We start from the raw sequence: 55,399 nt of genomic DNA, 5'->3' as shown, positions 1-55,399 counted from the left end.
AGTGTGGATCAAAACAATAGTAGTCCAATAGGATGGAAAAATCACTTTTGATTTTGGATTAGACCTGTGTCTTTCCTAAGTAAATTAAAAAAAATACAAGTCATTAAGTTGCATATGAACTAGTGCCATGCCTGACCAACCATTTAACTTGCCCTGATACAAGATGACCAAACAACTTGTAAGGCTGAATCATGACCAGCTTCCTGGACACTAACTTATGAAAGGTTTAGTAGTTTCATTCCCTGAAGCAGTCTCCTCACTGAGTAGAGCCCTCTACCTACCAACACAGAACAGAATTAGTTGTGGCTCTTGGTATGCAGAATGGCATTCCAAAGGAGGGAATTAGTGTAGCTGGTGCATGTATGCACAGATGTCCCCTCCCAAGTATGCATTAATGCAGGGCTGGCCAGCTTGTGGCACAGGTGCCATGGACAGCCTTTGGGAATACAGGGAAAGAAACAAAATAGAACAAAAGATTGGGCAGAAGGGGAATGGAGTGGCATACTTCAAAAAAGACTCCCTCCCCTCCCCCCCATCCCTTAATGCATAGGAGGAATAAAAGTTGAAGCTAAAAGCATGAGGCCTTTGTATTTCTGTGTACATTTAAATAGAGACATGTACACTAGAATTGGGTAATGAAAGCATGAGTTGCAAATGTCTATTCCTTTTTGGCTGGAGTGTAAAAACCCATCCAAACACTGCCCCTGCCCCATTTTATTGGTTCTTAAAATTAGCTTTTGGCTGACTAGCTTTTTCCCATTCTGAACTTCTTACTGATGTCAGTGACTAGGGAATGGTACCTGTATCCAATTTTGGGAAGAATATGCATGAGCTTATACAGAGAGAAAACATGTGCAAGTTTCAATAATTAGTTTCAAATGACTTTAATCAGGCCCCTCTCCCCAGTGCTGCCTCTACAGTGCTACAGCTGTCATCACCAGGAACAAGTCCCAGGATATGTTCTTGTATAAAGACTGCTGCTGTAGTAGAGTGCTCCACCCCTTGAATCACAAAACAATAAGCCAAAATGACTACTTCAAGAAGAAATAAAGTCCTCCAACACAGAAGGGCTATCATTTGCTATTTCATTTGGGTATCATGTACACCTAGATTTGAAGTAGATGTTATAAACTGGAAAAACAACAGCAGTTGGTCAGCCACAGGCAATAATTTGGCAACATGATACAAACCTGGACCCAGGACTAATAAGAGAGTACTCGTATTACAAGTAAAATGGCATGCTTCCAACATTTTTCTGTTAAAACAAAGGCTAATCAAGAAGTGGGTATGTCAGTAGTCTATGGCTGTGTACATGCAGTTTGATTTTTAGTGAACTGCTAGCTGCCTTTTGACTGCTGTGAGTATACACAAGGATGACAACTCAACTAGGCAATGTTAGAGAACTTGGAAAGTGATTTAGTAGAAATAAAAATCCATTTTCAACTTTAAAAATAAACTTGGAACCTCAGCAAGTTTATAGATGTGTTCTGAGGGGGTGGAGGGGGCCACTTTAATTAGTAGTTATGATTGCAGAAAATAAAATATACTTGTTTCTTTTCCTCAGGTCTCTGGAGCAGCAATGTAAAGCTTTTCTGCTTAATGAAATGATTCCCTTATTTACTGAAAATAGTTCTAGCCCTCTGAGTTTTAGTAGTGCTCCCTTTCTTTAATAGTAAGGAGGAGGAAGAAATGGGGTGGGGGAAGAGACTTAGTCCTACCTGAAGGCTAAATAAACATTTTAGCCTAGAAACTGTATGGATTTTTTTGTACTGGAAGGCAGTAACCAATGCATTTCCCACAGAACTATTTTTGTGAACTTAGTATTGAAATTTATAATAAATATATTGGCTGAACAAGTTAATATTGCCTAGAAGGGTTGCTAGGTGCTGACATGAAAAGATAAAGTTAACATAAAACTTTTAACTCTTAAAGAGTGCAGCCTTCAACACTGCTGTCACCAAAACAGATTAGTTAAATACTGATGCCTTAAAGAGTGTTTGCACTGATTGGTGAAGTTAACATAAGTGTCCCCTGAGCGCTTTTTTATTAATAATAATAATAATAATAATAAAACAATAAGTTATGGATAGCTTCTCCCCTCCCTCCAGGTTTCTGTAGCAGGCCAAGACCAGTTCACAGTCATGCACCTTGGTCAGATGTTTCCACTTCAGAGAATTGGAAACCTCTCACTTACGAACATGCATACAGCTAGCAGTTCGGGGCCCATACAAAAGCTCCCACTCTACTACATGATGCCACTAGTTTAATTGGTTTGAAATTGCTTACTAAACATGAACTAAACTGTAATTTTGGTAGATACTTTTAGCCACTTATGCTTAAGTTGTTGGGACAAGGAATTTTATGCGTGCCCTAGACACACTATGGTCAGGCCAGTTAGTGCTGGGATGGCAGCAGGAACTGCTGTTGGTAGTAATGTGCATACATTGGTTTCAAAACATGGTGATGGATCAATAAATGTGTGTGTGCTTATAGAAGCTTTTCTCTTGCTTCTACCTCTTTGCCTCTGTTTTTTCTCCTGAGAAATCCTACAATTTACCAGTCCAGGGGCAGAGGAAAAGTTGGAGAAGGACTTGGTATGCTCCAGCCAGATACAGCATTTAGCCCTGCTCTGGGTTCACATCTGAAACCCAACTTGCCCTCCATATCTATAACTGCTAGATGTTAAGAGTCATAGGAATATCAAAAATAGTCTTCAATAACCTTCTGTACAAGTATAATTTCTAAACCATTCCAAACAGACGTTTATTCAGCTTTTCCATAAAAACACGACCAATTTCAATGATGGAGGTTCCCATTTTCCTAGTTAACTTCGTATAGTTCCCTTGTCTCCACACAAAAAGTGACTTTGCCCAGAGTATTGCTGTCATTTTTGCACGGGAAATTGACCAGGCAATACTTTTTAGTACTTTTAATTAGCCACATCTTAATACCAGTTGATGTAGTTAGAATTTAGCCTGACAAACTATACCAAGGTTCATCTGTTCTTAGTCTAGCTAATATATTTCTGTACTGCTGCCCATCACAGCCAGGAACTGGAGAATTGGTTTTTCAGTTAGCTATTTTAGTTCCTTGCAATTTCCTCAAAATTTAGAGGAAGACATCTGCTATTAAATTTACAGGTTCCTTATATTTGGTAGAAATTAATACTTTTTTTTAACAGGAGCTTTTAAAAACATAACTACTGTCATTTAATGAGGCTTCAGCACTATCTTGCTGTTGAGAGCCTCACAATTAAGTTTGGGAAGCAAGAAATGCATCATGAGTATTTATTTTGCAGTAAGTGTAATATTACAGGTAACAGGTAAAACTTAAATTTACTAGTCCCATAACACAGAACTGAACAAGTGTTCTATTACACACAGTAACCTGGTCAAGATCTTCAGTGCAAGGTGCAACTGGCAAAGCCGTGCCATTACTAGTAAATTTGCATGTATGCCAACAGTGTAATACCAATACATTTAGAATAAGGCAAAATGGCAGCCACCTTAACCTCTGAGCAGCCCTGTAAAAGGTCTTATGTGCAAGATAGCAAGCAAACAGGAGTAATGCCATTCCACCTTTTAGAGGTAAAGCACAGCTCTATAGGTTTAAAGGAAGAAGTTTCAAGCTAGTTTAGTGCCCTGCTCCCAATAAGGTGTTCCCATCCCCCTCTCCAGGCATATCCAGCAAATCTATTAGGGAAGACTTGAAAGTTGGGCAAGTATAGGTGGCAGAACAATTTCTGCTTTATAGCTTTTGCTCAGTTCTCACCTGTAGTACTGCAGAGGCTTTCAGCCAAGGAGTTAAAAAAAAAAAAAAAAAAAAAAAAAAAAAAAAATCAAGCTACTAGTGAATTTAACTGACCATATTCAACACTTTTCTAGTTGCTATAGCTGTGGACCAAGTCCTTGTACTGTCTGTGTTTAGAGGAGACAAAAGTTTCTACTGGAGGTAGGTGTCAAGTTTTTTCTTGATGTTATCAAAAGAATCTGCTCCCATGTAGTCAGCCTGGCCTTGTTCCCACCTCTCTTTGCGGTCTTCTGAAGATACAGTTGGTGGTGGCAGTGGTGAGGAAGGTGATGATGCTGTTGCTGAAACTGACATATGGGACACTGCCTCTGTAACTTCATCCTAGAAAGAGAGCAGAATAAGTAGGGTGCACAGGAGTAGGCTACGTAACTTAAGAAAAACAGTAGGGGGCATTGGGTAGAAGAACCAATGAGATGTTCTCATGCAAAGCAGCAAGCACTTTAGAAGTCTGCGCAAGGAGTTATACACACTTTCCTAGCAAAATAATGAACAAAACTGAGAAGTCAGTGGAAAAATGTGCAAGAACATAATTAAGATTAGGTTTAAGTTCTTCATACCTCTCTACAGAAGCCACAAGAGAGAGCCAGAGTATAGACCAAGCCCGATAGCTGCAAATAGTTCATTAGACAGGTGTAAGATGGACAAGAATTAAGCAAAGATAAAATAGATCAGTAACTTTGGGCTTAGAAAGGTTGAGAACTTAAACTACTTCATATTCTATGTATTAACTAGAGGTGCTGTGAAGCTGCACCACGTGCATTCTATTAGAACTCCATGCACAAAAGCTAAAACAAACATCAAGAATTTGCTTCCAGCTAAAACTAAAGCCTTCCACCAAGACATTTACTACAGAATGAAATTGGTTCAGTTCCTGATAAGTGGAGCGGACACATGACACAGCCTTATACCAGGGGTTAAGTTATCCTTTAGAAAAAGAAGCAACTACACTGGCATATTTGTCAGGTGTTTGCTCTCCTGATTCAGTTTCATCTCAGGGTAGGCATTTGCTCAAATAGAGAACTAGCCACCCCATCCCCTAGTGGCCAGGTGATGTAATACTAGCTACTGCAAGCTGCTTGCTTGGGATGGTGAAGGGAATGAACAGTAGTACAGAGTAATATCTAGGGTGCATGTCTTGTGGAGACTAAGGGTGTTGATGCATGCGACAGTTTTCTAGACTTGAGCAATGTGTCCTATAGAAGCCTGAAAAGCTACATTTCTAGCCATGTAGTATTCTCCTGCCTTCTGGCAACCATTGCCATATTTAGAATTCCCTACTATACAAGGGTATGTTTCAGTCATGCTTAGGAATACCAGCTTCCTCTTTACATGATGTTTCTGAACTGCAAGTTATTCTTTTGTAGAAGTGAGTTAGTTGCTTTCAGGGAGGACACAGACGTATCTACTCTCTGACCCTCCAGAAGAGACATGCTATTTTACTGGTTTGTTTCTGCTAGTATTTAAGCTTCTGACTAGCTATTAGAATGACATTTTTAGTGGCTGCAGTGATAAGGGATACCCTCTAAATGTAGAAGCCCCTGCTGTATTTTTGTTTTCATTTAAGTCCTTTCTTATAAAACAGCTGGCTATGAAAAGAGAGCCCAAAGTGCTACTTTGCATCAGCATACCAAGGAGGTAGTTTTGTACTGCTTTTCCAAATTCCTTCAATGGAAAATGGGACTTTTGCAATAAGTCTCATTTGTGGCCCATTATTCTGTAAGAGTTCTGAACAGAATGATGCAGGAGATGAAAAATTTTAAAATAAGAAAGGTTTGAAGAGGTTTTTTTGTGGTAGCATAACTTCAGCTATGAGGAATAAACCAAGATAAAGCTTACTTTTACAGCATTGGTGACTTTTTAATTTAAGATGCTGACTTCTTTGGAATAAAAGTCAAGAGAGAGTTTAGATTACCATTTCTGTGAATTTTTTTTTTTTTTTTTTTACAAGTTAAGCAATTTACAGCTCTTTAGAAACTGTGTGCCTGACTGTTTCTGTTGCTACTAGCTAGTATTACAAAGATTCCTAGTTAAAAATTATTGGCATCAAGATCTAGAGTCAATGTTGTTATTTAAGGAAACCTTTGTAAGGCTTGAGCCTAAAAAATCATGTCTCCTAGTGCTTGATACGGAAGATGAGTGCTTAGCATACAGACTCCAGGCCTCTACATGCAGCTTGCAAAGAATCAGTGTGGTTTTTACAACAGCACTAGCCACATCCTCAGTAATTCTTTACAGTTCATAGTAGTTATGAAAAAGGAAGTTGAGTAAATCAGACAATTATGCCAGTAGTGGGGTTAATCTGATGTCATTTGTTCTACAAGTTCCATAAGGTTGGAATGTTGCTCTGCAAAATTCTGGAGACTTTAGGGGAAGATCTGGGGGTGTTAAGTTTGGAATGTAGGGATGCAGGGAAGGGGAGGAGGCATAACGCTCCTCACATTTTAAGCTGTTTACACAAAGAAGTATCCAAGCACAAGAATAAAGACATACCATGTTTACACCTGTGGTGGTCTCTTTAACAACTCCATGCTGCTCTAATAGAGGTAAGATGTTGGTAATATAGATATCCCACCAGATATTGAGGAATTCTGGGTGAACCATTGTCGGATCGTGTGCATCTCCTCTTATGCTTTTTGTTTTGGAGTCATAGGTGTAGTTCCATGGTTTTATGCTTCCCAAGAAATGCACTACTTTAGTATTTGCACCAAACCTGCCAAATAAAGAAGTTGGAATTTGTAGATTTTCTGTAAGAGTCTAAAGCAATGCAACTACAGGACACATTTAGTTCTTCTAAAGACCAATGCTATGAAGCTGCAGCTGCTTACTGGGACTATCCTATTGCATAGCAATGCTTTCAATGTAGATACAATTCTACATTGTGATTAGACTATTCAGATTGAATCTAGCCAAGACAGTTGTTTGGGCCATTTCAGTACTTACAGCAACCTCAGTCTCTTGGTAGTATGATGTCCATGACAGCTCAGGAGAGAACAGTCTCAAGCAGCAGTTGCAATCAGAATAAGTTTTGATACTGACAAGTTTCCACTATAGACCCACCAATCCAGACAGCTAGGCACCAAAAACTTAGCCTATATCAAGTATCAGTGATAAGGTAACATCTTAGCCTTTGATCCTGTAGAAAGGAAATTTCTAGTTGGTCAGAATATCCAGTTTCCCAAGATTCTGCCTCTGCATAAATGCAGTGTTCAATTTAAGCATCAAGGAAGGACTTAATCTTTCCAAAGCAGATTGGACAGCCAGCATCAGAACAATAAACTCTCAAGGAGAAGTTGGCTACATTTCAAATACATGGCTATCAGAATTCTTTGTATTGCAACTATTCTTATTCAATATTTTGAGAGATTTCTGCCTTGAATGATGCTTTCCTTCTGGCAAATATGAATGGTCCCCTACTTCTGCTCAGCTAGTCTTCAGATCATCTCCAGATTCAAAGCTTCTATATGAACACTAGAGAATTTCTATCACTTCCAGTTTCAAGGGAGCCTTCTAATCAGTACCTTAGCAATATCATCTTCAAGTCTGGAGACAGAACTACTAGCCACTAAAATAGCCTGCTTTAGTGACTGCTTTGAATATTAGTATTATTTTCAGTATCAGTTTTACTTGTCTTATTAGGAACCAGCTTGTTCAGTAGATGCAGGCTGCCTCAAGTCTGGATGAAGAATCCAGCTTCCTGCAATCAATACAGCTACGTTTCTAAGTCTGCACCATATTACAGAGTCATCATAGTATAACTTAAGCTAAGTTACTAGCATATTATTTAAAGTTATTGTGCGATTTTAATATGGTATGAAAGTCCATGCCCCTTCATGCAGATTTTAGATAATACTTGTTACCAGTACACAGCAGCTTAAAGAGAAACGTCAGAAGGTCAAATTTGTTTCATATTTGATAGGCTTTAAAGAACTTTCTTCTTGGCCTTTAAGAAGTGTCAGAGTGCAGTGCCTGAGAGGTCAAAGGGTCAGTATGAGAACAAGTTTGATTTTAGCTCGTCATACATTTAAATTGACCCAGGACTATTTTTTGTGCTTGAGGGTTGACCTTCCTTCCATTATCGATTAGATACCAAGTGTCAATCTGCTTTTGATTAAAGCTTAGCAGAACAAAAATAGCTTAAAATTTGGCCTGATTTAAGGTGGAGAATACCTTATATAAAAGAGTTTGTTTAAGTCACTCTGGCTCTACACAGGAATTCTCACTATTTTAGGAATGGCTTGTATGTTTATGAGTCTGGTCTTTCACAATAATTAAGCTAACAGACTCTGTTCCCCAGTTGTTCTCAGAACCCACTCTGTGGATTTTGTCAGCTTATCTTTGGTTTTGTCTATTTGCGACAAATCTGTATTAAGTATACTTGAATTGGTCACCATCACAGGCTGAACTCTTTTCCTAAAGAGCAGGGTGCCCCCAACCCAGTCTTTTGAAGCTTAACGTGCATGTTGTATTTGGTATTTTCCTTCAGAAAAAGGGATTAGTAAGACGTGTGAAGTTTGGCCTTGCTGTACAGCTCTGAAATACAAGATCTTAATGTCAGTAGGTTTAAAATTTGGTTTATTTTAGTTGGATTACTATGAGTTTAGCTCGTCTAACAAACATTACAAAGGTGTTCCATTTATTATGTCCTGCTGTAGTAACTTACCCCACACAGATGTAAGGCATGGGGGGGGGTGTTTTTTTTGGGGGGGGAGGGGGGGGCAGCATTACTTTTAGTGTCTGAAGCCTGTTCTTTTCTTGAAGGCTTCAGTTAAGCCTCGGTTAGTTTGAGTCAACTTGGTAAGAAGGAAGTTGTCAAGAGCCAAGTAAATCCGGCTGACTAACAACAGAAAGGTCAATTATAAACCCTCACTGTCATATGACCAACCTATCAAAAGCCAAGTAGGGTATACACATCACAATAACTGTTAGCTTAACAAATACCATTTAATACTGACTATTTAAGTACGAATCTCTGGCTTACATATACTTCTTAAAATAGGTGTTCCAATTTTAGACTGCCAGTATTTCAGATGTTCTGATCACAAGACATAGCTAGAAGCTGAGCCAGCAATGGTCTTGCTTAATGTGAACTGCTGCTTTAGTCTCTAATAACTTGATGTCATTTAGGTATCAAATGCAATTGCTTTTCACTTATTTCTGAAGTTAGCAGCAATAGTCTAGTTGTATTATAGCTTGTAACCATTTGAAGATTATACAGTGACAGAATTAGTTCAAGAATAGAAGCAGGGTAGGAAAGCTCCCACTTCTGTTACAGTTGGAGAGAATGGGTCCTTAATGGCACAATCATTTTCTATAGCAGGCAGAAGAATAAAAGCCAGTTTTCCAAGCAGCTGTCCCTACAGGTCAGGGAAGACTGATACAAGGTAGAGTGAAGATTAGAGGGGGAAATTATCTGATTAAACAGACTTCCATTTAACTAAGGGTAATGCAACATGATTTGTTCAGCTTTTTTCTCTCTTTTAAAAGTGTCAACGTATACTCTAGACACCTGTCAGCCCCAGCTACCTTGCTTAGTTTTGAGAACATGGAAGTCAGAGGGGAAGGCAAGCATGATTTGGTAAATCACCACAAAACTGAGCCCATATTGACTTTGGATGAAGTCTGTTGGAGTTCAGCCAAAGAATGCTTCTAGGTAGAGCAATATGGACTACCAATACAAGAGGTAAAGAGTTGTGCTCTCAGTTAGAAGTGCCTGTCAACTGCCCTTATACTAACTCATGGGACAGAGTTGCTGCCATTGACGGAGGCAACATTAGAAGACTGAACCTTGTAAATGCCAGTTATATTTGTTTTGATTTATTTTACTAAGAACAGTTCATTACATTGTTCAAAACAAGGTTTGTTGGTTAAGGGCTTGGACCAGGGATGCTAACAAGGCACAGAAATTCTACAGCCCTAAACTAGGAAAAGTCAGAACTATAACAGTTTTAAGTGCTGTGAGTCTAGAGTGATCCTGCAGCAAATTGCTATATATAAGTTTTATTTTCTGCTCCTCTACCTCCTAGTTACAAGGTGCTGTCATAGCAGCTACCTCCAACAACTGTCAAGGACTAGTTGCTTATCTCTGCTCTGATCTTAGTGTAAATTACAAAGGCATGATTCTTATATAGAATTTTATATGCACCACAGAGTAAGTGTGGTAACCAGGCTCTAAGAGAGCATTTGCCACCACATCTCTTAACTGGCCTAAGCCCTGAATTGCCATTTTGAATTGGTTTCAGTGAATGAAGTTATATACAGCAAGAGATTAACTACATAGGAAGCTCTATAAGGTCTGGCCCATAGAGTAGCTAAAAATATATATTTAAATATTTTGAACTTACACTTTAAATGCTGGGAGGTATGAGTATATAGAAATACTGCTCAAGTTATAAATAAATGGTAGATGCTTGCTGATATCTGTTGTTGCCCAGCTGCTGAAGAAAGTGTTTAGTAACCCCTGGTCCCCTCCTGAAAAGGGGAGAGAGAGAGAAATAGTTAGTAGGCTTCAAAAATTCCCATTTTAGAATTTCTTCAAGTAGTTGTGAAATTCTTCCCAATCGCAAGCTGGCCATTTCCAGTAAACCTTTTCTGTTTTGCCTCCAAGTGCTACTTGAAAGTTTCTTCCATAATGGTATGGACATTTCTAATGAATCTCTCCCCACTTGTATGCCACATTTGTTATTGGACAAGTTGTGCCTGTGTTTGTCCCAGGACAGAACTATCCCAGGGTAGGCATGTGTACATACTACTCAAATCAGGGTTTAGAAAGATGCTGAATACACTGCTGCTTTTTGGCCATTTAATCAGTTATGTAACCCTGGGACAACTGTTCAGACATGCTTTGCAGTGTCCTGGAACAAAGTCCTAGAACTCCTTATCATGACAGCCTTTTTAAAATTTATCCTAGGACAATGAACATGGACATCTGAGTGACTGCACTTTTTGGGCATCTATACACATGCTCCAGGGTGGAGCACTTTAATGGGCACCAGGGATGGGCACTTTAATTAGAGCAGCTCTAAAAGACTAGAGCTGCTCTAATTAAAGTGCCTGCAGCACCACATGTATTCAGCATCCCACACTTCAAAATGGCAAGCTTTTAGTTCAAGTGCCCCCACCACCATTTTGAAGCACAGGAACACTGAATAGACATGACACGGAAGCAGCTGGAGCTCCTTAACATACTCCAGTAGACTATTACAGTCAGTCCTTGGACTTATGACACAATTGGCTTCTGAAAACTGTCTTAAGTTGAAACGTTGCAACTCTGAACCAACTTTTTCTTAAGAAACAATGTTATAAATGGGGGATTGGTTCCTGAATCAAGGCCTGATACCTTATATTCACCAAAAATACCCCAAAATTTTGTAGTCAATGAATTATAGACGAGTAATATAGTTTAATGTATTTATATTGTAAATAGCAATCATATTGATTTGGAAGGACTTATTTGAGGTGACTTTGCTGGACTTTTTGAAAGGCTCTTGGCTGCAGGCTTTTCTGGAGTCTTGGCTGCTTTCTTAAAGAAAGTGTCCAAGGAAGTTTGGACAGATGTTCTCCAGGGAGATGGGTGACACAGCAAACTTGTTCGCTGGCACGGTGTTGCATCAGATCAAGAATTGTAAAGTTGAAACAGATGTCAAAATTGAAACAGGGTGTTGGTTTATAAACGTTGTAATTGTGAAATGGTGTAACTCAAAATGTTCTAAGTTGAAGACTGCCTGTAATCAAGTCTGCTCTGACATGTGCCAAGTAGCACATGTTGGAGCAGATGTCCAACACATGTATATAGGTGCCCTTTGTTCTGGGATAAAATAGTTTATCCCAGGGCAAATGCAATATCTGTTTGTAGCCTATGAAAGATTGTTTAGGCAATTTTGATTCTCAACAAGTAGCAAGACTTGGGAATCCTAATGTCATAACTGCCAGTGTTCTCTCTTCATTTTCATTCTCAGCTTCAAGTTCAGCTGAAGTAAAATAGAAAAGTTTTGCGATTTAAGTACTGCTTTTAGTTCCAGAAGGGTAGGCAGCATTCTGAACTTCAAATACAGTGGACTCATTTCTGATGTTATCTTCGTACCAGTTGTAAGGTGGTAAAAACAAGAGCCCAGGGTTAGTTTATCAAGAGCTTATTAAAAACAAAGCAATCCTGTAAGACTGCCTCCCTTGTTCCAATTCCCTCTCCTGGCCTCCCTCCCCCCCAAAAAAAACATTTCCTAAGGTGGCAATTTGTTGGGTTATCAAAATTCCAGCTTCTACAAGAATTTGAGATCTATTGTACGAAATGCGTTCAAATTGAGTTATCCAGTTTAAAATGTTTTATGCTCTAGTTCATGCATGGAATGAGTGCATAAGACTGCTTTGAATTCAAAACATCAGGAACCACAGTAGATGGCTTCTTGGTTTAATAAATGTAAGCGTTTCCAGAAGATGCACCAAATTATGAAGAAAATTGCAAGGAGACCTGAAATATTACTAGACAAATTCAAGTTATGCTTTTGTGGTCAAATCATATTTTTAGAGGCAAAGTTTCAAGAGAGAACATTCAAGTTCTGAAAGAATGTGCAAGTCAACTAAATAGCTTTAAGTATTTGACAGATGAGAGGTAACATTCCCCTCCTTCCTTAGTTTTGGAAACCCCTTTTCATTTAGGCTCTTAGCTTCTACCAAGTAAGTTGGAGGGGATTGCATGTCAACTTCCACCTACAGAGATCTATGAAGCAATGTTATATCTGCTACCCTACCACTAGGCCAATTCTATAACTTTTCTGAATCAAAGCCAATTAAAAAAAAAAAATTCAACTGGGGAAGAAGTACAATTGCATCTACACATGTGCTTTACTGTGAAGTCAAGTAATTAGCTCCTCAGTAAAGCATCACCATTTACACGTGTGCCCTGCCAGGTAGCCCTGCACTGTAGCACCCTCATGCCCCAGCTAGCTCCTTTGTCACCTGATGCTGCCATCTGGAGCCTGGAACTAACCCCCTAGGCTGCTCTGCCCCAGCTTGGAGTTATTGTGATCTACAGTGCACATGTAGATGCTATACCTGGGAGCAGCTGACTTCAGTATGAACTGTGTATGAGTTTGAGTTGGAGTAACTGCATGTGTAGATGCACCCATAGATACCTATTCATTTGTCACAATGCTGAGCAAGTATTGGAACAAACTCAAGCTGGGAGCTTTCCTTACTATAGTTAATATTAACTGCTTTTGAGAAACCAAAGAATAAATTCACTTATTGAGCTTGTACTGGTAGAACCAAAAGGAATCTTGAAAGGATAATGGTGTATTGTTTTTATCAATAGCTTTCCTCCAATGAAGCTATTATTTTACCGCAATAATATATTAGAATTGACAAGTGGAATAATTGAAAGATGAAAAGAAGCTTAGTGGTGGTGTGTGCTCTTTGTTCCTGGGAAAGCTTTCCAAGCCAAAATCAGCAACTGTAACTGTAGTTGGGAAGCCCTGATGCCATTTAGGCATCTATAACACTAGAAGTCTGTTCCCAGATTTGACCTGCTTATTAATTTAGTTGCCAGAATACCAGGCATCTTGGCTCTAAATTCTAATGCCCGAGTTAGACAAACCTGAACTATGATCTGTCTACCCTGCTTTAAATCAACTACATTTTTTCAGTCTATGATTCCACTATGAGTTCAAATATTTTTCCCTCCTATGTGCAAGCAAGCAAGCAAGCACGCACGCACATAGGAGTAGTCTTAGAAAAAGGTATGTTTTCTTCACTATCTAGTCCTGTGTGTTGTTTTGTACCTCCTGCTTCTTCCCCCTCCATTATGTTTCAGTACTTGAAAGTAGCTATTTCTAGCCCCCCCCGGAGATGAATTTGATATCAATACCATTTTAACATAATATTGTTTAATTATGACAATTTCTTTATCTTGTTGTACTTCAGAGCAACTTGCAGAACCACTGGCTAGGGTTCTAGCCTAGAGGAGAACCAACTAAATTGTGTGAGCCACAGAAAGTTAGCTGGCCTGTGCAGAGAGACCAACTCTTGAAAAGGATCAGAGACACCATAGGGTAGATTTTCTTTACAGAAGCATACACAAATACAGACTGGAGAATGACTGGCTAGGCTACACTATACAGAGAAGGACTTGGGGATTACAGTAGACCATAAACTGAATGAGCCAGTGTGCTCTTTGTGATAAAAAAGCAAATAGTATGCTGAACTGTATTAGTAGAAGTATAACTTGAAAATGAACTGAAGTTATTTTTCTGCTCTAATCAGCACTAGTGAAGCCTCACCTGGACTACTGTGTCCAGTTTTGGGCTCCATAGTTCTTAAAGGATGTAGACAGTTTGGAAAATATCCAGCACAGAAACAATGATTAGGGGCCTGGGAGACTAGACTTATGAGAAAATGCTGAAAGAACTGGGGTTAATTTAGCCTGGAGAAGAGAAGGCTGGGAAGGGAGGGGGGATTTGATAATAGTCTTCAAATACCTGAAGGGTGAATACAGAGCAGATGGAGATGACCTTTTCTCTGTGACTGTAGGGGACAGGTCTAAGAGCAATGGCTACAAGCTGTAGCAGGTGAAATTTAGCTTGGAGATTAGGAGGAACTTTCTGACTATTAGGGTGGTCAAGCATTGGAATAGGCTGTCTAGAGAAACCATGGATTTTCCATCCCTGAAAGTTTTCAAGAACAGGGTGAACAGATACTTATCTGGGATGGTTTAGTCAGGGCTGCACTAGATGACCTTGATGCCTTGAACAGGGGGCTGCACTAGATGACCTTGTGAGGTCCCTTCCAGTTGTAATTTTCAATAATCATATGATCAAAGCTTTATGGCTGGGGCACTAGATTCTTTGGATTGGGAAACATAAAGGGGATGGTAAGCTCTTTCCCCCTGCAAGGAAGAAAGGTTCATCAACATTTAAAATTAAGATGACCTTTTTGGTTCTCATCAGTACCAGTCATTTCTAAAAATGCATTGTGCCATCTTAACTGTCTGGTGTAGGCAAATTGAGATACAACCCCTAACTGTATACTTACCATTCCTGTCCCTTCCCCCTTTCTAGGTAATGGGATGAAGTGCTGGTATATAGGACATGAGTAGTCAGTCTGTTTGGAGTTTCAGTAATTAGGTGACAGAGCTGGGTCATTCAGCTTGTGATTTTGGAAGTTGACTTAATAAAGACCTATGGTTGTCACCTTACATTTTATCATCAGTTTCAGCCTTATCCATTTGTAAGTGCATGTAGTTAGAGTCAGATTGTCTAGTGAGAGTCAGCAAGTGCTGACTCTCATGTCCAGTTGATCTCTCTCATTAGTGGGAGACCATCTCTAAGCTGAAACACAGGAGTATGGTTTCAAAATGCTGTCGCATACTTTGTAATTCTTTTAAGAAACTAAAAACACCCATACTTCCATTAACAGCAATAGAGATGAATTTGTGGCTTAATATACTTAGGATGTGATTCTGTGTTCCATCCAGAAGATCTAGTGTAGTACCATAGCCCATTGATAATTCCTTTACTGTTGATTGCACTGAAGAACACCTTAAGAATTATTTCAAACAAAATGCCAGAACTTTTCTACTGCTTCTAAGGCTATAGCTTTCAGCAAGATTTATTTAGGCCATCAGGTACTCTGCTACTTCAGCAACAGATTTATACAGTAATGGGTAGTAGTTAAAGTAAAACGGTCTTGATCTTAGTTAAGCCATGATGAAATAAAAGCTAGTTGAAAATTAACTCATGTTAGCTGAACCAGTTTTTCTCCACTGTTATGGAGCATTGATAGCTGAGAAGCAAGCCTAACTCTAAAAACCGCTACCAAAAAAAGTTTTGCTGTACAGTATTCTTCTACCAGTTATTCCCTTACCAGCAGTTGGTATTCTGATGTTTTAAAATATCACACATAAGGGTCAGTTCTACTATGCTGAGATGAAGTTTATAGTTTTTACTTTGAGCAACATGCCTATTTGAATGTAGGAGCTAGGAAATTTTGCCTTGAAGATTAATAGCACTTTTGATAAGACTATCTTCAGCTGAGAGTTCAATTGTCAGTCTGAGACCGATGAACAATTTCTTGTTAGCTGTTGAGGGATAAGGGTAAGAATTGTTACACTTGTGAGAACTTAAAGTTTTTTGTATTAGTCACAATTTAAAAAAAATGTTTTTGAGACTTGGTCTAGTTTACCTCAATTGTAGTAATACTAGGAGAGATACAGAATGCCAGACTGAAAATTGCTTCCCATACATTTAAGGAACACTTTATCTGTTTCTGTTAACTCAGTAGCACCCTTAATATCTCAATCTTTTTCAAATTCAATGGGAAAGGTTTTAAAATACCCAACATAAAACTGATAAGTGTTACCACATGAATGGTTACTCAAGTTACCATAGAGTACATAGTCATTTCCAATAGGGTTCAGTGCAAATTATTGCTAAGAACCATTTGAAGCGATTTAGCAGGCTTCTGGACAAGCAATAGATACCTAAAGCAATCTGCAATTGATCTGAGAGTTTTAGGGGAGTACAACTTTAGGGGAGTAGCCCATTAGAGAATAGCTTGTCTAAGATGCTGGATGCAGTGTTGAGTGTGGAATCTGAAAGCCAGTCTCCTAGCAGAGCTTGAAAGAATCCTTTTAGTAAGGGATGCTAAACCTAATTTGGCAGATTATCTACCTTCCCTGCTTTTAAAAGGGTACATGAACTGCCCGAGGTCCATATAAGCCTGTAACAGGGGCCTTCCCGGGGCCGATTAGGAGTTGGCCCATCTCCATTTCTGGGCTAATGGCTCACCTCTCTTGCTTGCCATGCTTTGATGGAAAAATGATTATACTACCCAGGTAGGAGGCTGCCCTTTGGCAACCCTGTTCTCCTGGGCCTATGTATGCAGCTCCAGCCATCCCTGTCCTACATCCCAAGCCTTGCAGATGACACTCACACCACAGCTGGTGCTCCTGGGTCTCACAGGGACTCTCACTCCCTCCCTGGAGCAGCAGGTCATTGTGCTCAACCTTTAGGTCTTTCTTTTGACCCACACTCTGCCTCCTTGCGGTGGAGGACTTGCTGGGGTCAGGAATCGCCCTTAACTCTCTGGCTGAACCCCCCCCCAGCTTCTCGCCCAAACTATGGCCTAAGGCATCCATGAACATACCTTGGCCTCTTCCCCACACATGGGGTTCCCCACTATGCCCACTCTAGGGCCTCTACACCATGCTCCACCCTGGGTGTCTTATCCTCACAATCAAACTACTCCTGGGGCTGGCCCTTGTGCTGCCCTTCAGGCTTACTCCCAGTTCAGCCCTACTCAGCCCCGCTCACACAGTCCTTCAGGCATACTCGTGCTCAACCCTACTCTGTGCAGGGCCACCTACATCCCTGCCCTCTGAGGTCTTCACAACTGCCTTCTCCATGGCCACACAACTATCCCCAACCAGGGGCCTCTGGGGTCTTCCTCCCCTGCAGGCTCAGGTGGCCATAGTTGTGCCTGGCCCTCGTACCCACCAAATTGTGGGGGCTAGGGGTTAAGGTGCTCTGACCCACCTTTCAGCAGGGTGGTAAGTGGCCTAGCATTTCCTGGGGGTTCCTGCGCTATTAGGAGCCCCACCAGACTACCCATCCCCAGCTGGGTGCAATTCTAATTCATGCCCAGGACCAAGAGCCTCCTGTTCTTACCTTCCTGCTGCAGCTCAGCCAGGCAATGTTTCTACCTGGGCTGACCCTTGCTCTCAGAATGGCTGCCACCATCAGGCACCTGCTAGCTGCCTGACTGCCCTTAAAGTGACAAGGCCTTCAGACATTAATAAGTTAATGATAATTTCCAGTATTATTAGTCAGACTGTTTAAGTGTAAATAAAGTTTCCTGAAGACAGGCAACAAAAATGGTATTTTAAGATTCTAATTGTGCACTAGGCCAACAGTTGAGAATTGGAAGGGCAAAGAGCTAAGGAGCTATTCCCTACTCATAGCAACAGTTCTTCAGTAAGAGTCCGTACATACCATCAAAGCTACCCTTCTCTGTGGCAAGTTGTAACAGCTCATTGTACGTTTCAATGGAAGGTCGATAAACAAAAACTCCAGAATTAAAACAGTCAGGCCAGCCTGGATCTGGTGCTGCAGATAGCTCTTCTCTCTCAAAAAGCTCATCAATGTTTGCCAAGACCTAGTTGTAGGAAAAATAAGATTGTTATCATTCCTAGGCTAGAATTTTGTGGCATTTCATCTTAGTGGAGTTGCCAGTCATCCCAAGATACTGTATTTACTCAAATCCTATGTGAGGTTTTTCCCCATTCATCACGGGGAAAAATAGCTCCTTGTCTTGGATTAGAGTACAAAGCAGGATAGGGGCTGGGGAATAGGCAACTGCTGCAGCTCCAGCCCCAACCTACGCTTGGGGTTGGAGTCTGAGTTGCAACTGCTGTCCCTGTGCAGACTGTTCCCTTTCCTACCCACACCCCTTCCAGTTACTGACAGTGGTGGCTCTGGTCCTCCTCTAACCTGGGCACAGAGCACAGGGTGTCTCCAGCTCCAGCCTAGCCAGGCAACAGTAGTGGTGGTGGTGGTGGTGAAGGCAGCTCCAGCCCTAGCTCCAACTCTGACCCACGGCCAGAGCTGCCACTGCCACAACTACTGCGGCCTGAATGGCCAGGGGCTGGAGCCATTATCTGCTTCATGCCCAGGCCAAAGCTGCAACTGAGGATATTTAAGGGGGCACAGGGCAAGGGGCAGGTTGCTTAACTCTTTGCTGCCTGATCCCCTGCTACTGTTTGCCTCTACTGCCACTTTCCCGGATTGTAGTGGTGGTGGGGGGTGGTAAGAATTTAAAGACAATAATTGGGTTCTACACAACAGATTTATAACATTTTATATAACTGTCTCTACTTTTGGAGGCATCATCTTAAAGTCAAAGTTACCTTGATACCATATGTACTCAAATCCATGACAAGCTTTTGCCACAGGTCCCATATCATAAGACAGTTATAAGGAACATCCTTGTCACAGGGTCAATCAAGTCATTAAACTTTTGCCACCATTTACCAAATTATGGGCCCAATTATGGAAAGGCTAGACAGAAGCATATTGCAACACACACCACACACAAACTTACCATTGTGTCTGCATCCATGAATACACATTTTGAATACTGAGTCAGTTCCCAGCAGTGGAGTTTTGTTAAGGTAATACCCAGTTCAGGTCTTTTCATTAGCGCTAGGTGAGCTGAATCCCCACTGTCCAAGATATCTACCAATACAACGTCATCGAATACCTTTTCCAGCACCTTCCTGTGGAAAGATTTAGTATTGTCTAAGCATTATTTCCATATCCAACCTGCGGATAGTGCTGTTTTTACCCAATGTGCATTAGGGAGCCAAAATGGCTTGGGCACAAACAAGTTACTGCAAGGTAAGCAAAACCTGGGAATTATAGCATGTCTGCTATTCCACCCTAATGGCCCATATCCACACTTACTGTAGTAGCTAAAAGCTAGTCTGTGGTAGCTTAGGCTGCACTTACCATGAAAGGACTGAAGTAAAAATTCCTGCCCTCTTTTACTTTGCAGTAATTTGCTTGTGTATATCCATGCCACTAGATTGGGACTTAGGTGTGATGCGCTTTTGGTACCATTTGAGGTGGACTTCAAGTTGCCCAGACAAAGTTCTTGTCCACCAAGCTTTTCTATTTTTGAAAAATCTAGTTACCAAAGCCTGCATTTCTGAAAGGGTCTGCAGTAATGATAACAAAACACTCTTTCATGTATGTAGGTCAACTAAAGCTCATCTAGGTAGCTTGACTTTGTCAAAGGGTTTGCATGAGCCAGACACCAAGAACTAGTTATTGGTGAAGTGACAGATTTTGATTTGGACCTGATGATCTCACAAGGTCCCTTCCAGCCCTAAACTTAAGTGAATCTGTGATCATTCTACTAACTATTTACTGTTCCTTAGAGGAGCTTGTGCAGTACAATGGACAGCAACTGAATCCTAACCACTGGCATGCCATAATTGCAGTATGTAACCTTTAAAAGCTAGGGGGGAAATCAGACATAATAGTTGATGATGGGTAGTCAGATAGTCATGGTTAAGTGAAACTTAACTAAGTTCAGAAGAGATGAAGGCGAGTAATCAGACTGTAGCTTGCTTCCCTTTGCTTACAGGTAAAATTTTGTAGAGTAGTTTTATATCTACTTTAAAGGCTGATATTCAAATAACATAGTGACTGGACATGCACCAATAGGTTAAGAAAAAAAAAACCCCAAGAGACGCACAACATTAGGCTGAGACAGTCGTATTGAAAGAAAAAAGAAAAGAAAAAAGTTTTTTCTTCTTTATTTCAGGTCCCCTGGCATTTTTATCTTGTACTGGTGCTCTAGGGTGAGCCAGCCACCTACAGCATCTTGAGCATGAACAGCTTACCAGAGAATCAGGTTATGTAGTAGTACATGCTAAGAACCATTTTGATTAGCCAAGTTTAGAATTGAATACACTTATTTCCCTTTGGGGGTTAATTGGTAATCAACTATTTTCTACCTGGGAGGACTTTTACAACCTTTGAATTCTCCGCAGCCTGATGAAGGGTATATGTGCCTAAAAGCTTGCAAAGAAAGGACGTTTTTTGATACTATTTAGTTGGTCTAATAAAAGATATCACCTCTGACCCAAGAGCTTTGTGTATCTTCCCCAGACCAACACGGCTACAAAATCGATCCTTGATAACCAACTGTTATTTTTATTATGGTATGATTATTGTTGAGCCTAATTGTGCTGCAACTGGAGAAAGATTGATACAAGTTCCACTCTTACAACTACCTATGCAAAATCCATTTTATGATGTTATTTATGCCTTCATTTCTGCCTTCCAAGAGAGGGCACTAGTTTAACAGGCTGGAGTAGATTCTCTTAAAACAGAATGCTGTTAATCTAACGAGTGCTTTTGGCTACTAGATACAAGTATTCCATTTGGTCTTGAGCAGCTGACTTGATGTTTCTTGTTAGGGTATGCAGCTATCCGACCAGGTGACAGCTTCTGGTCAAGTACTGCGCTATGTATTGGACAGCAACATGTGTCATTACTAGTCCAGTTGCTGTCTTATGCTCTATTCTGAAGTGAAATAGGAGACATGGCCTGAAGTATGCTGTTCAATCTATACAAAAGTTAAGACTTTGTGGGCCACTTCTTCTAAGAAGAGGTTCTCAGGAGTTCAGTTTTTATGACAAGCATTTGATGAATTAGAGTGGAATAAACTGGGTTTATTTAGTACATAAACTATGCAGGTTGTAGCACTAAGCAGCCATTTGTTTTTGTCTCCATGACAGTTTCTAATGCTGGTCTTTCAGAGGTCACAGGCAGTTGGTGGAGTTCAGCTACTTATATATGGACTTATTACCATGTTAGAACACTCCACAGCATGTCATGACATCCTGTGTTAGAGAGTAAATACTCTGTTGTAATACTCTACTGTATGGATAGGGCTCAGGCCCAGATCCAAGTCATCCTCAGGACTTTGGCAGATTTGAGGTGATCCAGCCATGTAACTACTAAAGCAGCTAGACCTAGGCTTGGGCCTGTATGGAAGCAAATCTAGATCAAGAACCCAGCTGTCATCTCAGCTCTGGTGAGACTCAAAATCAGATCAGGAATCCCTGAAGTCTGAGAGCCTTAGTTAAGCACCCACACAGCACACCTGATTGATAATTTCATAGTACAGCTGCCTCACACAACTTTTTCACAGCTTTTTGGCTAAAGGTGTTGCACAGGAAGTGGGAAACCTGGTTCATGGACTCTTAACCTGAGGCAGCTCAATTTTCTGGTGTCCCAGAGAGTGTCCTACCACCAGGCGAGAATAGTTTGGGTGGGGGACCTTATCCCTCTTGGTGGATGAAAGATAATGGGTATCCAAGAATACAAGATTAATGGAGCCCATAGGAGAAGGACGCTGCATGCTTCAGCCCAGGGAAGAAGGAGCCTGGTTCTCATCCCTGCTATAAGGTTAAACCACCTCCCCACCTAAGATGGTAAGTTGCCATGGGTGTGGTGCTTGGCTTCAGACCCCTACACCAAGTAGCTCAATGTAAAATGCCGCCCACTTAGCACATAGGTGTTATTTAGAATACTGTTATTTGGAAGCTATTTTCTCTATTGGCTGGATAAGGGGATTGTACATACCTTTGGAATTCATCTCTGAAAGTGACACTTATCAAGTGTCACAAAAAGTCAACAGAAGCAGGATATTTGACCTGGGTCTCCCAAGTACCAGGATAGTGGTGTTGAGCTTCTGGACCATCATCTCATTGCATTTCACTTCCTTATTTGACAGGGTAGGCATCAGGGGATTTTACTGCCTGTGTGGAATACTGCTGAACCAGGACTACCCGCTTGCTTCTGATCAGCACATATCATATTGCCAGAACCAATTCAACATCGCTCTTAGATGGCTACTGAGGAACCTGCTACACATTCTAATTAAAGCTGGATAGAAACCAACTATAGCTATATAACTATAGCGTGGTTATGTATTTTCAAGTACTAACTTTATAGCTAGTTGGCCTTTTTATAGCCACCTATAATCATTTTTATTGTGATAATTACTTTGCACATGTGGCCTGTCTAAATGTATTGCACAATTAACCAGTTAATTGCATAATATATGTAACGTGTAGCAGGGGCCTTAGAGTGCACATCAGTGACAGTCTTCCTTGAGATGGTTTAGTTTTCCAACTAAAGCAGGAAGCTTAGAATTTCAAGGAGCCCCAGTTGGCATCTACTGCCACAAGTGTTTTGTGTTAATCCAAACTTCCAAAGCTGGTGAGCAGTTTCAACTCCAAATTTAAGCAGTTTTCACAAGAACGTAAAAATATTGAAATGACCTACCTCACTGGATCTGAAACTTGGGGCGTTACAAGCACAGTTAACTTCTTTGTTGTTCTGTAGTGTTGTAGAGATGAACCTAATACCAGTGCTCCTTTCACATAGGAATCATTTGTAGCTAGGGTTACAAAAGACTGATCTGGAAGAGAGAAATTATGCTAGTATTCATAATGGTTCAAGTTAAATTTACCACAACATTTCTGGCTAGTTATTTGAAAACTATAGTACTATCTTAGGTAAATAGCTGCATTATCATCTAAAGAGTAATTAAGTTATTTATTATGGTTCAGTCAGTTGCGGAAAGCAACATATCAAACTAGAAGTTGAAACTTGCCATCTATTACCCGACTAGAATAATGGGCTAGTTAATAGGTAGTCCTAGATTTGAGTAGGAAGCATAGTCCATGTTGTATGGAGAAAAATCCTACTTGTTTATCTTTTTTTGCAATTTGGACCTAAAAATATGAGTTTTATCATTATTAACCAAAATTTTCTCGACCAAAAGAAACCCTAGAACCATGATTCTCAACCAAGGTGCCAGGGCCCCCCTGGGTACTGCCAGACCCTTTGAAAGGAGCCATGAGGTATGAGGGGATAAGTAGGTAATTTAAGCAGGGAAGCACAGGCTCAAGCTTGCCTCTGCTTGAATAATTCCCCAGCTATACTGTCTAGCCTGCAAGGAGGTAAACACTGTAATATAAAAATTAGTTTTTTTGAGATTAAATACTACTCAATTCATAGAAGCTATAGAGATGTCTTGAGTCCAAAGAGGTTGGAAACCACCTGACCAAACTTTTGGTAGTTAGCTGCATATTTAAGGCTTTTTTTTTTTTTTTTTAACTGCAGGCTTGCCAGAAAGGAGTCTGACTCCAAAGCTAAAGTAATAAGCCACTGAAGTGTTCACATTTTATCCACATTAGATGTTTTACTTTTACAGTAGACTCAAAACATTTAATTGATTTAGATCAGGGCTGTCCAACTGGTGGCCTGCAGGCTCCAGCCCCCTCACCCCCCAACTCTGGTTTTGGTTGCACACTCCCTCCCTCAGGAGGCAGGGCAGGGCATTGGTGAGGAGAGTATGTGTGCAATGCAATAGTGCAAGGGAGGGGGGCCTTCGCATTCATATGGCTTTAGGGGTAGGGGGTATGCCTCTGGCTCACTCTGGTGCAGCCCCCTGGATGGCCTACTGCCACCTGGACAGTCCAAATTTAGATGCTGACAGCATTACAGAGTGGACTTCTCAAGAGCTAAGTTAGTAGCGTAGCAGGGTTGCCATTGTAAATAAGAGAATGCAAGCTTTTAAATGTAAAGGGTTATATTAGCTCTGATCCAACAATATGTAATGAAGTGAATTATAATCTCCTTTGTGATAAGAGGCCAATGGTTTTCACTGTTATATTTAGCACTGTTCACAGTAAGTACTTGCATTGTTACAAGCTACATTACAGGCATCCAATGCCCTGATGCCTCTGTAATTCTTAAAGTTACAATTATAAGCACTTGTCACTGCTGTCTTAACCAGACTGAATGAACCAGCAACAACTTTAACATAGTCAACTTTACAAATAAAGTGATACAGATAGTTTAAAGATAAGTTTAGTATCAGTCCTGCTCTACCACTTTAAATTGAGTTTAAATTTGACCTTTGACCTTTCAGGACTGTCTATATCTTAGTATAGAAAGAATAGTTTAATGGAAAAAAAAAAATCCTTGTTACTCACTTGCTATAGAAGTGCTTCCACAGCAGTTAAAGTTGTTTAGCAAGATAAATAGCTATGCTGAGAATTGCTTTTACTGAAACTTTTGTAGTGAAACTCAAAGTTTCTAACTTTGAGCATTGTTTTACTTCCAGAAGCTTTAATTATGTTAATGCTGGCTCATTCTTACTACTACACAGATGTGCTTGAGGTCCATTTACTAAAATGACCATTTCAGGGTGACATCACAAGCAGGATAGACCCTAGGCAAGACAAACTGAAGTAATCTTAAGTAGATCTCCTTAAAAAATGCACTCCTTTGAAGGTTTAAAGTAACCAAAAAGTTACTATTGCATAGGAAAGACCACACTTTTCTATGCAGTTATTAATTCAGGTATTTAGCATCTTAGTAAGGAGTAATTCAGAGCATCAGGTATAGTTCAGTTACCAGTGCTCGGAAGTCAAATTACAGATGATTCACAGCTGTGTCCAGAGAGTTGTCCGATTACTGATTATTCTTATTTATAAGCAGCAAACAATTCTCTGCCTGTTACCGGCTTCAACAACTAGTAGCACCAATGCTGAACAACAGCTCCAGCAGTCATGCAACATTTTTTCAGAACCACACGTGTCATTTTTGCTCTTCAAAAGCCAGTCTGAACACAAGCTATATGAACTTCAGCTATGTAGTGCATCTTAAGCAAGGTAAGCATTCTTTTACTACAGAACACTTAAGTTCTTACCAACTTCAGAAGTTACACCTCATACATTCCCAAAGAATGGAGTTTAACTTAAGCTTTGGCAGATAAAATATATATATATATATATATTTTTTAGAGTTTATAAAACTCACTGAAGGGCCAGTGTGCTGCACATAAACACAGAGGGATTGTGCTCACAGTAATGTCCTTTGACCCTTAAAATCTTCCCCCACCTTCCACCAGCTGCTTTCTAGACTTATGGCACTGGCAGTAGTCTCACTGCCGACAGACTAGCTTTGTTCCTTAAGATTTTAAGATGCTTGTGTGGTCCCTGACCATTTCTTGCCTGACTTTAAAAACTGCATATTTGAGTTCTACACACCTATATTTACTAATGCTGTACCACCAAGTAATACAGGAAGTTCTTAAATTAGCTAAACTCCCTCTTCTGTAGCAGTTTATAATCCCAATAAACTGAAATTTGTGTTGAGAACAACCAACAGAGAAGGCAAGGGATGGCTAGAAACATGTGTTGAGACCCCCAACTGCTGCATTAAAGGGAATGAGATTGTAATATGCAGAACAGCAGTTTTGCTTTATTCAGATAGCCCTTTGGGAAGAGGATCATATTTGACTAAGCCAAGTCCACGTAGCATGAAAGACAACTTTTGATAGCAAGTATAAGGGTATTTTCCCCATTAAATATACAACTCAAAACCTAGTTCATGCTTAAGCACGAAGTGTAAGAGTATCAGGCAATTTCCTGTTCAGTTCTAAATACAGCCACATGTAGCTAAGCAAGTTGTTCTTCCTCTCCTGACTGAGAGCCAGAAGTCTTATAGTCTTCCCCATTTCAGTCCATATCATCTTCTCACCGGTGCAAATTGTAAGGGAAACAGTAAGAAGAGTGTTGAAATGTTCAAGGTGGCTTTAACTAGTTTGTTTAAAGCTGGCTCATGCAAGTATGTTGTAGTCAAAAGTTTATAGATAGCTTCAGTCTCTCACCTGTTATTTTTTTCTACCAAGAAGCAATATGTTCCTGCTGAGGTTGTGGTTACAACACCTCAACATCACTGCCCTTTGCACTAGGGCTTCACCAAAATAGTATAAAGAAACATAGGTCTAACTGAAGAGTCACTTGCATCACTTTACTGATTAGTCCTTGAGACTGCAATAAATTCTTAGCTAGTATAACTGAGGGGACTGACTAGTTGTCAGAGGGTGCTATGGCCCTGTCCCTACCGCTGACAACTAGTTCTCCCATATATGTCTGAGGCCGCTATGTATTCCCTCCCTTGCAGTCCTGCATACTTTCCAATTTTGTACTGGAGAGCTGCAGACTCCACATTTGCATTATACTATCAGGGGGAAATGGAAGATAAGTTGCATTTGACGACAACTATTACCAATCTGTACATTAGATCGAGGCACAGCAGCCTTTAGAACCTGAAAATGAAACTAACTTCACTGCCCAGCCTGCCCAAGAGAAAGAGAAAAAGGAAACATGCCAGAGGATGTGTAGCCATGTAGGTCCATGCATCCCTCCACCCCCACAACACTGTCAGCCACTCCGAGTTAACAAGGTTTGCCTAGAGCCTGGGCACCCCCACAACATGTTGCTTCAGCCCTGTTTAAAGGCTGTTCAGGTGGCCGGAGCCGTGCGGCTGACAGCTCTCTCCTTCCAGTACAGAAAGAGAAAAACGGGGCTTCTGGACGCCACCTTCCCTCGGAGCTGCCAGGTCCCTGCTGGCCAGGGCGCCGGCAGCGCCTGCGGGGGTGGCGCTCGGACGGGGCAGCCGGGCTGCAGCTCAGCGCCCTCGCAGGCCGGCCCGAGCCGCTCCGCCCTGCCCCGGCACACCCCTGCAGCCAGGGGGCCGAGGGCCGCGCCCCGCCGGGAGCGGCGGGCGCTTGGGGCCGGAGCCGGGGCCGGCTGCTCCCGAGGGGAGCGGCGGGAGGCCGAGCGCGGGTCAGCTGGGGAGGCAGGAAGCGCAGCTCAGTGCCTGCCGCTGCCAGCCTAAAAATAGGAGCCGCCATAAGCGAGCGAGCAGCTGAAGGCTGCGCGGCCGGGCCCGCTCCGCTCCGCTCCGCTCCGCCAGCTGCTCCTGCAGGCCAGCCGGCCCCGGGGCAGCGCCGGGCTCGGGTCCCGCGGGGCACGGCACAGCACCGCTCCCCGGCCGGGCAGGGCCAGGCCAGGCGCTCCTACCTGCCATAGTGCCGCCGGCTGAGGCAGATGCTGCTGCTGCCGCTCGTAGCGAGCGCCCGGCTGGAGCCGCCCCTTATAAGCGGGCGGGCGGAGCTACGTGGGGCACGTAAGCGCCCGGGCCGCCGCCACCTGCTCCCGCCGCCGGCCGGTGGCGCGAGGCAGCGCTGGTGCAGCTCCCGCCCCGCCCCGCCCCGGCACGTGCGCGCCGCGCCGTGCTGCGCTGCCCCGCGCTGCCCCGGCTCCCCCTGCGCGGGGCTGAGCGCTTCGGGAGCCGCCGGGTCCCGCTGGGGTCACTGGCCCCGGCCCCCTCTGGTCCCGTGCCGGCAAGAGCCGCGGGCCCGGGCCCAGGCCCGGACACTGGCGTGGGCAAACCCAGCGGCCGACAGAAAGGGGGCCCGAAAATGGTAATTTTTTTTCCCGTTGTCTGATTATTATTATTATTAGCATTATTTCTAGCCAACGGGGCCCCGATAGTAAAAGTTTGCCCGGGGCCACCAGGAGTCTAGGTGCGGCGCTGCTTGTGCCTCTTGGTATCTCTGGCCTGTGGGCTGGAACATGTCTCCAAAACCTTTCTCAGGAGCACTTCCTGGTCGCTGATGCTCAACAGCTTCACAGGCCAAAATGTTCACTTGGCAAATGACCTTGTGTCGCTTTTGGACTCCTTGCCCTGCCACTGCCTGGCCCACACGTCCAGCTGCAGTCTGCCTGGAGCTGCTGTAGACCACTGCATCCCTGCAAAGGCCTCCTTCCACCCTGCTACCCACACAGGAGCATCCTGTAGCCTCCGCTAGTGCTGTGCTGGCACCTCAGGGAGCATAACTCCCTGCAAGATAAGACACTGCAGGCATAAATGCTAGCTGAATAAATGGTGCCATTTTTACGCCACCACTTTCCTGACTTACAGGTAATTTTCTCAGGATAAAGTGCTGTGATTAGCTAAGCTGCTTTATTAACAGTTATGTTTGGGGTTTTTTAGACTACCGGCAAGTGTTTTTGCTGTGTTTCTGAGAGCGTGCGGGCCTGCTTGTGTTCACATTCTGAATGGCCCTTCAGGTAAAAGCTTGAGTATCCCAGTCACTGCTACAACCCCATGCTTGTTGTTAGGAGCTGGGAAGCTAAGCTGTAGAACAGACTTCTTAAAATAATCCCTTAGAACAGCATAGTTGAAGCTTGCATCAGCAGAAGAATGTAAGATCATAAAGCACACATTTGTTCATGTTCGTATTCAGAACTACCACTGCCCCGTTGTCAGTGGTGGCAGAGATTTAGAAAGTTGTGGGAAATCTTCCTGTCATGTTCCCACGTAATATACCTGATGAGCAGGAGAGAGCTCCAGCACCCTGGAGATGTAAGCAGGAGGGGAGCATGGCAGCTTCCCATGTCCTACTCATTCCTTTGCATCTGGGGGCTATACGAAGGGAAGTACTAGCTGCACATTTTTCAAAAGGAGAAGATGCATGTTAATGATTCTACCTCCCTTAGATCCTTGGAAGCCTTATTGACTGCTTTGCAGCTTCTAGGTATAACAGTAGGATGTATGTAGTATCTGCTACCAAAGTAGTATCTGTTACCAAAGTGTTCCTAGATTTAAGAATGAAAACTGAGCCCTAAGTGACAATTGAAAATAATGAAAAACATTATATATAGGAGTTGTCACTTTAGAAAACACCAGCTAGTCTGTTTAGCTCAGTATCTCAACAGTGGCTGATAGCTGCAGTTTTGGAAGAAGGTGAAAGTGCCCCAGAAAGCATTGAAACAGAAATGCTGGACTATGGAAACCTGGGAATACCTTCATGACCCCAAATGGTAATCGATTAGCTAATGCCAGAAAACATGAGAAATTGCAAAGGACACCTGAGATGGAGAGGGCCTGTATTTTACTCTAAAGCACTACAGCACTCTGAGCCAGTGCAGCTTTTAGTAGAGCCAGTTTAGGAGTGAAGTAAATTATATTTAAGAATAGTTTAAAGATTTAAATTAAAGTGCTTTCTATTTGACAAAAAGAAGGAATGGCAAAGAAGAAAGCCACCTCTTTGAGTAGGTGAGCAGTTTGCACTACGATCACACACCTAAAAATGTAGGCATAGTATAATTAGACTATAGTCAGGGCTGATAGTGCCTCCAACAAATAAGATAGTTCAACATTTCCTTTTTAAGATCCTATTTTCAGCTGCTATCATTTCACCAGACACTAAATGCTCCTATAGACAGGCAGGGAGCCTGTCCCGACTTGCTGGAAATCCAACGCGTCAGAGCAGATGCGATTAATTGAGTCTGCTGGAGTGTGAAAATTAACGCACTCCAGCAGACTCTAGCGTCATGTGTATCAGTGTCCCTGTGCTGAAAAACGATGACAGGGCAACGAGCGTTAGTTCAAAGTGCTCCCACCACCATTTTTCAGCACGGGGGCACTGATACATGTGACGCTTAGATGCTTTTAACTAGTGTGGCTCGCTAAGTAAAGCACCCCGCCCCCCATGTCTCCTAGAACACACGTAAAAATGCCCTGTTTGGACTGAAATATGTGCTCGGCGTCTGTCTCGTGCTGAAGTCCTTTGGAAAAAATGTAGCCAAAATAATTCAGTCATTTGGCTCATTTCCAAAAAAAAAAGGAGGCTAGGGAAAAATATGTTGCTTTGTCTGTGTTGCTTCCATGGTGCTCCTGAGGGTGGATCCAGGGTTTCCTAAAGGGGGAGTGCAGGATCTGCAACCTGTACAGCAGGGGTGACTGCACCCCCTCCATTCCCAGTCTCCACTGCCATTGGCATGAGCAGATGGCCCTTGTGAGCCTCTGGGGACTTTATATGTTCATAAAGCAATTGAAAAATTTCTCTGTGATGTTGTTGCTTTCCTCACTGTCCTGGGGGTGGGGGAAGCACCAGAGCTATTCCTGCCCACTCCATCTGGCCTGAGTGGAGGTTGCAGTTGGCTGGGGACGGGGACAGTGGTAGTGGAGATGGGCAGGGGAGTTCCCCTTTCTTGTGCCTGGTCTTGGCAGACCTGTCAGGGGTGCTGCCACCACTGCACCTATAACTCCCATGCTCACTGATTCCTCCAGTAATTTGTCCAAATCCTTTTTGAATCTGGCTAAACTGTCAGCTTTCACAACACCTTGTTATAGCAAGTTCCACAATTTAATTACACACTGTGTGTAAAAGAACTTTCTTTTGTTAGTTTTAAACTTACTACCTACTAGTTTCATTTGATGACTCCTAGTTCTTGTATTGTGCAAGATTGTAAATAGAGACTCATTTATTATTTACTTTTTCTTCATCACTTAGAATTTTGTAAACCCTTATGTCCCTCCTCAAGTTTCTCCTTTCTAAACTGAACAGGCCCATCCTCTTTCATCTTTTCTCATCTGAAAGACCCTCCGTACCCCTAATTATCCTTGTTGCCTTCTCTGTACCTTCTTTAGTTCTTCTATATCCTTTCTGAAGTGTGGGGACCAAAATTGAGCACAGTATTCAAGGTGTGGATTTTTAAGGGGGCATAATAATACTTTCAGTTTTGTTTACAATTCCCTTCCTAATAATTCTAATATTATAAAAGCTCAAGTCTGTCTGTCTGTAACACTTTATTCATGCTTTGATTGGCTGACAAACAGAGCTGACAAACAGCCAATCAGAACACGAAGAAGCATTTGGACAGGTGGCAGCCCGCCGCCATGATGGTGGGGACACGGGATGGAATGGGGGGGTGAGGCCAGCAGCGCTTTTCACCTCCTCCTTGCAGGTTGTGATGATGGAGCGTGGGGTGGGGGGGGCTACCGGAGGTGGCCTCGCCCTGCCCCTGTTCCTTGGAGATAACAGCAGTGATGCTGGCGCGGGGCGGGGTGGTTGGGATGCTGCAGGGGGGTGAGGCCATCAGTGCTGGCCTTGGCCTGCCCCTCCCCCTTCTGTCGTTGCTGCCTGCAGGGCCGCCGCCATAGCGTGTTGCCACAGACAGCCCCCTCACTACAGGCTGGTGAGTCTAACTTCTGTTCCTGGAAAACTGATAGAAACAATAATAAAAAAAAGAATTGTTCAGTACATGACTTGTTGAAGAGGAATCAACATGGCTTTGTCAAAGTGAAATCATTCTTCACCAACCTAGAGTTCTTTGAGAGTGCCAGGGGAATTGGGGATCCAGTAGATATAGTTTATCTGGACTTCCAAAAAGCTTCTGACAAGGTTCCCCATCAGAGACCCTTCATGAAGTTAGGTGTTCATGGGATCACAGAGAGAATCCATCCATGGATTAGAAACTGATTTAAAAATAGAAAACAAATGGTTGGTATAAATGGTTTTCTGGATGGAATGAAGTAAACTGCAGGACCTTGGGACTGGTGCAGTTTAACATATTTATAAACAGTCTAGAAAAGAGGGTGAGTAGCAAGGTGACCAAATTTGCAGATGACACAAAATTATTCAAAGTGGTAAAGATAAAAACAGATTGCAAGAAACTCCAGAAGGATCAGGCACTATTGAGTGAATGGGCAACTAAAAGATAATTTTTTTGCGATTTCTTAGTTGGTCTAATAAAAGGTATAATCGCTGAACCAGGAGTTTTAGAGTTTTGCATTCCTCTGGACAACTAAATGGCAGATAAAAGTCAGGGTAGATAAGTGTGAAGTGATGCATGTGGGCACTACAGTAGCTGTTACCACATAGAAAAAGAGTCATTGTGGGCAGCTTGCTAAAAACATCAGATCAGTGTTCAACAGCAACCAAAGAGGCAAACCAAATATTAGGAACTAGCCAATTGCCCGTCATCCTTCATAGATCCCTGGAGGGCAAATTAAGGTTGCACAGGCAATCCTGCCATTTCCTGACTTAGAAGCTAAGGTTAACTTTCAACCTTTAAGAGTTGTTCCTTTTAAAGTAGAATATTTTTGTAAGTAATTTAAGTATAAAGTGCATTTTTAGTCCTTTATTTCTAGTGTTTCAAACAATATGGACCCGATGATCTCACAGGGTCCCTTTCAGCCCTAAACTTCTGTGAATCTGTGACGATACCTGTTGGTAAATAGGTCCCATTTACTTAAGTAGAGTTGTATCTGATTTACAGTGGTGTAACTGAAGGCAGCGTTTGTCTATGTTTATTAAACAGCATTTCCCATTTCAATTTGCTAATAAGTGTACAATTGTGGAGCATAGTTACTACAATGGTAACTATGTAGTAGCTGGTGGATCAAACCCAGAAAGTTTTCATTAAAGCTATTAGCCAACAGGACTAAAAGGGGAGTCTTACTTCAGATGTGCTCTTGTCTAATCCAGAGGAACAGCAGTGATATCAAGATTGCATCTGTGTAAAACTCCAGCTAAATCCGATTTATACAAAGATAGAAGCCTAAAATCGAAGGAGTTGGTTCTGATTTTGCTAAGGTGCACCTGAAATAAGAACCTGAGCCACTGAAAATGGACTTTGATGAACTGAAGTAAATAATCAGGAACACAGAAAAACCAAGCAAATACCCGGGACATTTAACTACTCGAGAACCTTGTCTGTCTGGATCTTGTACAAGAATCTTCAACTTGGTAAGATATTTTACTAGTAATAAAGTTTCAAGTTTGAATAAGTTTTTGGTAGGTTTTTTCAATTATCCAAACAATTATGATGGTAATTTAGTTCAGTTCAAACCTGTTGAAATTTCTATTCTCTCAAAATCCTTTTCCCTCCCTGCTACATATCTATTATTTTCTCCTTGTTCCCTTTCAAAACCTTGTCCTTTCCCTGAACAAAACAGACTTATTTCACTTGAGGGGGAGTCTTTTTACTATGTTAGCATGTTTTACTCACTGTGAATTCTTATTGAATTCAATTCAAAAGCAGTTGTAATTTTAACATGTTAGCGGGTTGAATAAACATTAGAGTTTCTCCAAGCTTGCACATACTACAAAAATCACCTTTCCTGCCTAGTGTGGGCACACCCTAACTTTGCCAAGTTTCTTTCTGCAAATACTGCATTTGGTATTCTATGAGGATCAGAGACTGCATGATTTACTAGACAGGGTTGATACTTGAGTTTTTTTTCCAGCTTTAATCTCCTGTGTAATCTTAAGCAGGACACTTCCTTCTTCTGTGTCTTTGTTTCCTCTTGCCTTTTCTATTTACATTCCAAACATCTGGAAACAAGGAATGTCTCTTGCAATGTTTTGGTACGGTGCCTAGTACCCTGGGGTCTTAATCTTAGTGGGGCGTCTAGATGCTGCCATTCACATATTAATAAAGTTCTTACATCCCTTCTCCATTGAGTGTTTTTTGCTGTTATCTTAGTTTCTTGAAATCAAAGGCTTCTTATACTGCAAAATGTGTTTCACCCCTCATGCCAGAAAACGCTCACACACGCAAGTTTTGAAGGCAGCAAACAACCCAACAGATTGTGTCTCTGAAAGCTCAAGCTCTGCAAAATCTCAGAGATAGGGTTTGGAAAGAAGCAAAGGCAATACTTACAAGTAAGTATTCATATAAAAAAACCCCCTTTGGTTTAAGATTTGTGCTGAGGTTCAGATTAGTCCCTTTTTATTTCCTCTGACTTGTTTAGCCACCTCTGTATTTTAGTAAGGGATCAGATCATGCAGAGAAGAAGAGTAGAGGTGGAAAAGACAGGAAAAGACTGACCCAGTGAAGATTTGAGTAACATTGTTTCTGGATTAGTTGGATTCAGTTATGCCATTTTGGGAAATCTCATTTATTTTAGTCAAGTTGAGGCATTTCAGTGGGTTTTTTTTCATGTCCAAAGAAGTACAAAGACTGTTAGCATTGCTGTGTGTGTAACAGTAAGAATGTTGCGCAGCAGTTGCCATCTCTGGAAGGGCTCTACAAACATTAATGAATTACTCCACATAGCTGAAAGCAAGTAAGGATTATCATTCTCATTACTGTTGAGGAAATGGGACTGAGAGATGAAAGACCAAGTTCTAGTCTCATTGATGCCACTGTAAAATTACAGTGAAGTTCTTCTGTAGCTTTTCTTAATTGATTCAAAGAGGATACTGCAGACTTACTGTGATGTAAATTAGAGAAATGTTGGCCTTTCACTTGTTCCTTAAAGATGCACAGCAACTTAGAAGCACAGAATGCAGGCGAATCTCCCAAACCCTGCTTATTCATCAGGCCTGTACTCATCATATAACACAGCAGGCTGAGCATTAGCCTGCAGGTAGACATTCCTGTGTTCTGACCTAGGTGTGCCAATGCTTGAGGGCTGATTAGTGAGACTGTCTTTTGGTCGAGTTCAGTTACATAAAACAGAAACCTCTAGGACATGGACTGGTAGACGTTTTCCCACAGGGGGCTGGAATAACCCAGCTTGGATCTGGGGCAGTCGAACATTGGGACTCAACCACTTCTGCTGCCTCTTCTTGCTGCCCAGCTGCAGTGCGCATAGGAAGAGCCTCTCCTCTACTGGAGTCCTGGATGCCTGACTGCAGCATACTGCAGGGGAAGCTTCCTCTTTGCCAAATCTCCAGGCACCCACACAATGCAGTAGCTAGAAAGAGCCCCCTGCTGATAAGTGCTGCTGAAGCCTCAGCATTATGGGCCAGATACAAAGGTAGCCAACCCTTGCTCTAGGACCTCCAGGCTTGCACAACATAAAGGCCTTTAATCCATGCATAAACTACAGTGTGGTGATTGGAAGGGAGAGGAGCCAGGCTTATTATCTCTATAGCTGTATAAACAGGTTGTGGTGCTAGGATATAAAATCTATAATATAAGCAGCCTACAGTATGCTAAGGGTTAGAGGTCACGCTGCAGAATGGATTATTTGGGTTAGAAGCAGAAATGTAGAGGAAACTCATTGTGGAATTGTTAGAGGGGAATGAATTGAACCAGGCCCTAAATGTTCCTCAGGAAAATGGATTTAAGTAGTACAATTGTTGTATTGGCCACTCTTGGTAATTGTTGTTTTGCTTCAAAGTATGCAGAAAGCAACTTTCTACCCTTCACATTCACAGCTCTATGATAGCTGTGCTACACACATTTGTCATCAAGGAATGTATCACTTAAAATGACTTCCCTCTACCAACTGTCCAATGCTTGAATTTATTCCTTATGTCCCTACAGTTGTTAAATCAGCTAAGAGCCTTGTTGTATGTTCAGGGTTAGGAGAGTATGTAAAAAAAAAAAAAGGCTCGAGTCACGTTATGAAATTTGGCATAATTTTGACCATGCCTTTTCCCTAGATTAGGCCACAATTGTCAGACATGGTTTGGAGGGGTTTTACATATGTATGTTTTGTACAGGCCAGTCTGTCATTTATCTCATGCTAACCTGACAAACAGCAACTCGCGCCCTTCTCATCGCACAGCTTGATTATTATAATTCTCTTTTATCAGGGTTTTCAACAGGGCTTCTTCATTGCTTCCAGATTGTTCAGACTGCAGAAGCGGCATTTTTGTTCACTGGGTTGAGCACTGGGTTGCAGTCACATTATTCTTGCACTGCATTCTTTACATTGGCTATTTGTAAAGGGGCAAATTGAATTGGAGCTGTTGCTGCTGATTTTTAAAGCTCTGAATGGTGTAGGCCAAGCCTACGTTTTCTCCATTCTTCATGATTCTTGTTTTGATGGCTGTTTGCACTTCAATATGGCCTGCCTTTTAGGGATACCATCCTGATGGTAGCAGGTCATAATAGGTATAATTCATTCCTCCTTTGTCTTAGTTCACTATTGTCTGTTTAAAAGAAAACAAAAAAGGTGTTTTTTGTTCCTTTTCCAAAAATGTTATTTATTACAACTACTGTTAGCCCTATGTTCCTCATCTTGATTCCCTTGAATTGTAGGAAAGTTGTTCCTGTTTTACCATGTTTCACAATGTATTATGGGTCTGCACATGATAGTGCCTGCAGTGGTTGAGTGGAGACTTTATAAATATTATTTTGATATAACTAGATTGAGGGGAAAAAATCATCACAATTGCAAATGAAAAAACAACTTGTTCTGAGATACCATAGATCTCAAAGGATGGAGAACAGCACCATATGTAGTTCTATGTATTTATATTTACTGAAATGTATGACCTGCTCTTTAAAAATCCAAGACAGTCCAATCCTTTTTAAAAATCCAAGACAGTCTTTTTTATAGCTTCCTTTGTTTCCTGCTTTTGAACAATGTCAAAATCACTCCCCAAATCTAAATATTGGGTAGGGCTTTTAGGAAGTTCTGGGTGGCTGGCCCATAGCCTTATAATGAAATGAAAAGAGAAAAATAATCCCTGTGCTGAATCTAAACTCTTTAGTAGCTGGGAGTGGGTGCCAGACCATTTTAATGAACTATCTCTTTTAGCATTCAGGCCAATACTAGCTGATTCAAAGGAGTTACAAGAAATCTTATAGACTAGGGACAGACATTACACACAAACTGGCGTAAGCGATCAGAAACTGGTTTAAACCTGTAACAGAACAGATGTTCAGTGCACATAAATCAGTTTGAAAATGGCTGAAACCGGTTGAGATAGACCTGGTTGAATGTAGTATCAGACTTAATTGATTTGGGTTAAACCAGTTTATGCAACGTCTATCCCAGACCCCTTCTTGGTTTAAGTTAAATCAGACTCCCCCAGCATTCTAGCATGCTCTTTGGGCTGGGCAGGGCTGTCTGCTCCACAGCAAGGCTGGCACCTCCCCTTTGCTCCCTGGCTGCAGCTCTGGCAGAGACTGTAGGCGTCTACCTGTTTCTCCCCTAACCTCCCTCCCCGCTAAGCAGGAATTGCCCCCTCCCCTTTGCCTTGCGCAGGCACCTCTTAGCATTAGCTAGCAGACCACATGCTGGCTATGGTCCGTGCTGTGGAAGATAGGACAAAGGCAGAATCAACAGGTGGCTGGTAATGTCTCTCTGTTGTTTTCTTAATGTGATAAACACTGTGTTATCAATTCCCTGCTGGGCTGGTCAGGAGGTGGGAGAACCTTTCCCTAATCAGTGTCCTACTGGGGCCTGGCCATGCCCTCTTTAGCTCAGCACAATGGAAGGGAAGGGAGGGCTACTGTAGAGCCCCCCCCAGCTTCTAGCCTGAGCCACTGCAGGCATGTGCCTGCATGTCTGGGACGTTTATATGGTTACAAACTGGTTTAGCCTGCCCAGGTTAGACTAACCTACAAAGATTGAATCAATTCAGGCTCAGGCTTTTTGAATGTCTGTCCCTAGCCATAATGGACAAGTATTGAACAACATACTTGTTAGGGATTTTTTTAGTAGTTTAATATGGCCTAACTACAGCCTGTTGGTTTTAGGATTTTTGAGCTTTTACAGATGTTTATTAATTAATTAATTAATTCAATTTCTATGCTATCCTTCCCAAGAAAGGCTTGGAGTGGCTTACAGTAGAAGATAATAACCTACAAAACAGAACAAAAAAGAAAACAAAACAGCTTAAAAAGCAGCTAGAGTATTGACATACAACAGAATGCCCTAAACAATATTGCAGCTTTAGTTGTTTGCTAAATGCCTGCCCAAATGGGAGGGCTTATAGCACTTGCAAAAAATGTCCGCAATTTAGATATAAAAGTACATTTTTGAATAATACTGGCTTCTACTCTGATCCCAGATTTTACCAGCCCTTTTCTTTATTGAGCAACTTGATAAAAATAATTCCTAGTTAGAGTGTTTTATAGGATTCTTTTTATTCTAAATTTATATTTTATAGCTTCTAGTACCAAATGATTACCACAAGCATTGCTAGAAAAACAAAATGGAAAACATTTGTACATAAATTTGTTGTTTCATTAAATGTTAATGGATATAATAGGCCAGTTGAGAGGACATAGATTTTAGCCTGTGTAATATTAAGCACTTAAAGCTCACATTGCTGATTTTCAGGAAGACCATTTCTGTAGAGCTGAGTATCACTTATAAGCGAACATGTGTTGGGGAAATGTATAGTTTCAGTAAGAGAGAACTCTGAATCAACTTCTGTTTGTTGAAAACAAATTACATTTCTAAGGAAAGGAGGTAGATATAATTTGCTCTAGGAATTTCTGTTTGTTTTTTGGCATTAATATTAAATTAATTACTACATTTCCTACATAAATTACTGGTCTTTTATGCTTTTGCTGTTTGATATAAATTTTAGATTTATTTAAAGGCTTTAGCCTTTAAACAGATTTGAATCGTATGTGGAAATTTTGTGTCATTTTGCCACAGCTGGTGAAAAGAACAGAATATTTGTTACGGACATTGTGGTAGAATGGGATGGAGTGTTGTTATGGATATTATGTGTCACTGGGCATCACTGGGCTTCCCTGTTCAGTTTTGTATTGGTGCACACTTGAATTCAAAAGGCTATGTCAGACCTGAGTTGAAAATTTTCCTAAGCAGAAACAAAGAAAAAGGCTAAGAGATGAGATAGCAGCAGATACATACCTTCAAAATAGTTGAGAGGATTGAGAGATGCTAAAAAGAAAAAAAATACCACTGAAAGATATTGGAACAAGAAAGGGAGCAAGCATGCGGTCACCATTCCATGGGGCTGATGCACTGATTGAGATAAGGGTGACAGGCTGTCTCTAATGAGGGAAAAATCTAAGTGAGAACCATGTGGTTAGGCCTCTTTTGGTGGAGTTTTTAATCCAGAATGCTGTATTCTGAGTGCCAATATTAAACCAAGCTATATGGGAAGGCTCTGCAGTCCTTATATGTTAACTAGTAGCCACAGCTCCAGAAAAGTTGACAGCAGGGCCCAACCCCCTGTTGGACTTTTTGAAGTAGTCATGGCTGGTAGCAGGCAGGTCATGATTTAGTAGTGCATGACTTGAAAAATTTTGCTTTTGGACAGATGAAAGCTCAAGGCTTGAAAGTGGTGGAAGTGAGACCCTGAAAAAGGTCAGGAGAACAGATAGCTTAGCACCAGTGGATGTAGGATTTTGAAATGACAGGGTGTGGAGCAGGAGCAGGATGAGGGTGTGGGAGGAGATGTGGCCACCAAAAGCCAGGTTAATACTTTCACAACTGCTCAGTTTTATATGGCAAGTGAGGATCCTAAGTCCTTAATTTGTCAACCTGGCTCGTGGGGCGCTTGTTCACATACTCAGCATTTAGTTGCTAAAAATGTTCCTGGTTTAATTTTTATGTCATAGTTTAAAATGGCTAAATGAATAACATGGACGTGATTTACAATGTAAGGGCTTATTATGCTACAACTAGTAAAAAGTGCTAGAGAGCCTGTCAGAACTATTTTACCCTCATGCCCTCTCAGTTCTACCTTACTGCCAGGTGGTGCTTTAGGGCAAAAAAACACTCAGCTGCAGCACTTCTTTTCCTGGGTCAAATTGCATGGGTCGCTCGTGGGGGCTGAGGCATGAAATCTTTCTGGGCAAAGCTAACCCCCAAGCATGGGGCACTTGGGCGCTTATTTTTTGGGGGGGCCCAAACCTTTCCATGCAAAGTCCTGCAGGGCTCCCCAAGTGTACACAAGCATCTCCCAAGGCTGGGTGAAGGTGTGGGGCACCCTCCGGGCAGCACGTTGTTTCCACAGGGCCTAGACATTTTTAAATCTGCAGGTCCAGATGCCCTTCACCCAAGGGTGTTGAGGGAGCTGGCAGGGGTCATTGTGGAGCCCTTTGCCTGGCTGTATGAGCATTCGTGGTCATCTGGCCAGGTGCCGGGGGACTGGAAACTGGCTAATGTGGGCCCAATTTTCAAGAAGGGAAGGAAGGAGGACCCAAGTAACTGTAGGCCTGTAAGCCTCACCTCAGTGCTCAGGAAGATCTTGGAGAGAATCATCAAGGAGCACATCTGTGGGGGGCCTGCAGGAGAGATCATGCTCAGGGGCAATCAGCATGGGTTCATCAAAGGCAGGACCTGCCTGACCAACCTGATTGCCTTTTATAACCAAGTTAGTAAATCCTTGGATGATGGTGTCGCTGTGGATGTAGTCTTTCTAGACTTTAAGGCCTTTGACACTGTCTCTCACCCCATCCTCATCTATAAATTAAGCAACTGCGGCATTGATGCCTGCACAGTTGGATGGGTAAAAAATTGGCTGATAGGGCACACCCAGAGAGTAGTGGTGGATGGGTTGTACTCAACCTGGTGAGATGTGAGCAGAGGGGTACCCCAGGGCCCGGTCCTCGGGCCCACACTGTTTAACATCTTCATCAGCAACTTGGATGAGGGGGTGGAAAACACGCTGTTCAAGTTTGGTGATGACACTAAGATGTGGGGCGAGGTGGACACACTTGAAGGGAGAGAGAGGCTGCAACTAGATTTAGACAGACTACAAAAGTGGGCAGATGAGAATAGGATGGGCTTCAATGTAGACAAATGCAGGGTGCTGCACCTTGGAAGAAGGAATCCACAACATACATACAGGCTGGGGAGTTCCCTTCTTGAAAGTACAGAGGCGGAAAGGGATCTTGGAGTCATTATTGACTCCAAGATGAACATGAGCCGCCAATGGCAGACTGCAGCCAGCAAGGCCAGCCAGACCTTGTCATGCATCCAAAGGTGCATCTCAAGCTGGTCCAGAGAAGTGATACTCCCCCTCTATGCGACTTTGGTCAGGCCGCAGTTGGAGTACTGCATCCAGTACTGGGCGCTGCACTTCAAAAGGGTTGTGGCTAGCCTGGAGAGGGTTCAGAGGAGGGCCACCCGCTTGGTGAGAGGGCAGCAGGACAGGCCCTATGAGGAGAGACTGAAGGACCTGAACCTGTTCAGCCTCAGCAAGAGGAGGCTGAGGGGGGATCTGGTGGCTGCCTACAAACTCATCAGGGGAGATCAACAGCAAATAGGGAGAGCCCTTTTCTCCCCAGCACCACCTGGGGTGATGAGGAACAATGGTAATAAGCTGATGGAGAATAGGTTTAGGTTAGAGATCAGAAGGCAATATTTTACAGTTAGGGTGATCAAAATCTGTAACCAGCTCCCCAGGGAAGTGGTCCTTGGCCCTACCTTGGGCAAATTCAAGAGGAGGTTGGATGATCACCAGTCTGGGGTCTTGTGAACCCAGCATTCATTCTTGCTTGTGGCAGGGGGTCAGGCTAGATGATCTGTTCAGGTCTCTCCTGACCCTAGCTACTATGAAACTATGAAACAGAGTGCTGGGTGCAGGGTACCCTTCAGGCTACCCCCAAGTGCTTTCGTGCAAAAACACCCCAGAGGCTACCTGCCTTCTGCCTTGCTTGCCCTGCTTCCCCTCGCTTTTTTGGTGCTTGTTGCAACAGCCTTCCTCTTTTTCTGCACGCTTTTTTTGCACTGGGTATGGTCTATCTTAGGGGTACAAAAATGTACACAAGCATTGCATCTCCCACGCACCCACTTTACAAAGCTGTGTCCAGCAATTTTTTTCCCTGATACTTTTTGCACAGGGAAGAGTTCTGTTTTGGCGTTTTTTGGGGGGCTGTGCTTTTTGTGTGTTTTTGCAGCCCACGGTGCTTTCTATGCCTGCACCAGACTGTCTCTGGGTTGGTTTTATTTACACCAGGATGAGGCCGGCGGGGACAGGAGGGTGTGAGGTTCTCTAAATTCAGACTCAGCTCAGTGGTAACCAGTTTGACCGGTTCTATGCTAGTTGCTGATGTCTAGTGCAGTGCAGCATATCATGAACAAGAGACTTTTGAGGTGGATGGGACAAATGGCCAGCATGACCTAACACCCCCACCGAGGTGAAGAAAGAAAAAACTTCCCAGGTGCAATGAATTTCCCTCTCTCCCCTGCCAATCACCACATACATAGTAACCAGAATCGAGAGGCTGCACTGCAGGGGATGGTCGTGGTTACCAGGCTATTGTGGAATCAATTAGTCTATTTGCATGTGTGTGAGAGGGGAAGCAGAAACCCCCTCTAACATGTCCCAGACCACCCTCCGATGGACCCTGATACTTACCACAGGGGTCAAGATGAGTGGTAGCTGGGAAGAAATGCCAACGCAGGCTCAGCAGTTCTGGAGCTGCCTCAACCTGCGAATCGGCAAACGGCAGGGGCATGGCTCCGGAGAAGTGCAGGCTGCTCAAAAAGCAGCCTGGAACACAGTTGTGTGGCCGGGTGGAGAAGAGCGGGATGCCATCCGGTTGATCCCAGCTGCGGAGCTGGGAAGCCCAAGCCCCGAGTACAGGGAAACGGAGCTGAGCATCTGCTAGAGGACTCCGGCAGATGGAATGAGGACTCCTCGGGAATGGAGGAATGCCTGAGAGCAGCATCGCAGCCCCAGTAGGGAGCCCAGGTACTGCGGCTGGGAGGGGCAGCGGGGAACTGCTAGCCATCTCAGGTGGCTCAACAGGAAGGAAGGCGGAGGTGGCTATGAAGTCCTGCATGGGAACAACAAGCCCCACCAGTTGGTGGGAACAGGAAAACCAACTACAGGTCTGCCGGGCCCTGGGGGAGGTCATGCTGGGAAGACTGACCAAGGTTGGGCATGGGGTGGCTGCCCGTCCCCACAACTACTAGGAGGGAAGGGATGGATGGATGAGTTTCCCCCCACCCTCAAGTTACCAAGTGGGCACTGGGAGATGGAATCCCAGGGGCCTGTCGGCAGACACCAGACACTTTCAGTTGAATTCTTCTTAGTAACAGTCACAAGCTGGGGCAGGTTTAGTTGCCCGAGAGCCGGCCCGAAATTGAGGGACCGACATGGGGAAGATTTGCTGGCCAGAAAGACTGGACCTGTCTTGAGGCGGATAGCATGGATGAGGCAAGATCATCCAGGGGAAGACCTGTGGGGTGCAGCGCTTGACCAGGCTGTGGATGTGGTAAGGGTGCGGTAAAGGGGAGGTTTGGAGCCCTGTGAAGAAAGACCAGGGTTGAGATCCCTTCACCTTGGGACCTCCTACAGGGAACTGCCTCAACAATAACTAACATCAAAGATGTGGCAGGAAAGTAGGAACAGCATCCAAACCATCTAGGTGGCACCAGAGCCCGATCTCACCCTGACGTCACTAGGGGACTGTTACCAGATTTGCCCGTCACTTTGGGGAGTGCTCATTTATTAGGGATATGTTTCTAGGGTCTTTGTAATTCTATCAATGTGTTGCTTGTGTTTCTTGTGTTTCTATATGGAGCTGTATCTCTCCCTTCTGCAAGTCCTCAACCCCAATAGAGTTATCTTGCAGGACTCAGTTTCAATGGGGCTGGGTTCCTCCAGCCACCAAATCAAATACACACACACACATGCCTGACCCGGCTGGGTCGATCAGCATAGACAGGCTGACACCCTCATATGCCAGGAATCAGTTCATTAAGGTAACAATAAAATGCAGTCAGACACAAGCACACACAGACAGAATACCTCTGAATTCAGCTGGGTGTCTAGCTAACACCCTCATGGGCCAGCATTCAGTTCATTAGGGCACGCCTGAGCCAAACTGGGTCAATCCTATACAAGCTGATTCCCTTATGCGTCTCAAACTCAGCACGTCCCAATCTTTGCCCTAACTGTCTTAGTAATGGTAGCCTCTTGATGAGTGGACCCTTCAGTATTTTAGGCTTCACCAGGATCTTTGGCTTAGGTAAAAGAAGCGTTGCTTTAGAGCAAGTGGGGAAGGAAAAATACACCCGGTTTCCACCAGTTTGACGATAAAAGTTATTTATTGCTAAGTATATGAAATTTATGATGGTACTAGTAGTAATAGATGTGCAAGGGAAAACAAACACAATGATTACAATATTACCCTGGTTTCATTGAGTATTTGGGGAAACTAAGCTCAAGCTTAACTAATACATTTCAGGTTCAGAAATCTATGCCTGGAGTGAAGAAGAGAAAGAGAGAGAGTGAGAGCTGGGATCTCACCATTCCAATGCACTTGGTTTGTTTGCTGACAGGTAAAGTTCTCAGCATGATCCTTGAAGGGAGAAAATCTGTTTCTCCCAGCTTCTCAAGAACAACAATGAATGGTGTCAGAGAGATTTCTCTCTCTTGAAGCACACTGTTTGCTGCTTTTACAGCTTTTTTTATACCCTTAGTCCAGCCTCTTCAAAACATTCTTTTAATTGTGTAAATCAAGAGGGTCCCAAGCCATAATTGACAGGGAAAATCATGTTATATAAACAGTTTAAATTTAAATGAATTACCTTTTTCAGTGACAAGGGGTTATCTGGTTTGGAACATCTCAAGAAACTGATTAACAACTAGGAAAAACATTAAGTTTTAAGGAGTAACTAGACACCTAGGAGCCAACTTGAAATTATTATGAATAGAAGATATCCTGGATGGGATACTACATTGTTTCTTCTCAGATGCCTTAGCTATGCTTGCAGTATCAGGGTTTTGTATTTTACATGTTGTGAATAAGCCTCAGGTTAGCATGACTCTCAGATTTTACTGTAGTCTTATAACAGACTTAAGGGGATTATTGGAGTGTTCATAAACTTTGTGGGGAGGACTTCCATCAATCATCCTGGGAAAAGTGTGACAGCATTTGTGGTCAGGACTGGATGCTGTAATGAACCCTGAACCATTGTTCAAATGTTGCCTATAGCTCCTCTGACTCAGTTTCTTGCCTCAGCATTCCCTAACCTGGCAACCGAGTTTTAGTCAATCAAGTTTAAATAGGCCTCCCATAGTGGGACCAGGGAATGTATGGCCTGAGATGCCTAGTAAACTTTTCTTCTGCTTAGTTCTGGTTAGATGAGGTGTGGGGGGGAGGGAAATAGAAAAAGTCCTTTGTAAGTCCAGCAAGCTGGGTGCCAGGGCTCCCTCAGGAAGACAGAGCTGACAGGTAACAGGGCAAGGCACCTACCAAGAAGGGGCTGAAGCCCTACAACACCTACCAGCGACAAAGTGAATCCTATTACAGTTTGCAGTCATGTCCCCAAATCGGTTTTAGACCTGCTTGTCTTCATAAGTCACCTGCCGCCACCCACCCAATGCACCCCCTTCCTTCCATCCTGCATCCCACACAGAGGCCTCCCTGAGACAGCCTTATGAACACATTATACAAGACAACTTTTTATAAGACGGATTTTATTCAATGAGAAATTAATATGAAACAGAACATTAATGATAAAAAAGAATCAATTCACACAATTACAGAGCACATTTCTCCTGCAGAGTGGCATCTATGTGTGCCGCCAGACAATTTCTGATCACAGCACCCCTCCTGCTATGTGCCTGTATCTCTAGCCCCCCACGCTCAACTGCTTCTCTGCTCTTTAAGGTCATGTCTTTTGTCAATTCTCTTAACCGATTGCTCCAAGCGAAGACCTCACCCCTGGTTTTACAGATATTATGCAGGACACATGCTACCACTACGTAAGGGGTAATGTTATCAGCATCAACTTCTAGCCTATAGTTGAGTGATCTCCAACAGGCTTTCAAGCACTCAAATGCACTCTACGCTCATGCGGCACTTGCTTAGCTGCTTGTTGAACAGCAATTTCTGTGGTTCACTCACTTGCCCTGCATACGGCTTCATGAGCCAGGGCAGGAGCGAGTAGGCTGCATCAGCTAGTATCAGGGGTGCACTGAAATGCCCCATATGACAACCTTTTCCAGTCCTGGGGCATATTCACCCATTTCCATCATCTCAAGTAGTGGCTAGTTTTGAAACACATGAGCATCATGTGTGCTTCCTGCCTGTCCCAAGTAAATGTTTGTAAATCTGTCTCTGTGGTCCGTGATGGCTTGCAGAATCACAGAAGGAAACCCCTTTCTGTTTATAAATGAACGGTTGTCCTGGGACCTGTTTAGGATGGGAATGTGTACCCATGCAGTTAGGGAAGCCCATTCATGATGGCCATGGCAACAGACTTCTCTGGGCTAAGAGCTTCCGCATGACATTCGTCTGATGCTGGATGTGCGGGTTCACAAGCTAACTGTGAAAAAATGTCTCTGCTCATTTTGAATGTTTCCAGCCACTGGTCATCATTCCATGTTGGGCTTCTCAGGCAAAATAGTCCTTCCACACACCTTCCCCATGGCTGGGGACGCTTCTGGGCCAAAATAGTCTTTCTCCCGCCTTCCCTGAAGGCCCACAGTTAGGGACTTCAGGCTTTAGCACTACAACATTCATGCTTTCATGTTTCATTGTGTCTAGCGTAGCACACTTTCTGCTGTAATCAGAATGACTTAATGGAGTCAGTTTCAATGTCCAGGATAAAAAGGTGTCTGCTGCCTGCCAGTGTGGTGGGTGGGAATAGGATAGATGCCTAGCCTCCCTCCCTCCATCTTGCTTGTACTTCTTACTTTCTGCTGTAATCAAAATATGACTTAATATCTTCCTCCTGCAAAATCTGAAAATATGAGTACATGCACAACACACTGCTTTGTGCTCACAAAAATGGGTGCTAAAAAGTCCTCAGTTTTTTCACTGCAGAGAGGGGGTGTGAAATCTAAAAAAAGGGCTTTCTCTAAAAATCTAGACCAAGATTTACATGCAGGTTTGAACAGTGTTGGTTGAAAGTAAATTTTGTGATATAATGTTTTTCTGCCATTTGCCTCCTAGCTGGGGCTCTGTCTGGGGCATAAAAACCCTCCTCTGGGGTTTATTTGTGATATAATATAAGAACTTTGTTATATATTTGTGATATATCTGTGATATAGATAGATATATGAAATATAACACCTTTGTGATATAATTTTATTCTCTTCACAAATAAAAAAGTTTTTCAGCCAGCTTCTTCCCCCATGGCTGGGGGGAGGGAAGGGGGGAGCTCTCTCCTAGCACAGGAGGAATCCTGTGTCTTCTCTCATTTGTATTGTGTCAAACCGTAAGGAATTTTTGAAGGGGTTGGGCAGTGGTTGATATTGAGGATCATCAAGATTCCTTGGTTACCAGGGATCCCCTTGCCCAGGACAGCTACCCCCAAAGCAGTGTTGTGGGGCCATGATCAGTCTACTCCAACTCCCTCTCCTCCCTCTGAAGAAAACACAAATGGCCAGCATGATCTAACACCCCCACCGAGGTTATGGTGTGGGTGCTTCAGGTTAGGAGTGAGGGACGCAGGCAGGGCTGGGCGGGCAGGGGATGCTGCCCGCGCCAACCCCCATCCCCCCATGTGCTTGTGCCATAACTCCCAGGGACAGGAGAATCATGCACTCTTGGAGAGCCTTGGGTCCTGTGGTGCACCCAGCTCTGGGTTGTAATGGCCACATATAACTGTATATGGTGCAGGCTGTGCTAAACTGTTGTATGTGGCCATTGCACCCAGCTCTGGGGTGTATCTCAGCCCTCCCAATACACTGTTATATGCGGCTGTTACATCCCAGAGCTGGGTGCCTCCTGTAGGACTGGAGAGGACCATTTCCCATCCCCCCTCAAACCATTACTTTAAGATCCCTCAACAGAACCTGTATAACCAGTTGAGTGACTCTGGCTGACCCTATTTACATTTGAGTGACTCTCTGCCAACCCTATTTACATTTTCACTGACATCCTGCCACACTTTTTAGCTTCTTTTATTTCTTGGAGTCTCAGAACAGAGACTCCCTATGCCTGAAGAAGGGTGACTGCACCTGAAAGCTTGCCAAGAACTTTTTTCCATCTACTGAGTTGGTCTAATAAAAGATACTATATCTACTCAAAGAACCTTGCCTGCCTATGTCCTTAGACTAACATGGCTACAATCAAAAACTCAGACCCACTTTGAATTGCTTTGTCTGTATTAACAGTGCTCCAATGGATCATCAAGATTCAAGTGCACCTGGAAAGATGTGGGCAGTGGAGTCCCTCAGGGCTCAGTTCTGGGGCCGGTGCTGTTCAACATCTTCATCAGTGATCTGGATGAGGGGGTGGGAATCACCCTGTCCAAATTCACAGACAACACAAAATTATGGGGTGCAGCTAACACCTTGGAGAGGAGGAACCAGATCCAGGCTGACATAGACAGGTTGGGGAAGTGGGCAGAGAGCAGCAGGATGCAATTCAATAAGGACAAATGCAAGGTGCTGCATCTAGGGAGGAAGAACTGCCATCATACCTACAGGCTGGGGGGCGACCTTCTCAGCTCCACTGAGGCAGAAAAAGATCTTGGAGTCACTGTTGACTCCAGGATGAACGAGTTGCTAATGTGATGAAGCAGTTGGCAGAGTCAGTCGCACTTTGTCGTGCATCTGTAGGTGCTTCACAAACAGGTCCAGGGAAGTGATTCTCCCCCTCTGTGTGGCACTGGTCAGACTGCAGCTGCAGTACTGTATCCAGTTCTGGATGCCACAGTTCAACAACTTGGAAAGGGTCCAGAGAAGAGCACTCGCCTAATCAGAGGCCTGCAGGAAAGGCCTTACGAGGAAAGGCTAAGGGACCTTAACCTCTTCAGCCTCTCCAAGAGAAGGCTGAGAGGGGACTTTGTGGCAGCGTACAAATTCATAAGGGGAGAGCAACATGAAGTAGGTGACGATCTGTTTACCAGGGCACCCCCTGGAATGGCCATAAGCTACTAGAGAGAAGGTTTAGGCTGGACATTAGGAAAAAGTTCTTCACGGTCAGGGTGGCCAGAATCTGGAATGGGCTCTAAAAGGGAGGTGGTGCTCGCCCCATCCTTGGGGGTCCTCTAGAAGAGACTGGACAGGCACCAGGCTGGGATCACATGACCCCAGGGTTGGTGACTCTTTTCTTGCTTGCCAGGGGCAGGGGGTCAGACTAGATGGCCCACTGAGGTCCCTTCTGACTCTGAATCTGTCAATGAAGCTGCTTTTTGCCTATGGTCCTCAAAATCTCCCTGGTCCAGCCCATATGGTCAGGAGTGTCCAAGAGAGTCTCCCAGTGTGGCATGGCATGGGATAGACTAGCTCTGGGGTGTAATAGCCACATATAACAGTGGATGGGAGTGGCAGATATGTGCCCAGAATTTTGGGCTCGATTTCTGGCCAGGGCACTAGAGGGTTGAGTTACTTGCAAAAGGGAATCCTCACTGGGGAGTGGGTTACCCCTCACCTGTTTTACCCCACCCTACTGGGGTGCCTATGCTGCAAATTTTGTGGGTTCTGCTCCTCATATATTGGGAAACCCTGCTTCTCCATAAGCTCTCCCATAAGTGGTGACCCCTCCCATAGTGCACTAACACTTGCTAAATCCCTTCCATTGGAGAGGGGGTATTCACCCAGGCTACATTTACCACCCGGGTTACACTGATCCTCCTAGCCCTGCCAGTCCCCCTCACTCCTGACCTGCCCCCCAGCCCTGCCAAACCAAACCCCAAAAACCCAGTCCAACAAAAAGTAATTTTAATTAGCCTGAGTCTTAAACTGCCTGACTCATAACAATTTGATCTTTGCCACAAAGTACATGGGAACACAGGGAACAATCCAAAAAAATTATATTTTTCATTAATCTGAGCCTTGAACTGAATCACCAGTAAAAATTTGCAAGATTAGCCCCTGGAGTCTTGTTGAAGTATTACAATAGAGATTCAATGGATTTCCATGCATTTCCATGCATTTAGAAGTGAACCCAAGTGCCACCTGGTGGTGCAATTGGTGCAAAGCAGGGAAAATCGTTTTCCGGCATAAGTCAGATTCATGTTACAAATTTAAAATGATAAAAAGAACCATCATGGAAAAAATTCAGTAGGTAAAACTAAACATGCCGGAGGTGTTTTAAAAAAGATCTGAAATGATAAAAAAAACTAAAACGATAAAATCAGCTGATAACTTGGATACACAGATGTGATTTTTGTCACATGGACACAGGAAAAGTGTAACATGGAAACTAGAGGTTTCACATGGACAAGCGCCCATATGGTGGGTACACTTCCTTGCACAGCAGTGTTTTGCCAACTGCTCCCTTTTACTCCTGGGAGGTGTAACTGAAGGGGAATGTGACCATACCAATGCACGCTCCTGCGGGTCCACCCCTATAGCTCAGTTACCATGATAGCGATCTCAAATTTTAGGAGTACAGATCATTTTTATTATTTTATTAGGGAGAAACTAAAGAGATACAAGTCTCTATATAGAGTCAGAATTTACAGTGTGCAGAAACATTCCTTGTGCACACAGGTGAAAAGTTGTATATTAGGTAGGATTTGAAGTACAGACATTGGTAGAAGTCAAGAAGTTAAAGATCATTACATTGTGTGATCAATCATAATTCTCTTCTATCCAAGTATCCTTCTAAATCAGTGATGGTACAAGCTGATCGCTGGCTTACAAACAACTTAATGAATTAAGACAACTTTAGGAAAAATATTGTAAATGCCTATGCTGTTTCCTTTTCAGAACAGAGTATCTTGTCTTTGGCTCACTTTCAGCTGCCTTTTCAAGATCAAGGATGTAATGTCACACAAAATAAAATGACAGTTGACCTCATGAAAGTAAAAAAAAAAAAAAAAATGTTAGGATCACATGGTTTCATGTTATGAAAGCCTGTTGAGATTATAGTTGGGCCTAACCAAGAAACCAAATCTGAAATCTCTTGAAGTTTGGGAAGTTGGGAAGTTTATATATGGAGTTGAACTTTGTACATGAATTCATCTCCAACATTGCCTAAATCAATGCCCAGAGCATTGTCACAGACTAGAGGTGTTCAACCTCTGGCCCACAGAGCCATGTCTTCTGGTCCACAGAGCTTCCCTCGGGTTTGAAAACTTGGCAGTGGGAGAGGGTGGCAGTGATAATTGCTGCTCCCCTGCTGCCATATTTTCAAACCTATGGGCAGCTTGCTGGGTCAGATAGCATGACTCTGTGGGCTAGATCAGATGCATGAGACCAGGTTAGTGTGGAACTGGATCCTGGTGTACAGAGCCCAATCCAGGCATTGACCCTGTGAGGGATCTGGCCTGTGGACTGCCCTTGTGTCATTCATCTGGCCTGGAGGATCAAAAGGTTGAGCACCACTGTCCTACATCAGGGATGCTCAACTCTTGGGCCAGGGGCCAACTTCGGCTCATGGAACCATGGCATTTGGTCTGGGGCTCCCCATGTGTCAGGAAATTTGACAGTTGGGAAGTAGTGCCAATTAATGTTGCCACCCTCCCCCACTGCCAAATTTTCAAGCCCCATGCCAGACTGGGGCCTGGCTTCAGCCACTGCAACGGGGCCAGATTCAATAGCAGCTCCACGCAATTGGATTTGGTGGGGTATTATTCCCTAATATGACCAGAATGGACCCAAGCTGTTGCCATGCTCCGCACACCAGATTAGGCCCATTGGCTGGATCCAGCCCATAGATGGACCTGGCACCGTATGTCTAGCTCCCAGGATTAAAAGGTTGAGTACCACTGTCCTAGATGCATTTTCAGTTTAGATAAAGGTGTTTTTTGACCAACTGTGAATGCGTTACAGTCAATCTTTCAGAAAGGTAAATTGATGAAGGATTTTGCTAGATGTGCTTGGTGATGATTTCAAAATGACATCTTTAATTCCTAGATAACTTCTGAGGAAAATTGAGGCTATTTAACTATAGATACAGAGTTTACAGGGATTATTGATCTGATAAAATCTAATGTTTTGCCAAGTAAGCTCAGGTAAATTGACTAAAACTTAAGAGTTTGTTGCATAAAGCAATGTATTATTTATTCAGAGCATTGTAAGAAAGAAACCTATTATAAACCAGTAGTCAGCTTAGCTGCAAACCTGTCTGACCTGGAAGTCATACAAATTCTTCATAGAGATTTTGGTTGGGATTAAAGTTTATCAGGACCTCTGTCTCTTGATCACGATTCCATGTCAGTTCTTGCATTGGGCATGGGTGACCTCCTTTCTCTGCAAAATGCTGGATACCTTCATAACTAGCAGAATTTGAAATAATTGCCCTTATACTGTGCCTTTACTTCCTGTAGAAAACATATCGTATCTGGCCAATTTAGTTAGCTATACAATCAATACCAAGCCCATAAAGATACATGTAACATTTATAACTTTGTATCAAAGTCTTCTGAATATTTTATAACCCCTCAGAATGTTGCATCTCAATATATATTGCCCTGGTAATTTCAGGGCACTGCATCTGCCATGCCAACTACAGCCCAGACTTCATTTCCCATTTTGAGCTTAAGCCATAAGACAGAAGCATGCTCATCCAGCTTCCTTGTCTCACCTGTCTTTTTAGTTCTCAGTGACTTTCTTTATCCATCTAGTCCACTGTGATCTCCTACTGGCTCTGTAAAGAGAGCTGAGTCTGTTCTTCACGTTGCAAATGATCAGGTCAAATGGCCCAGCTCCCTGACCTCTTGGAGTGGAGAAGAGCAGTGCCATAGCAAGGAGCATTGGGGGTTGCGGGGCAACCGCCCTGGGTGCAGAAGCAACAGGAAGCCAAAAGGTGCTGCCCAGCTGGGACGGAGCATAGGATGAAGCTGCAAATTGCTTGTTTGGGGGGGCACGGGGGTGAGGGGAGGGCAGCTCCTGCCACTGTGTGTAGTCCCAGGCAAGCATGGGTGGCAGTGTGTCCCAGATCCGTGCATGAAGCGAGGATGGGCTGCTGATGTGCCTTTTGCCCTGGGTGCCAAACTTTGTTGCTACAGCACTGGAGCAGAGAGTAGATAGGCCAGGCAGTGAAGAAGCTGAACTGAAGTAAACTAATTGGAGATGAAACTTAGCTGCTAGCTCTGCAGCAATAAGTCTAAACTACCTTCTCTGCATCCAAACAGTATTAGAAGGTTACAGGAAAACCTTAAGGGCACAGGAATGTGAACAGGAATGGTTTGGAGGGGTTCTGGAGAGGAGAAAATGAAATTAGTTTGGGAAAGAGAGGGTCTGGTGACATTCATTGAGACAGGAGAGAGTGGGTTTTTGAGAGAGGGGATTAGACACTGGCAAGTATGAGAACAGAGTGAGTGAGAGATTGGGAAGAAAGGAGTAGAAGCTGGGAAAACTTTGCCTCTGGTGGGTTTGTAGATACGGAAGTTGGAGGGGTTCAGGGGAAAGAAAGTCTAGATGGGTGCACTTTGGGGAAGGAGAGAGAGGGAGGGTAGGATTTAGGTAGGGGAAAGGAGTTGGGAGAATTTCAGAAGGATGGGTGCTGTGACAGAGGGAAAAGTCTGGGGGAGAGGAGAAGTTGGATTGTGAGAAGAAGGGGAGGCTGAAGGATTTTACAGGGAGAGAAATCTAGAGGGGAAGGAGAGGCCAGGGTACTTTGCCAGGGCATGGAAAGTTGGCACAGCCTCTGAAAATTACTGCCAGGAAAGCCTTGTGAAGAACAGGATGGGTGCCAGCCAAAACTCGTCTTCAGCAGAAGGCCACAATGAGCCCTGGTGATTTGTGAGTGTATGGGCAGTTCAGTGTGGTGGGGGTGGAAGCAAAGTAAGTAACTTTTACTTTTGGCAGCTTCAGTAGGGCTGCATGTGTCTCATGGTGTTGTGGGGTAGTGTGCACCCCAGTTTTGCTCAGGTTAGTTCCCTGCTGTAACCATGTAGCAGAGCCATTGCCACTGAGTTTTAGATAGTCATCTGCTGTTAGAGGAGTGCAAATACCTGCTGCCAATGGTTGTGGTTTCATATATTATGAGTAGTCCTATATATACATATATCATTTCCTCCCATCTCCCGACAAACCTGAAGTTATACCTTCACTTGCTATCTGTCTGTAAAATTAATGATCAGAAATCATCATTCTCCCTGTTAATGAATGAAAAGAATAGTTTGTAGTAGGGGTGCACTGATTAAAGATTTTATTGGCCAATACCGATAGCCAATTATTAACCAGCCATATTGGCCGGTAGTGATCTGAGGGTGATTTACAGGAATGCAGCCTGGCAGCTTGGAGAGCAGTGTCCTGCCAGTATGTTTGGGTGCGGGAAGGGGCATGGGAAGGGAAAGGTGTGTGTGTGTGTGTGTGTGTGTGTGTGTGTGTGTGTGTGTGTGTGGGACTGAGGTGAGGGAGGCAGTGGGGCAGGGCCAGGAGTAGGGAGGTGCTGCACAGCCAGGGTAGTGAATGCACTCTAGGGCAGGGCATGGGGTGGAGCCACAGGCAGTTTGTCCAGAGGGTGTGCAGGATGGGGGGGGGAGGGAGGATCTTTACTGCTGCATGCGCCCTTGGGGGAGCTAGGGCCATGTGCCCCCCCCCCCAATTGTGCATGGGGTAAGGGCAGTCTGCCTGCTGAGGGCTTGGGTCCAGGGGCTGTGCTAGCCTCTTCCCAGCAGCGGGGCTGGACTGGGGCTGAGGTTGGGGTGGATGGGGGCTGGATGGGCTCAGCTGTGCAGGGCAGGTGGCAGTAGCACTGGGAAGAGTGGCTACGGGAGAGCTGCAGGGAATTTTGTGGTGGCCATAAGTCCCTCCTTAGTACTGCCCCTCCTTGGGGCACTCACTTTGCTGTCTTTCCCTTGGGAGCCCCCCGCTGCAGGGTGGGCAGGGGACGTGCAGCCAGCGCAGGGCTCCTGAGGGAAAGGTGAAAGAGCAAGTTCAAGCAGGGGCAGTGCTAGGTGGGAGTTGGGGGTCTATGGCCACCCCAGAATTCCCTGTACCCCCCCTCCCAGCGCTGCTGCTGCTGTCTGCCCCACCCAGCTGACTCTGTCCCACCCTGCCTGCCCAGAGCCCAGCCCCAGCTCAGCCCCCTCACTGAGAAGAGGCAGGCATAGCCCCTGGCCCTGAGTCAGTAGTGAGCAGCCTGCCTTCACCCTGCACACAAATCCAGGGGGGCACATGCTCCTCATGCCTCCCCGGTGGGGTGCACGCAGCAGTGTGGAGGCTCCTTGCTGCTTAGACAAGCTACCTGTGGCTTCACCCCACACCCCGCACCAGGGTCTCATTCACTGCCCTGGCTAGGCAGTGCTTGCCCCTGCCTCTGCCCCACTTCTTTCCTTACCATGGGGGCCTTGATCTGCCCCCCGCATTCCCCTTCCCTCCCCCATGCTCCTTTCCCCATAGACTTACCAGCAGGACACCGCTCTCCAAGCTGCTGGGCTGAATTCCTGGCTGCGTGTGTGCTGTGGCTGTACACATGCACTTTGCATTTATTATCAGCCAAAAAAAGCCGATTGCTGATAATGTTAATTTTCCTGTTATCGATCTCAATCTGGTATGCAACCAATCTATCGGTGCACCTCTAGATTGTAATTTTTTCTATCCAATAGTAAATTGAAAAATACAGCCTACATTTTTGGACGTGTTACACACTGTGTAGCCAAAAATGGAGGTGCCCAGACTTATGAAATGTAAAAATGTATAGTGGTGGAGGGCCATGCCTGCAATACAGCTAGTGTTGTTCCCCAATAAAGATAGAGAGTTTTGTAATGTATGAAGTCTGTAACACATTCTGCCGTACAAAGCATACAGGCTTGTTGTCCACCAGCATATAAGGGAAGGAGGCTATGCTACTACCTAGCTCCACAGACTCTTGCATGCTTTATTGCTGGTGGCC

The 55,399-nt window shown here is 43.6% G+C and overlaps 1 protein-coding gene and 1 long non-coding RNA gene across 2 annotated transcripts; one reads left to right on the top strand and one right to left on the bottom strand.

Annotated features, from left to right (window-relative positions):
* Positions 1 to 2,738: 2,738 nt before the first annotated feature.
* GYG1 (glycogenin 1) lies at positions 2,739 to 27,346 on the bottom strand. The gene is made up of 7 exons (XM_059731021.1): positions 27,257 to 27,346; positions 22,659 to 22,794; positions 18,898 to 19,072; positions 17,790 to 17,952; positions 10,152 to 10,278; positions 6,301 to 6,520; positions 2,739 to 4,131 (listed from the first exon to the last, which is right to left on the bottom strand). The coding sequence occupies exons 1-7, from the start codon at positions 27,261 to 27,263 to the stop codon at positions 3,943 to 3,945; spliced, it is 1,017 nt and encodes a 338-aa protein (XP_059587004.1). The 5' UTR covers positions 27,264 to 27,346; the 3' UTR covers positions 2,739 to 3,942.
* Positions 27,347 to 27,430: 84 nt separating this feature from the next.
* On the top strand, positions 27,431 to 38,223 carry LOC109284202 (uncharacterized). Its single transcript, XR_002091565.2, has 4 exons — positions 27,431 to 27,660; positions 32,515 to 32,775; positions 33,571 to 33,693; positions 35,578 to 38,223. It is a non-coding gene; the product is annotated as an uncharacterized LOC109284202 (long non-coding RNA).
* Positions 38,224 to 55,399: the final 17,176 nt, after the last annotated feature.

The sequence above is a fragment of the Alligator mississippiensis genome, chromosome 7 (assembly GCF_030867095.1).
Source record: "Alligator mississippiensis isolate rAllMis1 chromosome 7, rAllMis1, whole genome shotgun sequence".
NCBI lineage: Eukaryota > Metazoa > Chordata > Crocodylia > Alligatoridae > Alligator > Alligator mississippiensis.
This window is presented reverse-complemented; position numbering and strand designations above follow the sequence as displayed.

Bases quoted from the DNA above. Each gene is read 5' to 3' on its own strand.
- GYG1 (XM_059731021.1), bottom strand. The intron at 19,073-22,658 runs GTAGGTCATTTC...ATCTTTCCACAG, and splicing joins CAAGTTTCAGATCCAGTGAG to GAAGGTGCTGGAAAAGGTAT. The intron at 6,521-10,151 runs GTAAGTTCAAAA...TTTATTTGGCAG, and splicing joins TACCTCCCAGCATTTAAAGT to GTTTGGTGCAAATACTAAAG.